Here is a 71,659-nt window from a genome sequence, read left to right as displayed (position 1 = left end):
TACCAAACCATACCGAACCATACTCAATTAAAGTGGACCACCTGATGGAAACGCTGCTATAGTTTACTGTGGAGACATGGAGTGATCACTCACACCACAAGTTACCTGGAATTAGAGCTCTGTGAGTCAAAGACGGCATTTTGTAAGCATCCTGCACAGTCCATCAATACCTCCAAGGCATGAAATTTAGAAATGTTGATTGTGTGCTTTTCAAAGTAAAGCTAATTCTTTTTCAAGGCCCTATTTCAGCTAGCCACATTTTTACATGATTTAATTTTGAAGTGCTTTCTGGGACAGTTATGTACTCAATGCAGTCAACTGCAGGATTGCTTAGCTTTTTCTTTGAGTCTCTGCCAAACTTTCATAGTGATTAATATTAATAAATAAATCCACCAAATGAGCATATTCATTTTAAATATAAAGTTAAGCCTATTCATTCGCGATATATCTTTCACTCCTTGCGTCCTCTGTCTCTTCTCTGCAGTTGCTTTATTACCTATGCTGATGCATCAAACAAACGCAGAGGAGACGTGGCAGCTATTATGCATGCACACTTGCTTTGTTAGTAAGTATATTTCCAGCCTAGAAGTGAAAGTTGTTCTCTTAAATCAATGGTTGCTTTGTTTAACACATAAAGATTTTGATGCTCTTCATACGTGACTGTGGAAGGACACCAAAGCATAATCTAGTGCAGCCTTTCCACAAATTAAAGTATACAAATGCATAACTTTAAACAAGCAAAACTGCCACAAATACTCTCATGCAACAAAAAACATTCTCATATTGTCTATGTCCATATTTTGACTTCATTAGCATTAAGAATTTTACTGTGAGTATTCTATTAAAAAAATCCCTCACCTGATAAAGAGATAGTTTGTTGTCATTGTAAAACTGGTGCTGAACTCTCTGGTGACAAAAACACTTTCTAGCCACATGCTTCCCACTTTTAATAATTTATCAGTGCTTTTAGGGACATTTAGGCTACTAAGAGAGCATTTGTGGAGTTGCAAAGTACAATTAATGAGCCACCACTGTTGGTATTGTTTCTGTAGGCATCTGCAGAGTCTCCTATATTTTCTTTTCATCTCTTTAAACTTTGTGAGTCTTCCAACTCTTTCCTAGAGAAGTTAGTGTCTCTGAAGGCTCGTGGAGGGTTCAAAGCGTGTCACCAGTTAATTATACACCAATTAAACCATGACACTAGTTCTCTTTATAAGATAAATAAATGATTAAAAGATAACGTAGGATAACATTTTTGACACTGCATTGTTCTGAGGGGGTAATTTAGTAATTCATGATCATTTGAAATGTAATATCAATCATAAAAATATGTTTTTTGCTGCAGGTCTGTCAGCTTAGATCATATCTTCACCGAGGCTGCACACTAACAGACAGAATCATGCATAATCTGAAGAGTCTTGTTTGTTGGGCAAGGAAAAATGCATACCTTGTTTTAGACTGTCTTGTTTAATTGTTTTGGCTGCTCATGTTCCTGTCGTGGTCCATTTTGAAAATCCATCCTCAGTTAACAGATTCATTACACTGAGCGTCATCTCAGCGGTAGGTCAACAGTGTGGCCCTGGAAAGGCATTATTAACCAGGTAATTGGCATGTAATTAGGCCGCTGTTTGTTGGCTCTTTACTGGTGTGCATTACGGCCTGCCCACTAACATGATTTATACGTCTATAATTCATATCCTGCCACTCTAATTACATCCTCTCAGCCCCCATTACTGCTGTTCTGTAATGGTGATGCCTCAGAGACGCATGTGGGGAAATTTATGTGCCATTTTATGAAAATGAAGGAAGAATTTATAAAAGCATGACCCACTATCTCTGATTCAAATCAGTTCATTAAAAATCTGCACACCTCTCAAGCCTTTGGGCTCGGATCTACACCCGAGCATATGCTGTAGATTTGGGTAGCACTGAACCTTCACAGTGCATCTCTTCAAAAATCCAACTATAACTTGAAATGCCAGTAGACCAGTTGTGACTGGTCTACTGGATTGCATTGTATTTACTGTATTTTAAACATTTCCATTACTTCTGTAATTCTCCCATCCCCTGCTGCAACTATTTGAGCAGACTCCAGCTCCTCAATTTTCTTTGGTGCAATATTTAAAGTAAACCAACTGCAGCTCATTATTTTTTTTAGCTGCCAGAGCAACATAATGCCTTCTGTTTCACTTGCCATGGTTTTCTGTGAGTTAACACTGCCAGCTAATGGTTAAGTGGAGTACTGCCAAGTTGCACCAATGCCAAGATGCACATGTAAAGCTCACAACAATAAAGGCCTACAGGTAGCTATGGCACAGGTTTGAAGTATAAGTAGGCAGAAGTATAAACCAGGCTTTAGAGTTTCCTCTTAGCTAAAAAACATGAACTCAAAATCTCTCAACAAAAACGTTCTGCGACAATAAAGACCATAGATGAGAAGTTTCATGCATGGGAAAAAAAAACTGGTGGATAAGTAGGGCACTTTTTTGAAAATGCCATATAAACACCCTCTCGGATGCTCCCATGGTCAACAAAATTTAACAAAGTGCCTTGTAAGTTGCCCTCTAAGTGCAGAAGGTGCCTTCTTTGGTGCTGTCCCTTCTTTGGTGCTGTCCCAGCCAGCATGTCCGTATGGGCACCATATGGGTTAAATGCATATGGGTCCCAAGTTTGATTGTCTGTAGGTTCCATGGTGAGTCCTAATAGGATGCACGTGTGGACTCCTATCTAATATAAGTGACTAAAATAAGAAAGTCCACGAAGGTGAAGGCCACAAAGATGGCAACAAGAGCCATCTTTGGTGCTTTCCAAGTGCCCTGAGGGTCACCCTATATCGCTACTGTCCTTTTGGACAAAATCTGGCAAAGTGAGGTCCCTCAGGTGGAGACAATTTGACAAACCCCTCTAGTGCCGACTAATTGGACAAAATTTGACAAAGTGCCCCGTAGGTTGCCCTCTTAGTAGACACAATTTGTCAAAGTGTACAATCTGATGCTTTCTAAGTGGACACATTCTGACAAAATGGGAGCTAAAGTGGGTAACTCCGGCACAACTTCCTCAATTTCAAAGGTGCATGGAGGATGAAGAGAGTCTTGAAAAGAAATTTCCAGCAACACTTGTAGTTTAAAGAACAACTCTATTAGGCCAATGTCTTTTGCTATGTATCCTTTATCAGGGTCATCTGACGGATGTACCCAGTAGGTTGCTGTCTTAGTAGACAAAATTTGATGAAGTCCAAGTCCCTCAGAAGGGAGACATATGACAAAGTGCCATATTTGGGAATGTCTAAATGGACAAAATTTGACAAAGTGGCCAGTAGGTTGCCCTTTAAGTGAACAAATTTTGATGCAGTGCTCTATAGGTTCCTCAAAAAAAGACACAATATGACAGTGCCATCTTTGGGTATGCATAAATGGACAACATTTGACAAAGTACCGTCTATGTCCCTTGAAAGAGACACCTTGCTGACTAATTGGACAAAATCTGGCAAACTGCCCAGCAGGTTGTCCTCTTAGTAGACAAAATTTGATAAAGTGCCCTCTTCGGTGCCGTCTTACTAGGCAAAACATTAAAAATTTATCTCTAAAACCTGATGTATTACTGCAAATGTCTAGCAGTGGAGAAAATGCAACTAAGTGCCTTAGTATAAAGTTCATTTTCCCTGACATCATTCCTTGAACTAAAAGTAAGGAAATTTGTGTTTGGTAGACTATTTCTTTGTTGTAACAATGCTTCTTAGCAATAACTCTTATACCGTTGGAAAGCCTGTTTGTTACCCTTTTAAATAATGCCACATTTGTAAGAACATGCATTTGTGGGATGAGCAGCAGAGCTGAGTAGGTGGGTTGCGCCCATGAAAAATGTGCCAAATCTTCTCTGTCAATGCCAAACAGCAGATTTTGCCATTGAGTCTTGTTTGGTGTTTGGTGGATTGGATGATTGAAGTTTGAAGAAACAAGACATATTGACAATTTAACAATTTATTCATTTAACAAACAGGAGGCTCAGTAGCATGTGGAAGAACCATACACAGCCACAACAGCCTGGCTCCTCTTTCTCATGCTGGTCACCAGCCTGGTCACACACTGCTGTGGGATGGCATCCCATTCTTCAACCAGCATTTTTCGCAAGTCAGCCAACGTGGTTGTGTTGGTCACTCTGGCATGAACAGCACACTCAAGATGATCCCACAAGTGTTCAACAGGGTTAAGGTCAGGACTGTTGGCAGGATCTTGGAGGATAGAGTTCTTGCTGACAGGGTGAAAAACAGTATTCTTGGGGTGTTGTCTTCTTGGGACGCCCACTTCGCGGCCTGTCTCTGACATTCCCCGTTATATGGAACTTGGCCTTCAGTTTGGAGATGGTACTAGGGTTCACTCCAAACAATGCCGCAACTTGGTTTTGCAGAACACCAGCTTGAGTTGCCCAACTGACAGGTCCTATCCAGATCAGTCAAACGTGGCATGCCGATTCTTGAAGCAGACATCTACTGACCACTGTAGCAGGGCCCATGCTCACAGGTGCTGCCAATCAGGCACCTGTTTGGCAGCACCCGGGGGTAGCAGAAGCTCAAAAAAAGAGTCAATAGCTGCAGCAAAATAAGCTGTTTGGCATTGGCAGAGAAAATTTGGCACATTTTTCATAGGCTCAACCCACATACTCAGCTCTGCTGCTCATCCCACAAATGCATGATCCTTACAAATGTGGCACCATTTAAAAGGGTAATAAACAGGCTTTCCAACGGTATAAGATTTATTACTAAGAAGCATTGTTACAACAAAGAAATAATGTACCAAACACAAATTTCCTTACTTATTGTTTGAGGTTATATGAAGTTAATGGTAGTTCATAAGTTCATCATCTGTTTTAATACAGAGGTGTAGTAGGTATTCATAATGAAAAATGTCAAGTCATATCCAGGGTTTAGAACTATTTCACAATTAATGTGTGACACCTCTCTGTGCACTGGTGTCCTACTCCACAAAGCCAGTGCCCTTTTTGTAAGTTTTTCCCCTGACCCTCAAACATCCTGAATCCACCACTCATTTACAAAAGTCTTGAGACCAGATCAGACTACTCAAATTTAACCAGGTTTTGACCCAGTTGTGATTTTGTCACCCATTGTCAAACTTTGGGCTAGAATATGAAGGTCAGAAAAATGCAAACACTGCTCTCCTTAGCCTGTACTGCTACAGTAGTGTAGACAGCAGACAACATCATAATGGCAGTGTACAATACTTGGTTGAGTTTACACCTGTAGCATTACAAGTCTTTTTTGCCACTGAAGGACAAGATTTCTATTGCATAGTCAGTCATTTAAGACAGTCATGTAGTCTATTCAGGACTTTAGTCATTCTGTAAATCATTAGAATTAATCCCACCACACAGTCAAAGGTCAGCTGTTAGTAATCTGATGTTAATATTCTGTTTTCTTAATGTTTGCACTCAGTGACCTGGAGTTACTCCAAACATGTTATTTCTATAAACATATAATTTGTTCAAATAGCACACAGTTTGTCTTGGAGGAGACTGATAGAGAATGAGCTTTATCCTTCCGCTTGTTAAGATTGGTTAATTATGAGTTTCAAGCCTTTGTGTTTGAACTTTGGACGGCTCAATTAAAACAAGACTTCTGTTTCCTTCTTATTTGCATAAAATACATTTCACAGCTGTTTTTCTGTTGAAAAACAGTGTGATCATAATGTGGGAATTTTTAGACAAAGTTTCAGCCATGCAAAGTCTCTTTAGGCACAGGGTAGTGAAATGTCACTTTTTTTAATGACATCTCCATGTCACACTATACAACAAAAACCTCATCCAGATGGAAATGCTACATGTATGATCCCATTAACAGTTGAGGAGAACCCCTCTGTTCTTTCCTTTTTGTTCTTCTCTGGTGAAAATGAAGGATTAGGGGGAGGTAGAGCCTCAAACTCAGTCAGGCACAGGTGAGTTCTAGCCCCACTCAGGGCACCTCACCCCTAGCTCTGCCTCCCCCACTCTGTATTTTCTTGTGTACTTTTTAAAGTTGCATGTGTAATGGGTGTGTATGGGTTATAGATGGAGGCATGATCTGTTTTCCAGCATTTATTTGCTCCTGCAGAAGACAATTTAAGTGTTTTCATTGTCTTCTGCTCCTGCAGAAGACAATGAAAACACTTAAATTGCCTTCTGGTATCTGGTTTCTGCACCTTTGCTCCTTCAGCACAGCATAATAGCTCTGTGTAGTGCTCAATTTGCATTTTACATACATACTAACATGATAAAATCACACTTCTGCTTGCATTAAACTCAGTGTACACATTTCTAGCCAAGAGCTGCTAAATTAGGCTGAAAAACATCAGCTTTCTATCAAATTTAACAGTACTTTCCTCTTAAACAATGAGAAACAGCACAAGAAATTGTCAAACAATGACACCTAGTGGCCAAAATAAATAAGCATACAGCCGTTCTGTGAACAGAAACTTAGAACATTTATGACATTTCTCAAAGAAAACGTACCTGCAACACATACAAGATGAAGTTTACATTTGGAAATTGCTGCAAATGTTACACTGATCATGTAGCAATGGTGGACATGTCCCGTTTCTGTGGCGCCAAAAACGCTGCGTTAAAATAGCTTTTAAAGTAATATTTTGCTATCATAAACAAATCCAACTGACTGGTGAAGGTCACAGAATGAACATGAAACAATATACTCTCAAAAATGTAACTGAAGCATATTTTTCACAGTTAACAACTGAATAGCACAGAAGTTTTTTTCCACACAACTTACCCTCAGCACAACATAATAGTTCTGTGAGGGAACAACAGTAGGAGCTACGGAAAGCCAAGAGTTACAGAAGCCACAAAGGGCAAAAAGGTTTAATTCCAAAAGAAACATTAATTTGAAAATAACAGTCAATAAAAATGAGTCATGGAGTTAGAATTCACAAATATTTAACAGAATGAAATAAAATTAAATACAATTTTAAAAATATTTCTGTAAACAAAAGTAAACAATTTTGTGCATTTTTAACTCACTTACACATGCATCATATTTAAAAAGTACTATTTTGGTATTGATCCCTCTAGCAAATTATCGATACCAAATGAGTACTTTACAAAACGTCTCACCACCGCTTCTCCTCCAAGTGCCTCCCTGCTCATCCATGTCACATGACTTTGGGGACCAATCAGATGTCAATCCTGCTGTACCATGTGACTTTGGGGACCAATCATGAATTTTGCAGATTTCAGCAAGTCCACTCACTTGCATATGAACTTATTTTATAGACTGTGATGTGGACCTGGCTGTCTTTCTCACTCCATGTGGTCCCCAAGTAAATTTCAAAATTGTAAGAAAACATAAGAAATACTGAGACCACAGCTCTGAGCTGAAAAACACAAATGTGTCCAAAAGAGAGAGCTAAAGTTCTCTGTAGTCTTCAACTGTTGGACTAACTTTTAGATGTGTAATTTTTATACACTAACTGTTCATAAATAGGAAGAATTAATCAGCTTTAGAAGAGGGATAGAAGAAGATTAAAGTCTTAAGTGTTGATGTTGTAAATGTTCTCATCCAAACTAAAGAATTGTAGTGAACAGTTAAATCTTGAATGAACACACTTACGTTTGATCAGACGATCACACCACTAGCTAGGACCAGAAATATTAAAGCATTTTAACTAGTTTTGAACATTTCTGACTGTTAATACAAAAATTGTTGTCATTTTTCAGCATATTTTTAAATAATCTTTTTTTTTTGGCAAACAGCCCAGGTTCGAATCCGGCATGAGGCCCTATACCACGTCTCTCCTCCACTCTTATCCCTGTTTCCCACTCTATCCACTGTCCTCCTCTATCAAATAAAGGCACAAAACTGCCCAAAATAAATCTTAAAGAAAAAAGAAAATACTAAGACCACATGCCAATACCATAAAATATATAAAGACCGAGGTGTAGAAACGTAAAAAGATAAATATTTCTATGAAAATCATTGATGACTTGTATTTCTTATAACCTTGCAAAGCAGATGGATACGCCTGTTCCTTGTTTTTCACTGGTGAATCCATCTTGCAAAGCTCCCGTCTGAACTGTTTGGGCCCGGTTAGAAAGTGACAGGACCAATCAGTGCTGAGGGCCAGTACTTCAGGCACAGAGCCCTGACGTAAACAAGCAGCAGCAATAGCTGGTGCAGTTATGGAGGAAGAGATTAGCGTGGATGCTGGTAAAGCGCCAGTTTTATCAGAACTTGACAACATTTCTTCATTAAAAGAAGAACAAAGAACAGCAGTGAGTTGTTTTCTTTTCAAAAACCACAAAAGTCGAGTACTAACATGTCTATAGTTGCCATATTTCGCGTTATTCTTCATTAGCTGGGCACGCTCAGCTCGATAGCAGCTACGTCACGTGTTTTTGTTGCTCTTATTTAGAGATGTGACAGAACGTTCATCCAATCACACTCCAAGTTTTTTTCAACCCCTCTGCCTTTTCTCAAACGTTTCCTATTGAGCTTTCCCAGATGGATGTGTGAAATAAATCCATCTTGCATGTCAGGTTATATTTCTTACATTTTTGCTTGAAATTAGTGGCTATAGGTGGCTAATATAGCCTTTCTCTCTTAATTAAACAAAAATTAAATGGGCATTTTCATGTTGTTGCTATTTCAATGTTATATACATGTTTTTACTATGATAATATCTGATTAATTAATTTTTTACCTGCTTGCACAAATACTTTATTTTAAGGATGAAGTATCATCAGACCTGGAAAAGCCTTTTTCTAAAGCTTTTGACTTAATTGCTATCTGAGGGCTACCTGGTTGATCAACATCTGGAGGAGTTTTTTTTTTTTTTTTTTTTTTTTAAACAGATGTTTACCTTTTACTTGGCTAAAATGGCCAACTCGGAATTTACTGAGGAAGAAATCCCTCAAATTATTGGAAAATTTAAGGAGGCCAACGCAGACAGCAGTGGTGCTTAGACATGGAGAAATTCCTTGATGTAATGAAGCCATTTTTGACTGTTCCAGATGAGGATTTGGAGGCACTCCATATGAAAATTGACATAAATTGTGATTTGACAGTGGGCCTGCAAGAGCTCATTGACTTTTTATTGCTTAATGACGAAGCATCACCAGACCTGGAAAAGCCTTTTCCTAAAGCTTTTGACTTCATTCATCTGACATCTGACACGCCCACACCAGCAGCTTTTGCCTCATTTTCTTTAATTTTGAAGCTTGATTTTATAAAATTAGAGATGCTTTTATTGCCTGAAATTTGACGTGATAGTTCAAAACACAGTTGCCGATCATACAATAAACCGAAAATACAGTTTTTTTTTTTAAATCACAGGGACTTTAACATTTTTACACCTCATCTTTGAGAGATGCAGCTTCTGAAATTAAACCAGTTGTATTTAAAGAATCACATAACTTGGTAAAATAACAGCAAATTTTCATCTACTGTCCTCACATAAGATAAATTTGTAATCTCTTAATGATCAAACATCTTTTCAAAGGGCCAAGTGATATATGTAAACAAAAGAAAACTTTTAAACAGAGGGAAGTTTAACAGTAAATGAAGCTATCCTTTGATATGTGGGTTAATGGTATTAATGAGGGTATTATGATCCATTGTGTGATTGTAATACAAGTGACATAATTATTAACATGAAGGCTAATATTAAAGTCTTTCTGCAGTTGGCACAGAGCTGCTGAAAAATATTCTGTGACACTAAACACGTAGGTTTTATATAACTCACCGTGGGTGCACAATTGCACTGATAAGCTCCACATTCCTCTTTTCAAGCTTAGAGGAGACAGGCCTCAGTGTGGAGGACCAGTCATAAGAACGTTAGAGCTTCTTAATATAACTTTAGATTGGACTGCTAAATTCAGCCTCAGCTGTGAGTGAGAGAAGTTTGTGTTTGTCAGGAAAATGTCAGGCAATCAGTGAGACACGATGTCCACCCACCAACAACGAGTCTACCTGCTTCAACGAGGAGGGGACACACACGTCTGAAGCTTGTGTTGCACGCTTTAAACCGGATGTGTGCTTTAGGAGATAGAGTTCTCCAAGCCTAGCCTCTGTGTAACCTAATGCACAGGGTTCAGACTGTGGGCAGTGCTGCATTATCTGAGAGCATTAACCTACAGGGCTGCGCTGAGACCGGAGGCAGTGCTGGGGTTTTACATCTCCTGGGCTAAATTTAGCGTCTCTTTTGCCCGCTTTTTGACAGTTCTTATTTATTCATGATCATGTTAAGTGTATGGTTTCTAGGGGAAAAGAAGGAAATAAATTCCACATATAATCCAATTTTGTGCTAAAGAAAGAGCATCATGACCAGTGAGGGGGCTGGGTCTGTCTTCACACAGTGTGAGGCAACATCCATCAATCCATCCTCTTTCTTCTTCTCATCCATGGCCCGGTCACAGTGGCAGCAAGCTGACCCAGACATCCGTCTCCTCAGGAATGCTCTGCAGCTAGAAGGGATTTATATAAAGCCCCAAATGCAAATTCTAAAGATCTGTGAAGGGAGGTGACCAGGAGGTGTCCCCATCAGGTCAGTGGATTTTCTGGCAGATCCATTTCCTGCTTGAAACCAGACTGAAAAACCAGGAGAAACTCTTGTTATTCCATTTCTTTTTTTTTTTCGTTATTGACCACAAATTTTAAAGAAAGGAAAAACAAGCTGTTTTTTCCGCTTTTGAACAATAATAGACAAAACAGAAAAACAAGCTATTTTCCATTTTTTTCAATTTTGACCAAAAATGGACAAACAAATAACAAAAAAAAAAAGGTCCAATTTTTGTTTTTCAATTCAGTTATATTCTTTTCTTCATTTAATAAAATTCTTGAGGAGAAGGAAAGCATGTGACAGATTGGGGAAGGTGAGAATTTCAAAATAAAAGCCAGTATTACAATAGTACTATCTATCTATCTATCTATCTATCTATCTATCTATCTGTCTATCTGTCTATCTGTCTATCTATCTATCTATCTATCTATCTATCTATCTATCTGTCTGACTATCTGTTTATCCATCTATCTGTCTGTCTATCTATCTATCTATCTATCTATCTATCTATCTATCTATCTACCTGTCTGTCTATCTGTCTGACTATCTGTTTATCCATCTATCTATCTGTCTGTCTATCTATCTATCTATCTATCTATCTATCTATCTATCTATCTATCTATCTATCTATCTATCTGTCTGTCCGTCCGTCCGTCCGTCCGTCCGTCCGTCCATCCATCCATCCATCCATCCATCCTTCTGTCTGTCTGTCTGTCTATCTATCTATCTATCTATCTATCTATCTATCTATCTATCTATCTTTCTATCTATCTATCTATCTATCTATCTGTCTGTCTTTCTGTCTATCTATCTATCTATCTATCTATCTATATAAATATATACATAGGAATACATACTGCATATACAGTGCTTAACAAATTTATTAGACCACCTGTCATATTTGTCTCAGAGACCATCCAGTATCATGAAGTGCTTTAATGCGGACTCTTTCATTTTCAGTGAGCTCTCCACGTTTTACCATTTTGAACAGGAATGAGGGATTTCAAACTGTATTCACCCAAATTTGAGCCGGCTCACTGGGCTTCTCTGAGAAGTCAGAAATTAATCAAGTATAACATTCAACCACTAAAACTCATTTTTCTGTTCAGGAATGCAAGTAAATAACTATAATTTGACATTTTTATCAAGAAATATTAATCTGCTTTACTATTTTTTCAGTTATTTTGTAAATCAGTACATTTGAAAATTAACCATTGCAGAAACATACAAAATGATTTTGGTAATTACCAATGCTGTTAATTTAGGGCAGCTGTGGCATAAACCTTACTTTGTTTAGGGTTAGGGTGGTCTAATAAATTTGTTTAGCACTGTATATCCACAAATCTCACATGGCGACCTCATTTATCTTTTCCAAATTGTCTATGGTCAGCAATGGAACTTTATGGTAGTCTTGGGCAAAGTCATCTCCAGCCCAGAGATAGGCAGTTGTAATGCTCTTTCTGTTCTGTTTGAGAGTCACATGCAGAGGGGATGTAGCTCAATGGTTGAGTGCATGCATCTCATGTATGAGGCCCTGGGTTCAATCCCTGGCATCTCCACTGAAATGGCATTCGTGTGTCTGTTGTTGGACAACCACAGAAGTCAGCAGCTACAAGATGTCTTGGTATCATAAATGATTTGCAGATATATCTTTATATTGTGCCAGTCAAAAGTGAGATAAGAAAGGAAACCAGTGTATCTTGACACATGACTCATATGAATTCCATAGCTCGTTTCTTGCCTTTCACTGGGTGGCAGGGTATCAGAATGAAGCATCATTATCATTTGGTGCGGTCAGTATGGGACATGTTGGTACCAGTACCATGTCGGTACTGGATTTCGATTCCCCTCCTTATTTCTGCATCAGATGGAGAAAGAGGAAACAAGACTGCAGATGTATTTGAATGTGTTGGAGACATGGTTAATGTTTGGAAAACAAGCTGACTTGTGTCGCCTCAGTTTCTCATACCAAAGATGGCTTTTCCATTTGTCTCGAACAGAAGTGCTTGTTCAAGCACTGTCTCAGAAGATATGGGTCATTGATGGATTCATTTGTCCTGAGAATCAGGTGATTTTCTCACAAAGGAATTCAGAATAAAATTCCCATGCAGTCACAAAGCTTTGTCTGCATCTACCCATGTAACTCCCCAGACTCTGGTTGCCTCTGATTTGTTGTGCTGGAATGTATATCCCCTATCTCAAATGGGCTACGCATCGTCGATCTTGTTCATCTTTTCCAAATTTTCCATGGTCAGCAACAACACCTCCTGGTAGTCTTGGTCTTGCTGTTCTGTTTGGGATGTTCATGTAGGGGGGATGTAGCTCAGTGGTAGAGCGCATGCTTTGCATGTATGAGGCCCCAGGTTCAATCCCTGGCATCTCCACCCAAATATCAGCTCACAAGTCTTTAATTTCTCATGCACTGTGTTGATGACACAAGCCAGCAGCCATGTGTCCCTGCAACAGCAACAGTGCTACTCTTGCATAAGGCTGAGGTACCTTTTCAGGTATTGCTGCTGTACCTTCTCTGACACTGATACTACATATTTTCCTGTATTTGTCAACAACATGTTAACTGAGGGAAATACAGGCCTTAACCAAAGATGGCTTTTTGGAAGAAAGATATCTGTGGAATCAGAGTGAAGACCGATTACAACAAAAAATATGAAACAGATCCAGTTATAGTGGTTGTTGTGGCTGAGTGGATAAGGCGATGGACTAGAAATCCACTGTGGTCTCCCCGCACAGGTACAAATCCTGCCAACAACGTTCCAGCCTTTTAAACTATCTCTGAAAGAAGTTCTCCAACTACAGACCTCTTGGAGCTGTGATAAATTTATGTTTCTGCAGTGGGTTGGGTATCGTTTGGATTTTTTCTGGCAACGATGCTGAAGGGATACTTTTTATACAGTGCTGGTACCAAAACTGTGCCTGAATCAGTAATTGAGAGGACAAAAGTGTGTTGAATGTTAGCAGGAGAGTTTAGCTATCTGGGTATGGTAAATAATTTGCGTAAATATCTTTGTATGGTACCAGTCAAACATGGGATAAGAGAAGGAAACCAGTGTATCTTGACACATGACTCACAAATTCCATAACTTTCCTTTCACTGGGTGCCAGGGTATCAGAATGAAGCCTCATCATCTGTGTTGTCATTTGGTGCAGACGGTATGGGACATGTTAGTACCGGTACCATGTTGGTACTGGTTTTTGATATGCATCCCTATTTCTGCATCAGGTGGAGAAAGTAGAGACAAGACTGAAGATGTATTCAAATGTGTCGGAGACATGATTAATGTTTGGTAAACATGTTGGCTTGTGTCACCAAAGATGGCTTTTCCATTTTTCTCTAACAGATGTGCTTGTTCGAGCACTGTCTCACAAGATATGGGTCATTCATGACTTCATCAAGAGCCGTTTTTGCAGTCCAATCAAAATAAGAGGATAGATGAAAAAGAATTGAACAAAAAAGCTGTCTCTGTAGCAGTAGTGGTGCAGTGGTGAGCATAGCTGCCTTCCAAGCAGTTGACCTGGGTTCCTTTCCCAGCCATGGCAGGTTGTGGTGTGGGTTGAATGTGGCAAAAGTGGAAGATTTTTATCCTTTCATGTCAGTGCAGAAGTGGCTTTTGTAGTAGGTGGAATTGCAATATACTGTCTGCTGTCTGGTGCTTGTTTTCTCTGGCTTGCTCAATGACTTTGGAAGAGAAAGAACACATGATGGCATGGGTTGCCCCTGAGAGTATTGGCAGATAAATACGTTTTGACAAATGGCATACCTCCGGACCCTTTTCCTGTCACTCTGCTTTAGGTGTCATAGCCACTTTATTAAAAACAAACATGAGTTTATGTCAGGAATGAATCTTGGACTTAGCCTTCAAAGTTGTAGTTTTTAGGGTTTTTCATCTGATTCACTCATTTCTTATAGAATTGATGTGTCGAGACATTACATGGTATTTAAAGTAGGTGACTTTATATGGCATAAAATGCTACTTTTAGGGTTATGGAACTTTAGAGCAGTAAAACCAAGAATATTCAATTGAAAATGGCCTCTCTTTGTAGTCCTATGTTATTAAGCATTCAAGGTGTTAAAGAATGAACCACAAACAGATGTTTATTGCATGTTGTGAACCACAAAGGTTTCAGCTTTATTAAGCATTCAAAGATAAATGACAGAAAACAAGATTGTGGCCACAAATTCAATAAAGCAACATTTATTTACAGTAATGGAGAAACATGTCACATTAAAAATGTGTCAGTCAAGGCACCAGGGCTCAGGGCTGGCTTTCTGTGCATCAGCTCGCTCTGCCACACCATGGTGGGACCAGCCGTGTAAAGTGTACAGTAATCTACTTGGGTTTCTTTTTATCAGACAATTTATTGTAGATGTTTTTACCTTGACATGTTTCGACTGTCATCTGCAGTCTTCCTCAGAAGCGTCAGCTGACCGCTGTGACGTGTCCTTATATGCTGTTCTTCTGAAGCGTGGTCAGCCTGACGAACCTGACCGGTCTATCAGGCTGACCACGCCCCCCACTGCCTGATGGTCTCTGGAGGAGGGAGTCCCAGGTGTGGGAGAGCATGAATGCTCCCTTGTCCCGGTTTATGGTGTTTTTCTCCCGCTTCCTGATTTCAGTAGCCTCCTTACTCCAGCGTTTGTGTTTGTTGTTCTATGACCCTATTATTGTTGCGTTGTCCCAGTCCATGACGTGATTTTGTCTTTTGCAGTGGTCTGATATTGCTGATTTGAAGTTTTCTTGTTCTGCCTTTTTTTTCTGTCCTTGTGAGTCGTCCTGCTGTCTCCTTTTCACACTCCTTTTGATGTTCCTTTTTTCTTGTGTTGGACTTGTCCAGGAAAATCTACGGTCTTCCAGAATTTTATGATAGGCCAAATGGACATGTTGGTGGGACCAGACCCCTAAGGCCAACCCATAATTTCGCATCTGATCCTTGGTCTTTATTTTAACATTTTTATTTACTAAACGTGCATGGATATAATTTTTTGGAAAGTTAGGTCACGATTTCTCGTCATGGATATTTGTGGTTCCTGAAGCTAGACCGGATGAGAACCACTGTAGTAGTAAGTGTCAAATTAAGTTGTCAACCTTTATTTTTTTGTCTGTTGATTTCCTTTGTCCTTATTTACACCTTTTTTCCATTCTTGACACTTTTAATCCATTTTTGCTGCTTTCAGCCTATTTTTGCCACTTCTTCTTGTCACTTTCTGTTATCACGTTATAGGAGAGGCATCTGGCTGTAGCCCTCGAGCAAACCTCTACGCTGGGGCATTTGGCTGGAGACCTCTATGATGGGGCGAAACCTCTGCGCTGAGGCATGACGTATATTACCCACGACAAAATTTCAGCTCTATCCGCTTGCCGACAGGCTGACTCTAAATCTAACCAGTCAGGTTTTAATGCCTAAATCTAACCAGCTGGATATAATTGCCTTAACCGAACCAGTCGGGTTTTAATAGTGTAGACCCATACGCTGGGGCTTTGCCCAAAATCAGTTATGGATCAAAGGAACCATAACTGATTTAATGAGCCATTCGCAGTTTCATTGTACCAGCCGTGTGTACTTAGACTTGCATGGCTTAATCTTTGAGACAAGCATATGCTACTGGCAGGATCAACCAGGTAGCTTCGCCCCAGCGTAGGGGTCGGGGTGTGCTGCTGCACGCTCAAATATAGCTCCGTATGCTGGGGCGAAGCACAGCGGTGTAGGCATGCTAACAACAGCAAGGTCATGCTAATAACAGCTAACACGCTGCACGGTCCAATGTAGGCTTGGGCAATGTAAGTCACACCCCAGTGAAGAGGTTTCGCCTCACCGTAGAGGTCTACAGCCGAATGCCCCAGCGTAGAGGTTTACGTAGAGACCCTCTTGCATTACTGTGTATCAACAGTTTCTGCCTCTTCTATCCTGCTATTTGCATGTTTCCCCCCTTTTTTACCAATTCTTGACACTTTTGTCCATTAAAGCTGCCTTTTGCCATTGTATGCCACTTTTCTCCCTATTCTGACACTCTTGGCCCTTTTTTCCCATTTTAGACACTTGTAATTGAAGTGTCCTTAGTGCTCCATTGTTTTGTACAAAAAGAATCTGGTTGTACATGTCCAGAGAACACATGGGGCCCCCCAAAAATATTATAGAGGCATCTCACCTTAAAAGGGTGTGTTGACAAAAGTAATGGATTTTATGCTGTCCAAAAAAACCTCTCATGGTTTTAGTGTCCCAGTACATGTGCAGTGTAAAACATGGGGCCAGCAACGTGTAATCAAGTGTGAAATGGAGGACTGTGGGGAGTACCACTTGCTGGCTTAGCAGAGTGGCCTCTTCCACAATATGTGTGACCATATTAGGTCACTCGATTACTGCAGCACCACTGCTACTGAAGAACAACTCCAGCACAGAAGAAATGTTGATATGTTTTTCCAAGAAATGTTGGAAAATGGATTTTTTGGGGAGTCCAAGGTGGCATCATGCAAAAAGAGGCAAAAAGCAGCAGAGGAAGCTAATGTCCCATTGTCAGTGTTGGTTGAACTGGGTGGCTCTGAAAGTCACATTTGCCTTTTAATTAATTAGCCCAAATTATATGCCTTTAGCTCTTTAGGCAGAGTCACGGTGACCTTCAATGTAAAAAATAACACATTGCATTGTCCCTGTGCAAAGGCTCGAGCATCTTGTCCTCACAAGAACATTGCCAAGTGGCACTGAACCACCAACTGCACCTTACAACAGAAGGTGCTCCAGATGCAAAAAGATTTATAGATACCAGGAGCAGAAAGATGGTCTGCATAATTTCAACGACCATGTCATTCTTATGTTGCAGCTTTGTCTGTACTTAAGGCACAATCTCCTGGTATGCAAAACAGTATTGATAAACTATGATGCCACAAACATTCTGTTTGTCTTTGATTTGTTATGGTTCTAAGATGGATTCAAGACTTCCCAGGTTATTTGGCGTTTTACTGGGGTTTCTTTGGCACAGGTAATATTCAGTTTGACAACAATTATTTCCTCTAGAACGATGGTTTTCAAAGTGTGAGGCGGGCCTCCCCCGGGGGGCGCCACAGAACTTCAGGGGAGGCGTGGAACTATAAACCAGAAAAAAGGTGATTTGCTTTGTGAACCTCTGCTGTGCATTGAGCGAAATGGACAAACTTATAGTTACTATAAGGACTATGCTATAGAGCAGTGTTACTCAAGCAAAGAGCCAAATTATTGAAAATACCTTCGTAAGAGCCACAATCTAAGAAGTGAAAAGTGGCAAAAACAGCTTGTAGTAGCAATAAAAATAGGTTTAAGGTGGCAAAAATGGTCAAAAAGCAGCAAAAATGGGTAAAAATGGGGAGAAAAAGTGGAAAAATGGTCAAAAAGTAACAAAAATGTGTGAGAAGTGACAAAAGAATGAGTGGAAAGTGACTTAAATGGGCAAAAAGCAGTCAAGAGTTGCAAAATGGGCAAAAAAAGAGAAGAAAACAAGTGGTATGTAATGGCAAAGGGTAGTTTAAACGGGCACAAAGTGACAAAAAATTGTGAAAAAGAGCAAAATGGCAAATAGAAGAGGCAAAGGTTGGGGAAAAAGGGAAACTGTTTAGGAATGCAAGTAAATAACTATAATTTGACATATCAATCAAGAAATAATAATGTGTTTTACTATTTTTTTAGTTTTTTGTAAATCAGTACATTTTAAAATTCATGGATAACAATAATAACTATGTTTTAGCATTTAAAAAAATCATTTGGGTTAAAGAGCTTCAACACATTGGTGTATTAACCATTGCAGAAACATAAAAAATGATTTTGGTTATTAACAATGCTGTTAATTTAGGGCAGCTGTGGCATAAACCTTACTTTGGGTGGTGGTCTAATAAATTTGTTAAGTACTGTATATACATACATTTTTGGTTACTAACTTAATAGTATAGTATCAAACTTAGGATATTTCTGTCCTGTGTTGTGTTTGCCAGTTTCAGTAAGTGAACTGAAACTCCCAAATGAGGACTTCCATGGTGAGCACAGCACAGAGGCATTCTGGGAATCCGTTGGTCTGCACGGGATTTTCCAAGGGTTTTTTGAGAGAGAGTCTTTCTAGAGTTTCAAAATACAGCAATTCACGATTTATTATGTACAAAATAAATCTAAATATGTATTTTCTACTTTGTCACTGTTGACATTTATATATATATATATATATATATATATATATATATATATATATATATATATATATATAAATAAACTTCCGATCATTAATTCAAGTAACTCCCGGTAAGAGTAGAGCTATGCTCATCTGACTTCTGGTATGGGAAGATGAGGTATGCTATTAACTTCTGGTGTGAGACAATAAGATATGGTGGACCTCCTTATGAGGTGAGGTCCATGTCTGCATCCAGGTACTCTTGGATTGACTTGGCACGGCAGCCCAGCTTGGCAGGGGATCTGATTTTCCACCACATCTATGTGACCAGATTGAGGGCGCATCTCGCCCTGATTGCGTGGTTGTTTTTTAGACCTTTTTGCCAGCTTCAACATATTTTTTACCCCTACTTTAACCCACTTTTTCCCCACTCCATTTAGATTGTGGCTCTTCCAAAGGTCTTTTTCAACAATTTGGCTCTTCGGTTGAGCAGAGTTGAGTAACATTGCCCTACACAATTTGGAGAAAGCACAATTGTGGCAACTCACAACCCCCCCATCACCCGAACGGTTTGCAGCCCTATTATCACCCACTACTATCACCCACCTCAAACACTCTAAGAAAAACTAGACACTGTTCAAACCAAGGCTTTAAGACTCTGTTAAGGAGAATTTAGATGGTGTCAAACTCAAGGCCCGGGGGCCAAATCCGGCCCATGGAACAATTATATCCGCCCCACGCGAGCATATTTGTATTATTATTGGCCCACCAGTATGAGGTCTGCAGATTTACTTTAGTACAATAATGTAAAATTCAACTTGATTATTTAAATTATCCTTGTTAAGCCATAAAAATCTGAAAAGGTAAGGAGTAAGAAAAATTTAATAAAAAGTCAATAATATGGGGAAAAGAAAAGAATTTGTGTTTTATTTCATATTTTCTATTTTGCATCTCTAGATTACAACTCAAACTTGTGATTTTGACTTGTCATTTCATATTTTGACATTTTCAACTCATAATTTGGACTTTATGTCACATTTTTATCTTTTTATCCTATTTTAAATTTTGAGTCATATTTTGACATTTTCAACTCCTTACTCTTACCCATATTTTGACTTCTAAATACATGACTTCAATTTTGTCTCTTATTTTGACATTTTAAATTCATATGTTTTACTGTTTATATCATATTTTGACCTTTTACATTCCCGATTTTGAATTTAAATCATATTTCTAACTTTTTAAGTCATCATTTTGAATTCTAGCTCATTTTTTGACATTTTTTAACTCCTAATTTTGAATTTTTAAGCTCACATTTTGAACTATTAGACCCACAATTTAAAATTTTAAGATGAAATTGATCTTAAAACTCATGACTTCACACGTGATCTCATATTCTGACCTTTCAAACTTATGATTTCAACTTTCTCCTTGTATATTTGCTATTTAAAAATATTATTTTTCTATTTTTAATATTGTGTTCTGGTCTTTTGAACTAATAGATTGGAATTTTTTATCTCAGATTTGAGCCTTAAAATTCATCATTTTTGCTTTTTTGAATTTCCTAATTTATCATCAATGCTGTTTTTTCATATTTTATCACTGGTGAAAATGAGGTTGACAGTTTAAGGTTGAGTTGACCCTGCTCGGCCCTCGGGTTAGACCTAAATCCAGAATCACCTGCTGTGATTGAGTTTGACACTCCTGATTTAGATCCTCTTCAGTGCCTGCTTTGCTGGTTGAGAGGGGCGAAATTACCTCTGCATTTACGACACATTAAACTAGGAATTCAGTACTGCTTAAAAAGTACAAAACTGTGACCACAATCGTTGATCTGACGGTCTATTACAAGGGACATGGAAGTCTCCTAAACAAACAAAACAGGGAGTCGACTGTAGAAAACACGTGATAGCCTCCTGTTTCTGACTGGATTATGCAGGGGCCTGAAGTTGACCTGTCACTTTTATCTGTGGCTCAATATAAGAATAGTGACTTTGAAACAAAGCAAAGTGTCAGCCCGTCCTGACCTTGTTAAAGTTATTTTATTGCCCTTATTTAGAATTGAAAAGATAAACTGTGAATTTACTCTATCGTGGGTTCCAGGCTATGCTGGGGTTTTGGTTAATGAAATTGCTGATAGCATTGCAAAATCAGCATTTAAGCAAACTTCTATAAACATAATTGATGTTGTAAAGTTAATCAGGTTGAGGCTGGGATACTGTGGGTTAAATAAGTATTGACACACATTTTGGAAACATCCCAGTGGTCTGTGTTCCTATGGGAGTCCTGAAACAGTCACTCACACCTTGGCCCAATCCCAATGTCCACACTCACACACTCACTGACTTTGAGGCACGCTCCCGCAAAGTCCGTGATGGGCTTAGGGTTGTCCCACCGTCAAATCATAAAGTGCGTGAGGGATCTCTCCCTGACTTTTTGAGCGCTTTATGTACCCTTTCCATGAGTGGGCATCTCTGCAGACTTAGCGTGAGGGAATTACCCATAGTTCATTGCATTGTGACGTATGGCAGGGATTCACGTGGGATGCCCGTCAGTAAACCCTATAAAAGTGAAGTGAAAAGAGCAAAAATGTAAACAAAACACATGGAAGGTGCAAAAAGGGGTGGATGTTGTAAAAAGAGGTATTTTTCCTGTAAGTATATTATATAAAACAGCCTTCATCCACTGAGAAAACAGGTCTGTACGTGAGGCATGCTTGTTTTTATCTTTAAGCTTTACAAGATGCCAACTGTCATCAAAAAAAAAAACAAAGGGCTGTCCCATTCCTGTTTCTACCCTTCAAGCCCTTGCAGCCTCACTCACTCAGTCACTTTCCAGGTGCAGTCAGTTACGTCAGTGAGGGCTCAGGACCCAGGGTTTAGGGAGGAGATTGAGATTCAGCCCTTAATTCAGTGTAGCAACTACACAAAAGAGGGGAACACATTGTTTAAAATTTATCAGAAATGGGAAAAAAAAAAAAACATTTTTTGGCCAATGTGAGAACCACCAACTGATTACAAAAGCACTTATTCAATTTTCACATGTCAGGAATATACTCAAGAACATGAGGAGCTGTCTAAAATAGAATGATATTATATCGTTCACCTGTGGATGACAGTAATGCGCCAAGATGCGTCTAAAATACCGGAAATTGTAAGAGAAGAAGAGTGCCGTTATTCATTGCTGCTGCTGCTGCTGCTCTTTGCCTGTGTTTTGCAGGTGTGTACTTGGTAGGGACTGCTAGAAACTTACCTCTGGGATACTAGGGTGTATTTACAGTACTTTTGTGATGTTTTTGTTGTGAATTTGAACTTCTGGTCAAGTTAAAAGATGCTAAAATAGTGGAGTTTACCCGCGGCCGAGCTGTGCCCTGCTGCCTGTCTGCTGTCTCCTTGTAATCTGAATCCCTGTGTGTTGTCTTGCAGGCGTGTCGTTCGGTTTGTTTTACTGCGCAACAATGACTTTTCTTGCTTCTACACATTGAATAAGCTCTGAAAAAAATCTTAAATTGTACATTGTGTAAAAATAAATGCATTTTGTTAAGGTTTTTTTTTAATAAAATTACATTTTTTGGTTACTTTATATACCTAAGGAGTACTCCTGTCCACACTATGTTTGGTCAGCTTAACTTAGCATGCTGTAGATACAGTTGAGAAGTGCTGTAATGTAGTGCTGTAGTGGAAAGTAGATTGAATAATCCTTGATAAGATGAATGTGTACTTTAATGTTGCTTTGAGTGAGAAGCAGTGAGGCTGTGCCAAGTACACTTAATTTTGAGGCTTTTATTGAATGAATGTATTATTTTCTGTTGAAGCTATGGAGGGGATGTACAATGTTGTACTTTGGGGGATCCATACCTAAAATGGATGTACAAGGACAGTTATATTGTAAAATTATTTGAATTTGAGTGAATAACAGATGCAACCTGATTGACAAACCGAATGCTGTGTCTTCATTGCTGCTGCTGCACTTTGCCTGTGTTTTGCAGGTCAGCGGATTTACTTTGTTGCCGTCAAACCATTCCTGGGACCCCTAACTCCAAGCTGATCCTACAAGTTATTCATGGGGTCGAGGTCAGGACTGCTGGCCGGTCATTCTTTCCTCTAATGTCTAATGATGCATTTAAACACTGAAACAAATAAAACTAAATTTCATCCTTTAGATGATCTCTATGCTTTGTAAACAGGTTTTGGACTATTTTAGATGACAATGGTCCAGGTCCAGTGGGCACTTAGCACCCCTCACCCACAGTGTCACCCCACACCCACTGAGTTATTGCCCTATGAATAAAGTAATGAGAACACATTGACACCTGGACCCACTGTGGGGGGGTGATCACACTTGAGCATTTGGGGTGTGAATCTCTCCTTCTCAAGATGATTCAATTCGAATCTTGATTCACAGGCTACAATTGGCTTCACTGGTGACTCACTAATACACAAAACAATTAGGTCTGCTCCAATTCGATCTGATAAAACCTGATAGAATCAAAATAACTTTTTGCTTTAACAAAAAAAAACAGCAAAAAAGGGGGAAAACAAGATAGTTTCATAATAATCTAAGTTTATTTGATTTTATCTATAAAACAGACTAAATGCCAGGCCTACTTTGCTAACATTCTGAAATGTTTAGGTTTTCATCACACCCAGGTGCCCAAGTGTCTTACTTTGATGTTAAATTGTAACTGAAAGATGTTTTGGCGACGACCGGTGAAACACATGCAGCTACCTAGCGAGCACCTACGGCGAACGGAACTCTTGCTTAAAGGTACAAGGTCACAGTGGGTAACGCGAGACTGCAGATGCTGAGCCAGAGCATGGCTGAATGGGCTATGAGAACAAGCAGGAGAGCCTCAGTGAACCAATCTCAGACTTTAAGGCCGGTCCAAAGACCAGTTCGTGCCACATTTTTACCGATGCACCTTGACCACTGACGTCAAGATCGGTTAACCGATCCATATCACGTTATCTTTACACCACTACTGAGCATGTTATCCAACATCAGTTTCTGTTCCACTTTAGAATAGCAACTTTGGACAGATGGTTAACTTCTAAAGCAAAATTATGGCTCGTAAAGACATTTAACACATAAAAGAAAATAAAGTAAAAATAAATTTCTGTGAAAACTGGAGACCGTCATCACATTTGGAGAAAGTCTCAAAGTTTCATCTCTATGACATGATATGTATGGATAAAGACCACAGTTTCTATCCTACATAAGAACACTATATGAAGAATTTAAACTTGTTAAATGTAACCTTTTATTTTTATACTTTTGTATAAAGTTAGAGTTCCGATGTCTAAAATGCAACTTGTGTTTCCAGACCTAGCCTTTGGACATGCTAATGAGGGCCATAGGTATTGTCCTGCCTGATTGCTCTATCCTGCTGCTGATTGGTTCAGACAGTTTGGCGCACCCACTGTACCATAGAAATACTGGAGGTCAGACCAGGGATCATCACTGTGTTTGCGGACACAGACGACAAAAGTGCTTAATTTCGGACTTTTCATCTGTAGACATGGAGACCGCCACATCCTCCACTGCCTGCGCTGCTTCAAGCCTCAGCAAAGCCTACCTGTCCATCTGACTAGGGTCTGCATGAAACACTGCACACTGGCGGAGAGAGCAGAGGAGGTGAAGAAGGCGAAGATTGCCACAAAGACCTGGATCCTGAAGAGCAGGGTCTGGGACTATGGCGTCCTGGATGAGCTCTTGCCCCACTTACCTTGCAAGATTGCAATGGTGAAGGCGCTGGAGTCCCGTGGCACTTTTGTGATAAATAAGCCACACAACTGGACAGAACATGTTGCCTCTACCCCTCCTGATTCTGCCACCCCTACCCTTGCCACTGCTTCAATTCCAGAGGCTGCCGGTCCTAGGGCTAGCAGCCCATCCTCGACTGAAAGCAACAGCTCAGGAGAGCCTACCCGTCAAAGGTAGGAACAGTGGTACAGATGGATGGGTCATTAATTTTTCTTAAAGCCAGCTCAGGGTGAATTTGAATCTTAAATCATGTCTTTTTGGTTTTACAGTGAGTCAGAACATCATGGAGGGACCTCCAAGTCTGTGAGGATGCGGATGAAGAAGGCTGGCATGTATGCCAAGTTTCCCGATAGAGCGCCACTCATCAGGGACTTCAAGAAATATCTTAAAGTTTCCCTGAAGGTGCACTGCTGCCAGGAGGAGGTACAGTCTCACAGAAGAATTCACAAATCACCTATTTCAACATTGTTAGCTGTGTATACATTTTTTTTGTGTTTGTGTTGTGCCATAAATGTTGAAATGTCATTCTGTCTCCCTTCATAGGTGGACCACGTGAACCGCTTCCTGAGATTTGTGCAGGATGGTGGGGATGAGCCCACTACTGCTTTCCTCACCTTGAGCACGGAAACGAAGAACTTCTTCGCCTCACTTGAGTCCTGCGGCCTGCAGCCTGCATCAGTCCAGTACTATGTAAAAGCATCATGTGGTTTGTCCAGTTCCTCCAGACTAGGCTGGACCTGGGAGACCAGGTGGAGAGGAACAAGTGCCAGGCCTTCATTGATATGGTCAGGAACCTGAGGAAGCAGGGGTCTAAGGCAGACACCCAGGGTCTTGTGAGAAAGAGGTAAGACATTTTTTTCTCAATGTCAGAATGTTGTTCTGATTTAGTCCTAGCATCCTGAGTGAGCTTTAGAGTAACAACCGTGTTTCTTTTCAACAGATTTGAGCAATTTGATGCTGGAAATCCAACGGTGTACCAGTGCCAGGAGATTCTTCGAGTGGCCAGGGCGGATTTCCTCAACTCCTTCAGGAAACTTTTATCTGAAGTCCCCCTATCCAGCCATGAGAAGACCTTCTACAGATACTACCTGCAAGCCCTGTTGGTCTTGAAGCATTTCCAGCGCCCGGTAGCTGTGGAAGTCATGACTGTAAGTTTGACTTTCAAGCTTCACTCTGAGTTTAACCCTTAAAATGCTGCCTCATGATTCTGATGGTGTCTCATGAATCTAATGGTAATATGTGTATAATTTCATCATGAAATAAAATTTCCTTGCCATTGGTTTTCAGGTGAAGGAGTGGGATATGAGGAAGACTGTGGATAAAAGGGTCGTTGTTGCTGTCACAGAGCCACAAGAACAGTTGGTGTACTTTGCCCTGACGGACGAGGAGGAAGCAGTAAGTTATTTACAGTTGAAACCAGAAGTTTACATACACTTTATAAAAAGGCACATAAACTTTTTTTTCCTCACCGTCTAACATTAAATCAGATTAAACTTTTCCTGTTTTTGGTCAATTAGGATTACCAAAATTATTTCTATTTGCTAAATGCCAGAATAATGAGAAAGATAATTTTTAAGACAATTTTTTATTATTTTCTTGAGAGTCAGAAGTTTACATACATTTCATTAGTATTTGGTAGCATTGCCTTTAAACTGTATGACTTGGGTCAAACGTTTTGGATATGCTTCCACAAGCTTCTCACAATAGTTTGCAGGAATTTTGGCCCATTCCTCCTGGCAGAACTGGTGTAACTGAGCCAAGTTTGTAGGCTGCCTTGCTCGCACATGCCTTTTCAGCTCTACCCATAAATTTTCAGTGGGTTGGGATCAGGGCTTTGTGATGGCCACTCCAAAACATTGACTTTGTTATCCTTAAGCCATATTGTAACCAGTTTGGCAGTATGCTTAGGGTCATTGTCCATTTGGAAAACCCATTTGCGCCTATGCTTTATTTTCCTGGCTGATGTCTTGAGATGCTGCTTCAGTATTTCCACATAATGTTCTTTCCTCATGATGCCATCTATTTTGTGAAGTGCACCAGTCCCTCCTGCAGCAAAACAACCCCACAACATGATGCTGCCACCCCCATGTTTCACAGTTGGGATGGTGTTCTCAGGCTTGCAAGCTTCCCCCTTTTTTCTCCAAATGTAACGATGGTCATTATGGCCGAAAAGTTCAATTTTAGTTTCGTCAGACCACAGAACATGTCTCCAAAAATTGAGGTCTTTGTCCCTGTGTGCATTTGCAAACTGTAATCTGGCTTTTTATGTTTCTTTTGGAGTAATGGCTTCTTCCTGAGAGAGTGGCCTTTCAGCCCATGTCAGTGCAGGACTCGTTTGACTGTTGATAATGACACACTCTTACCAGCTTCAGCCAGCATCTTCACAAGGTCTTTTGCTTTTGTTCTTGGGTTGAGATGCACTTTTTGGACCAAAGCACGTTCATCTCTGGGACACAGAACCCGTCTCCTTCCTGAGCGGTATGATGGCTGGACATTCCCATGGTGTTTATATTTGGGTATAATTGTTTGAACAGATGAACGTGGCACCTTCAGGCATCTGGAAATTGCACCCAAGGATGAACCAGACTTGTGCAAGTCCACAATTCTCTTCCTGATATCTTGACTGATTCTCCCATGATGTTACACAAAGAAGCAGTGTGTTTTAGGTGTGCCTTAAAATACATCCACAGGTGTGCCTCTAATTAACTCAAATGTTGTCAATAAACCTATCAGAGGCTTCCAAAGACATGACATCATCATCTGGGCTTTCCCAAATTGTTTAAAGGCATAGTAATCTTAGTGTATGTAAACTTCTGACTTTGAAGAAAGTAATAAAAATTGTCTAAAAAAATCCTTTTCTTGTTATTCTGGCATTTAGCAAATAGAAATAATTTTGGTAATCCTAATTGACCAAAAACAGGAAAAGTTTAATCTGATTTAATGTTAGATGGTGAGAAAAAAAAGTTTATGTGCCTTTTTATATAGTGTATGTAAACTTCTGGTTTCAACTGTAGCTGCCAGACTAATCTGATGCAGAATGTGTGTTTATGGATACATTGTTTAACACTCATGTGTTTCCTGTTCCTACAGTGGTTTCAGGCCTACTATGAAAAGATCAGGAGTCAACTCATCGAAGAGGAAGACTGCCAGCGATTTTTTGTCTCGTCTCTAGGCACACAAGTGAGCAAAGTGAACAATGACCTCAGCCGCCTCCATGAACAGTAAGAACATCCACCTCTCCGTGTGTTTACACTTAATGTGAATGACGTTGCTTTCATGCACTAAAACATCATGCCCTGTTGTCTTACTGCAGCTATAAGATCCAACCGGTCATTACCAGCCGGACTGTGAGAACGGCCTTGAGGACAGAGGCTGCAGCCAGTTTCACAGCTGAGCAACAGGAGAGTGTTGATCAATATCTGGCACACTCAGTCACCAACCAGGATTCCAGGATGAGCCAGCCTGAGCAGGTCATAGCCACGGCCATTATCATGGACACGCTGGGAAGGTAGGTCTCTTTTTCTGATAGTCACATGACACCAATGATATCGAAACCAATAACCAAGTATGCCATTGTTTTCCTGTATATTACAGCATCTCGCCTTCTGACTCACCACCACCCTCCACCAACAACCCTCCCACTGCCGCTAGGGATAGGTTTGATGATTTTGTAGCCGCCTTCCCAGTTACTGTGGAGAGCGAAGTCCCAAGCAAGAGACGGAGGCTGGAACAGGGCTGTGACACTCGATCATTCTATGACAGGTGGCGCAAACAGCAGTATACCATGCGGCTCGAGTCTCTTCTAAGTAAGTAGCTCATTTTGAACATTTAAACACATTGATGTTAACCCTTTATAGACAAATAGAGCTATCGAAGACCTTGAAGTCAGAGGGATCCAAGTGTCACAGACATGCAGATATACTCCCATTCCAGGCTGCTAGAGAACAATGCAGGGGAATAGAGCCTGTGTTTACATGACTGACCATGTTAACTCTTCTTGTCTGCAGCAAACTTCAGTTACCAGAAACCATCGTTGGCAGAGGTGGCCAGGCTCATTAAAAAGAAACGCTGGTTGATTAACTGTCCAAAGGCCGCGGATGTGGTGGAAAAGTGGAAGCCTCCCACCGCTGCTGCATCCCAGACAGACAAGAGGCTGAAGTGCTGTGTGGTTGCCCAAAAGTGGAAAGGCCTGAGTTTTAGGGACTTTGGAGGTGACAAAGGTCAAGGTAAGAAAATTATTCTTAAAGTCTTAACAGCAGACAATCTCTATCAGACTGTGGGCTAAGTTATTTTACTCTGATTCTGAACTTGTCATGCCATTTTGATTCCAGGTGTTATTGCAGACAGGAGATTTTTGAAAGGAGAAATCGTCTGTGACTACCACGGGAAGGTGATCACAGGAGCAGAAGGCAGAGAGAAGATGGAGGGGACCAACGGCCGAGCTAGCCACCTGTTTTTCTTTCAGGATGGGCAGAGGGACCTCTGCATGGATGCCCGGGCTGACCGGTGTGACTGTCACCCTGACAAAAAGACCCTGGGAAGAAAGATCAACCATTCTTCTAAAAAACCCAACCTCAAGCATGTCCACGTGGTGATGAGGATCGCTGAAGAGGACAGACATGTCATCCTCTTCAAAGCCATGGAGGACATTGATATTGGCACTGAGCTGAAGTGTGATTATGGTGTCAACAGAGGAGAGTGTAGAGATATGAAATTTAAATTGCACCTGTTGAAAAAGGGAACTTACAAATGTGGGAATTAAATACTGCTGGACAAGAAAGCTACAGTATGTGTCGCCTAAATGACCACCGTCTAGCAGTTAGGCCTTGATCAACTTCCTGCTCTGTCTTTACTCAGATAAAAACACTTCCTCTACTCACTTTTACGCACACTGACCTAGTACGCTGAAGTCTCTAAGTGGCCCGTCAGGCTGACAAAGAGTAGATTTATATCTTCAGCCCTGCACATGGGTCTGTAGGTAACTGAATGAGTGAGTGACTGAGTGATGCTACTTTCAGAGTGATACCATACAGATTTGGGTGTAGTCTTACTGAAAGCCCGGGAAGCAGAGAACATCTTGATTGAGACCAACTCTGACGCCCTTGGCTCAGACCTTTACTGTGATTTTTATGGCTCTCCTGAGCATATCTCACCAGAGTGGTATGAACACAGCATCTAATGGGCCGGTCCCACCATGATGTAGCAGATTGATGTCGTCTTCTAAGACCTGATGCACTGCGGCAAGGATTTCTTTAAGACATGATGTGTCTTTGATTAGCAGAAGACCCCTCTCTGGAGAAGCTGTGCCTTCATCATGGCTCACAGAAAGCCAGCCCTGAACCCTGGTGTTCATCTGTACACCAGGGAACCCTGACACATTTTTAATTTGACATGTTTCTCAATTTCTGTAAATACGTGTTGCTTTATTTAATTTGTGGCCAAAGGTCTGAGTCCACAATCTTGTTTCTTGTTCTGTACCTTTGAATGCTTAATAGACCTGAAACCTTTGTGGTTCACAACATGCAATAAACATCTGTTTGTGATTCATTTTTAAATGCACACACCTTGAATGCTTGATAACAAAGTGATACAAAGAGGCCATTTCCGAATAAATATTCTTGGTTTTATCATTGATTTTGGAGGGATGTGTGGGTCATGGAAGCGAGGAGTTTAAGCTTTACCGTCAGAGCAATTTACGAAGTCACCAATCAACACCAACCAATCTCCATTTTATCTGCTGCACAGACAAAAAAAAAAACTGTGGCCCTGTCATCTTCACGTGTGAAGTGCCCTTAGTGCTCCATTGTTTTGTACATAAAGGATCTGGTTGTACATGTCCAGAGAACACATGGGGCCCCAATAAATATTACAGAGACATCTCACCTTAAAGGGGTATGTGTTGACAAAAGTAATTAATTTTATGCTGTCCAAAAAACATCTTATGGTTTTAGTGTCCCAGTACAGTGTGCAGTGTAAAACATGGGGCCAGCAACGTGTAACCAAGTGTGAAATGGAGGACTGTGGGGAGTGCCACTTGCTGGCTCAGCTGAGTGGCCTCTTCCACAATATGTGTGACCATATTAGGTCACTCGATTACTGCAGCACCATTGATATTTTATTTATATTGATATGTTTTTCCAAGAAATGTTGAAAAATAGATTTTTTGGGGGAGTCCAAGGTGGCATGCAAAAAAGTCATTTCTGAAAGTCACATTTGCCTTTCAATTAATGAGCCCAAATTATATCACTTTAGCTCTTTAGGCAGAGTCACGGTGACCTTCAATGTAAAAAATAACACGTGGCATTGTCCCTGCGCAAAGGCACGAGCATCTTGTCCTCACAAGAACATTGCCAAGTGGCACTGAACCACCGACTGCAATAATGTCATCAGAGACAACTCACTGTCAGTCATCCCCCCTACTATAGGGATGAAAACAACAGTGAGGTATGTTTATGACAACAAAAAATTACCAGCGAGTCTTCCTGAAGAGACCACAGCTCCAAGAGCCATGACCGATTACCCTGACCAGTTAATACCAGCCGAAACCACATGCCAACTGTGCCCAGGAAATCCTGCTTTGGAAGTAGCCATACAAATCACAAATAAGGCATTTTGTTGGCATGGGTGGTGTGATCCAAAGTTAAGTAAGTTAAAAAAAACATCTTTAATTTCACCACTTACAGATAAGTCAAGTCCTGATGTTGGTATTCATGTCCATAATAGATGTCTCAACTTACAACAGAAAGTGCTCCAAATGCAAAAGATGGCCTGCATGATTTAAAGGACCATGTCCTTCTTATGTTGCAGCTTTGTCTGTACATTAGGCACAATCTCCTGGTATGCAAAACAGTATTGATAAACTATACTTAACTTATGTTGCCACGAACATTCTGTATGTTTTTGATTTGTTATGGTTCTAAGATGGATTCAAGACTTCCCAGGTTATTTGGCATTTTACTGTGGTTTCTTTGGCACAGGTAATATTCAGTTTGACAATTATTTAATCTAGAGTATTTATTTGTGTAGCTATTTTCATCAGAATGTCTTCAGGGACAGCAGCACTGTTACTAGTTTTAACTGATCCTTTTGTATTAACATCATTCCAGATATTTTCCTCTCATTGTTCTGTTTCAACCATAGAGCCATGTGTCAGTGTCTCGTGTCATAAGCTCTTTGGAGGTCTTGTTAAAAAAGAAGGCCTCATTTTGCAAGCATACTGTCAATTTGAGGCTCTATGTCGCACAAACAATGACATTTTTTGTAATGTTGGTAGGAGGTTTGGATTGTCTCTTTCTGCTGATGATGGGGCAATATGGAAGAGAGGGAGAAATGTCCAGCATGCAATCAATCAGATCCAAAAGGCTCTGAACTCTGTGGAGGAGTGGGTACATAGGTGGGGCTTTAAGATTTCTGCCTCCAAAACCAAATATATTGTATTTGGATTTATGAAAAAAAGCCTGATTTTGAATTGTGTATGTATGGCTGCCTTCCAGAAAGGGTTTAAAGAATTTAAATTTTTAGGAGTATGGTTTGATGAAAAAAATCAGCTGATCATCTCAGATCAAGAAAATTATTGAAAAATGTGAAAAAGTAATGAATGTTATGAGAAGTTTATGTGGTTGTGACTGGGGTGCAGAGAGAAGAACCATGCACATGGTTCATCAAGCAATGATCAGATCTGTGCTTGACTATGACTGTGTTTTCTATGGCTCTGCTGCCAAGACACTCTAAGAAAAACTAGACACTGTTCAAACCAAGGCTTTAAGACTCTGTTCAGGAGCATTTAGATGGTGTCAAACTCAAGGCCTGGGGGCCAAATCCGGCCCATGGAACGATTATATCCACCCCACGCGATCATATTTGTATTATTACTGGCCCACCAGTATGAGGTCTGCAGATTTCCTCCACTAATTTGTGTTTTATTTCATATTTTGCATCTCAAGATTATGACTCATACTTATGATTTTGGCTTTTAATTTTTAATTTGACCTTTTCAACTCATAATTTGGACTTTATATTTCATATTTTTATCTTTTAGATTTCCAATTTTAAATTCAAGTCATATTTTGATATTGTCAACTCCTTACTTTGGCTTTTTAATCCCATATTTAAACTTTTAAATACATGGTTTCACTTTTTTCTCATATTTTCCCTTTTAAATTCATAATTTTCTACTTTTTATATCATATTTTGACCTTTTACAATACCAGTTTTGAATTTAAATCACATTTCTAACTTTTTAAGACATCATTTTGAATTTTACCTCATATTTTGACATTTTGAACTCTTAATTTTTGGCTTTTTAAGCCCACATTTTTTAACTATCAGACCCACAAATTAAATTTTAAGACAAAATTGACTTTTAAACTCATGATTTCACATGTGAGCTCATATTCTGACCTTTCAAACTTATGATTTCAACTATCTCCTTGTATATTTGCCCTTTAAAACCATTATTTTCTATTTCTAATATTGTGTTCTGGTCTTTTGAACTAATAGATTGGAATTTTTATCTCAGATTTGAGCCTTTAAAACTTATCATTTTTACTTTTTTGAATTTCCTAATGATTTATCATCAATGCTGTTTTTTTTCATATTTTATCACTGGTGAAAATGAGGTTGACAGTTTAAAGTTGAGTTGACCCTGTTCGGCCCTCGGGTTAGACCTAAATCCAGAATCACCTGCTGTGATTGAGTTTGACACTCCTGATTTAGATCCTCTTCAGTGCCTGCTTTGCTGTTTGAGAGGGACGAAATTACCTCTGCATTTACGACACATTAAACTAGGAATTCAGTGCTGTTTAAAAATACAAAGCAGTGAACACAATCGTTTATCTGACCTTCTATTACAAGGGACATGTAAGTCTCCTAAACAAAATAAGAAACTCTTTTTTTAGAAGGCATTTGGGATCGAATTGAGAAAATGGGAATAGACAGGGAGTCGACTGTAGAAAACACGTGATAGCCTCCTGTTTCTGACTGGATTATGCAGGGGCCTGAAGTTGACCTGTCACTTTTATCTGTGACTGATAAGAATAGTGACATTGGACTGTTGGTTTATAAGTATATTAATGAATCAATAAAATCCTATTTAAAGATTTTCACCAATGGTTCTAGAGACCCAGAGAGTGGTAAGGCAGGTTTTGGGGTGTATGTGACTCAATTAGAAATAAGAATGTGTCCCAGAGTTAGTAATGGTCCGTCTGCATTTACAACTGAATTGTTGGCCATTCTCTGGGCCGTTACACTGGGTAGATGAAGTCAAGCCAGAAAAAGTAGTTGTTCGGCCTCAGCTGCAGCTTTGATGTCCTTAAAACAAAGCAAAGTGTCAGCCCGTCCTGACCTTGTTAAAATAATTTTATTGTCCTTATTTTGAATTGAAAAGATAAACTGTGAATTTACTCTATCGTGGGTTCCAGGCCATTCTGGGGTTTTGGTTAATGAACTTGCTAATAGAATTGCAAAATCAACATTTAAGCAAACTTCTATAAACATAATTGATGTTGTAAAGTTAACCAGGTTGAGGCTGGGATACTGTGGGTGAAATAAGTATTTACACACAATTTGGAAACATCCCAGTGGTCTGTGTTCCTGTGGGAGTCCTGAACAGTCACTCACACCTTAATTCAGTGTAGGAGCTACACAAAAGAGAGGAACACATTGTTTTAAAAAATATGGGAATTTTTATTTTTATTTTTATTATTATTTTTTTTTGCCAATGTGAGAACCACCAACTAATTACAAAAGCCCTTATCCAATTTTCACGTCACAGGAATATACTCAAGAATATGAGGAACTGTCTAATATAGAATTATATAATATCGTTCACCTGTGGATGGCAGTAATGCGCCAAGATGCGTCTAAACTACCGGAAATTGTAAAAGAAGAAGAAGAAGAGCGCGGTGTCTTCATTGTTGCTGCTGCAGTTTGCCTGTGTTTTGAAGGTGTGTACTTGATAGAGACTGCAAGAAACTTACCTTTGGGATACTAGGGTGTATGTACAGTACTTTTGTGATGGTTATGTTGTGAATTTAGACTTTTGGTCACGTTAAAAGATGCTAAAATAGAGGAGTTTTCCCGCGGCCGAGCTGTGCCCTGCTGCCTGTCTGCTGTCTCCTTGTAATCTGAATCCCTGTGTGTTGTCTTGCAGGCGTGTCGTTAGGTTTGTTTTACTGCGCAACAATGATTCTTTTGCTTCTACTCATTGAATAAGCCCTGAAAAAAATCTTAAATTGTACATTGTGTAAAAAAATTATGCATTTTGTTAAGGGTTGTTTATAAAATTACATGTTTTGGTTGCTTTATATACCTAAGGAGTACTCCTGTCCACACTATGTTTGGTCAGCTTAACTAAGCATGCTGTAGATACAGTTGAGAAGTGCTGTAATGTAGTGCTGTAGTGGAAAGTAGATTGAATAATCCTTGATAAGATGAGTGTGTACTTTAATGTTGCTTTAAGTGAGAAGCAGTGAGGCTGTGCCAAGTACACTTAATTTTGAGGCTTTTATTGAATGAATGTATTATTTTCTGTTGAAGCTGTGGAGGGGATGTACAATGTTGTACTTTGGGGGATCCATACCTAAAATGGATGTACAAAGACAGTTATATTGTAAAACTATTTGAATTTGAGTGAATAACAGATGCAACCTGATTGACAAACCGAATGCTGTGTCTTCATTGCTGCTGCTGCACTTTGCCTGTGTTTTGCAGGTCAGCGGATTTCCTTTGTTGCCGTCAAACCATTCCTGGGACCCCTAACTCCAAGCTGATCCTACAAGTTATTCATGGGGTCGAGGTCAGGACTGCTGGCCGGTCATTCTTTCCTCTAATGTCTAATGATGCATTTAAACACTGAAACAAATAAAACTAAATTTCATCCTTTAGATGATCTCTCAGCTTTGTAAACAGATTTTGGACTATTTTAGATGACAATGGTCCAAGTCCAGTGGGCACTTAGCACCCCTCGCCCACAGTGTCACCCCACACCCACTGAGTTATTGCCCTATGAATAAAGTAATGAGAACACATTGACACCTGGACCCACTGTGGGGGGGTGATCACATTTGAGCATTTGGGGTGTGAATCTCTCCTTCTCAAGATGATTCAATTCGAATCTTGATTCACAGGCTACAATTGGCTTCACTGGTGACTCACTAATACACAGAACAATTAGGTCTGCTCCAATTCGATCTGATACAACCTGATAGAATCAAAATAACCTTTTGCTTTAACAAAAAATAGCAAAAAAGGGGGAAAACAAGATAGTTTCATAATAATCTAAGTTTATTTGATTTTATCTATAACACAGACTAAATGCCAGGCCTACTTTGCTAACATTCTGAAATGTTTAGGTTTTCATCACACCCAGGTGCCCAAGTGTCTTACTTTGATGTTAAACTGTTACTGAAAGACGTTTTGGCGATCACCGGTGAAACACATCCAGCTACCTAGTGAGCACCTACGGCGAACGGAACTTTTGCTTAAAGGTACAAGGTCACAGTGGGTAATGCGAGACTGCAGACGCTGAGCCAGAGCATGGCTGAATGGGCTATGAGAACAAGCAGGAGAGCCTCAGTGAACCAATCTCAGACTTTAAGGCCGGTCCAAATACCAGTTCGTGCCACATTTTTACCGATGCACTTGGACCACTGACGTCAAGATCGGTTAACTGATCCATATCACGTTATCTTTACACCACTACTGAGCATGTTATCCAACATCAGTTTCTGTTCCACTTTAGAATAGCAACTTTGGACAGATGGTTAACTTCTAAAGCAAAATTATGGCTCGTAAAGACATTTAACACATAAAAGAAAATAAAGTAAAAATAAATTTCTGTGAAAACTGGAGACCGTCATCACATTTGGAGAAAGTCTCAAAATTTCATCTCTATGATATATGTATGGATAAAGACCACAGTTTCTATCCTACATAAGAACACTATATGAAGAATTTAAACTTGTTAAATGTAACCTTTTATTTTTATACTTTTGTATAAAGTTAGAGTTCTGATGTCTAAAATGCAACTTGTGTTTCCAGACCTAGCCTTTGGACATGCTAATGAGGGCCATAGGTATTGTCCTGCCTGATTGCTCTATCCTGCTGCTGATTGGTTCAGACAGTTTGGCACACCCACTGTACCATAGAAATACTGGAGGTCAGACCAGGGATCATCACTGTGTTTGCGGACACAAACATCTGCCAGAGGATTTTCTCTGCTGCATTTCCTGCAACTGCTACTCATTGATATCTATGATGACCGAATCTGTCTGGAAGAAGTAAGTCTTTATTGCTCATCTGCTTGCCTGTTGTTGTGTTTTTGAGTGAACTGGAGTGAATCATCACTTTTGATGAGACTCCAGTTTCCAACTATTTTCCAACAAAAGTATTATAGACACAGTAACCACAATAGAGTGATGAAATATAGAGACTGCCAACACTTCCTCCAGATTTTCATTCTGTGTTATTGTTGTTCTAGAGCTGTAATTTGATATAAAATAGGAATAAAAGGTGAAATAATATGTAAATATATGCATTGTGTATATTTCAAAGTGGCTATTCTAAAGTTGAACAGAAACCAAAGTGGGCTAGCATGCTCAAAAGTTGTGTTAAGCCACAGTGGGTTTCCAGGTGTCAATGTGTAGTAATTACCTTATTCACAGGGCAATAACTCAGTGGGTTTGGTGTGATATTTTGGGTGTGGGGTGCTAAGTTTCCACTGGACTTGAACCATTATCATCCAATACAGTCCAAAATCAACAACAAAAGTTGCGTTCAGACGACAAAAGTGCTTAATTTTGGACTTTTCATCTGTAGACGTGGAGACCGCCACATCCTCCACTGCCTGCGCTGCTTCAAGCCTCAGCAAAGCCTACCCGTCCATCTGACCAGGACCTGCATGAAACACTGCACACTGGCGGAGAGAGCAGAGGAGGTGAAGAAGGCGAAGATTGCCACAAAGACCTGGATCCTGAAGAGCAGGGTCTGGGACTATGGCCTCCTGAATGGGCTCTTGCCCCACTTACCTTGCAAGATTGCAATGGTGAAGGCGCTGGAGTCCCGTGGCACTTTTGTGATAAATAAGCCACACAACTGGGCAGAACTTGTTGCCTCTACCCCTCCTGATTCTGCCACCCCTACCCTTGCCACTGCTTCAATTCCAGAGGCTGCCGGTCCTAGGGCTAGCAGCCCATCCTCGACTGAAAGCAACAGCTCAGGAGAGCCTACCCGTCAAAGGTAGGAACAGTGGTACAGATGGATGGGTCATTAATTTTTCTTAAAGCCAGCTCAGGGTGAATTTGAATCTTAAATCATGTCTTTTTGGTTTTGCAGTGAGTCAGAACATCATGGAGGGACCTCCAAGTCTGTGAGAATGCGGATGAAGGAGGCTGGCATGTATGCCAAGTTTCCGGATAGAGCGCCACTCATCAGGGACTTCAAGAAATATCTTAAAGTGTCCCTGAAGGTGCGCAACTGCCAGGAGGAGGTACAGTTCGCAAATCACCTATTTCAACATTGTTAGCTGTGTATAATTTTTTTTGTCTTTGTGTTGTGCCATAAATGTTGAAATGTCATTCTGTCTCCCTTCATAGGTGGACAATGTGAACCGCTTCCTGAAATTTGTGCAGGACGGTGGGGATGAGCCCACTACTGCTTTCCTCACCTTGAGCACAGAAACAAAGAACTTCTTTGCCTCACTTGAGTCCTGCGGCCTGCAGCCTGCATCAGTCCATTACTATATGAAAAGCATCATGTGGTTTGTCCAGTTCCTCCAGACTAGGCTGGATCCGGGAGACCAGGTGGAGAGGAACAAGTGCCAGGCCTTCACTGATATGGTCAGGAACCTGAGGAAGCAAGGGTCTAAGGCAGACACCCAGGGTCTTGTGAGAAAGAGGTAAGACATTTTTTCTCAATGTCAGAATGTTGTTCTGATTTAGTCCTAGCATCCTGAGTGAGCTTTAGAGTAACAACTGTGTTTCTTTTCAACAGATTTGAGCAATTTGATGCTGGAAATCCAACGGTGTACCAGTGCCAGAAAATTCTCCGGGTGGCCAAGGCGGATTTCCTCAACTCCTTCAGGAAACTTTTATCTGAAAGCCCCCTAGCCATCCATGAGAAGACCTTCTACAGATACTACCTGCAAGCCCTGTTGGTCTTGAAGCATTTTCGGCGCCCGGTATCTGTGGAGGTCATGACTGTAAGTTTGACACTTAAGCTTTACTCTGAGTTTGACCCTTAAAATGGTGTCTCATGAATCTAATGGTAATATGTGTATAATTTCATCATTAGTTTAAATTTCCTTGCCATTGGTTTTCAGGTGAAGGAGTGGGGTATGAGGAAGACTGTGGATAAGAGGGTCGTTGTTGCTGTCACAGAGCCACAAGACAAGTTGGTGTACTTTGCCCTGACGGACGAGGAGGAAGCAGTAAGTTATTTAGCTGCCAGACTAATCTGATGCAGAGTGTGTGTTTATGGATAAACTGTTTAACACCCATGTGTTTCCTGTTCCTATAGTGGTTTCAGGCCTACTATGAAAAGATCAGGAGTCAACTCGTTGAAGAGAAAGACTGCCAGCGATTTTTTGTCTCGTCTCGAGGCACACGAGTGAGCAAAGTAATCTCTGACCTCAGCCGCCTCCATGAACAGTAAGAACATCCACCTCTCCATGTGTTTACACTTGATGCGATTGGCTTTGCTTTCATGTACTAAAACATCATGCCCTGTTGTCTTACTGCAGCTATAAGATCCAACCGGTCATTACCAGCCAGACTGTGAGAACGGCCTTGAGGACAGAGGCTGGAGCCAATTTCACAGCTGAGCAACAGGAGAGTGTTGATCAATACCTGGCACACCCAACAACATTCATCAATGAGTATTCCAGGATGAGCCAGCCTGAGCAGGTCATAGCCACGGCCATTATCATGGACACGCTGGGAAGGTAGGTCTCTTTTTCTGATAGTCACATAACACCAATGATGTGTGAAAGTCAATAACCAAGTAGGCCATTATTTTCCTGTATGTTACAGCATCTCACCACCGACCTCCACCACCAACCCTCCTGCCTCCACCAGGGATACATTTGATGATTTTGTGGCTGCCTTCCCAGTTACCGTGGAGAGTGAAGTCCCAAGCAAGAGACGGAGGCTGGCACAGGGCTTTGACACTCCATCATTCTATGACAGGTGGCGCTACCAGCAGTATACCATGCGGCTCGAGTCTATTCTAAGTAAGTAGTTCATTTTAAACATTTAAACACATTGATGTTAACCCTTTATAGACACATAGAGCTATCGAAGACCTTGAAGTCAGAGGGATCCAAGTGTCACAGACATGCAGATATAGGCTTACTAAACACAGAGCCTGTGTTTACATGACTGACCATGTTTACTCTTCTTGTCTGCAGCACACTTCAGTTACCAGAAGCCATCGTTGGCAGAGGTGGCCAGGCTCATTAAAAAGAAAGGCTGGTCGATCAACTGTCCAAAGGCCGCAGATGTGGTGGAAAAGTGGAAGCCTCCCACCGCTGCTGCATCCCAGACTGACAAGAAGCTGAAGCGCTGTGTGGTTGCCCAAAAGTGGAAAGGCCTGAGTTTGAGGGACTTTGGAGGTGACAAAGGTCAAGGTAAGAAAATTATTCTTAAAGTCTTAACAGCAGACAATCTCTATCAGACTGTGGGCTAAGTTATTTTACTGTGATTCTGAACTTGTCATGCCATTTTGATTCCAGGTGTTATTGCAGACAGGAGATTTTTGAAAGGAGAAATCGTCTGTGACTACCACGGGAAGGTGATCACAGGAGCAGAAGGCAGAGAGAAGATGGGGGGGACCAACGGCCGAGCTAGCCACCTGTTTTTCTTTCAGGATGGGCAGCGGGACCTCTGCATGGATGCCCAGGCTGACCGGTGTGACTGTCACCCTGACAAGGAGACCCTGGGAAGAAAGATCAACCATTCTTCTAAAAAACCCAACCTCAAGCATGTCCACGTGGTGATGAGGATCGCTGAAGAGGACAGACATGTCATCCTCTTCAGAGCCATGGAGGACATTGATATTGGCACTGAGTTGAAGTGTGATTATGGTGTCAACAGAGGAGAGTGTAGAGATATGAAATTTAAATTGCACCTGTTAAAAAGGGGAACCCACAAATGAGAGAATTAAATACGGCTGGACAAGAAAGCTACAGCGTGTGTCACCTGGACGACCACCCAACACTTGGGCCCTGATCAACTGCCTGCTCTGTCCGCACTCAGATTAAACACTCCACTTCACTCATTTTCATGCACACTGATCTAGTACACTAAAGTCTCCAAGTGGCCCAGAAGCCTCTCAGGCTAAGACTAGATTTACATTTTCAGCCCTACACATTGTTCTGTATGACTGACTGAGTGAGTGACTGAGTGATGCTACTTTCAGAGTGATACCATACAGAGTTGGGTTTAGTTGTACTGAAAGCCCGAGAACCATGGAACATCTTGATTGAGATCAACCCCGACGCCCTTTGATCAGATTGTTACTGTGACTTTTCTGGCTCTCCTGTGCATATGCCACCAGAGTGGTATGAACACAGCATCTAATGGGCCGGTCCCAGTGTGGTGTGGCTGATCGGTGCCGTCTTCTATGATCTGATGCACTGGGGCAAGGTTTTCTTTGAGACATGCTGTGTCTGCACAAGACCTGAAGCTGCTCCCCTCTCTGGAGAAGCTGCGCCTTCATCCCTGGCTCACAGAAAGCCAGTCCTGAACCCTGGTGGCTCTACTGGCATATTTTTAATGTGGCATATTTCTCAGTTACTGTAAATATGCGTTTCTAATTTGAATTCGTGACCAAAGGTCTGAGGCCACAACCTTGTCTTTTTCTTGTATCTTTGAATGCTTAATAAACCTGAAACCTTTGTGGTTTACAACATGCAATAAACATCTGTTTGTGGTTCATTCTTTAAATGCACACACCTTAAACGCTTAATAACCAAGGGACACAAAGAGTCCATTTTCAAATGAATAATCTTGGTTTTAAACACTTCAAATTGCTGTTAAGCTGAAAATAGCTTTTTGGGCCATATAGTGTAACCTACTGTTAATACCATATATTGTCTGCACACCAATCCCATAAGAAATGAATGAATCAGATGAAAAACTCAATGACATCATTTGAAGAATAAGTTCAGGATGCATTCCTCAAAAATTCAGTTCTTTCAGCATAGATTTCTCTGTTATTACACCTACACACTCAAACACACGTATTCCTCAAAACACACACCAGACATCCATAGAAGAACACCCAAAGCAGAGTGGCAGCGAAAGAGCACAGAGGTATACCATTTGTGAAATCCAAACTGATTTTATCTGCCAATACTTAGAGGGAACCCATGCCATCATGTGTTCTTTTTCTTCCAAAGTCATCAGAGCAAGCCAGAGGAAACAAGCACCAGACAAAAACTGCAATTCCACTTACTAGATAAACTACTGTTGCACTGACATGAAAGGAGGAAAATCTTTCACGAGTGCCAGATGCAATGCTCATCGCAACCTGCAGTTGAACCTAGGTGAACTGCTTGAATGGCAGCTATGCTTACCACTATACCACCATCACCTGGTCAGCACCAAAACAGCACTAGAAACAAATAACTGGGCAGGGTACCTTTGAGCGGAGACAAGTTTATACCTTTTTTTAACTACATATTGCTCTGATGGCCAGTGCCAAAATATCCCCAAAGAGTTCAAGGCCATAGTGGGCCTAGGATACCTCATTGGAAAGCAACTGTGCTTGGAATCATACACAAGCAGTTGTTCAAAGGAGCCAGCATAACACCTCCACACTGATGACACTCTAAGAACTCTGCAGCGGTAGCTGGGAATCAGGTCAACTGCTTGGAAGGCAGCTATGCTCACCACTGCACCACTACTGCTACAGAGACAGTTTTTTTTTGTTCAGTTCTTTTTCATCTATCCTCTTATTTTGATTGGACTGCAAAAACTGCTCTTGATGAAGTCATGAATGACCCATATCTTGTGAGACAGTGCTCGAACAAGCACATCTGTTAGAGAAAAATGGAAAAGCCATCTTTGGTGACACAAGCCAACTTGTTTAACAAACATTAATCATGTCTCCGACACATTTGAATACATCTTCAGTCTTGTCTCTACTTTCTCCACCTGATGCAGAAATAGGGATGCGGATCCAAAACCAGTACCAACATGGGACCGGTACTAACATGTCCCATACCGTCTGCACCAAATGACAACACAGATGATGAGGCTTCATTCTGATACCCTGGCACCCAGTGAAAGGAAAGTTATGGAATTTGTGAGTCATGTGTCATGATACACTGGTTTCCTTCTCTTATCCCATGTTTGACTGGTACCATATAAAGATATTTCTGCAAATTATTTACTATACCCAGATAGCTAAACTCTCCTGCTAACATTCAACACACTTTTGTCCTCTCAATTACTGATTCAGGCACAGTTTTGGTACCAGCACTGTATAAAAAGTATCCCTTCAGCATCATTGCCAGGAAAAAATCCAAACGATACCCAACCCACAGAAACCTAAATGTATCACAGCTCCAAGAGGTCTGTAGTTGGAGAACTTCTTTCAGGGATAGTTTGAAAGGCTGTAATGTTGTTGGTAGGATTTGAACCTGTGCGGGGAGACCCAAGTGGATTTCTAGTCCATTGCCTTAACCACTTGGCCACAACAACCACTATAACTGGATCTGTTTCATATTTTTCGTCGTAATCGGTCTTCACTCTGATTCCACAGATATCTTTCTTCCAAAAAGCCATCTTTGATTATGACCTGTATTTCCCTCAGTTAACATGTTGTTGACAAATACAGGAAAATATGTAGTATCAGTGCCAGAGAAGGTACAGCAGCAATACCTGAAAAGGTACCTCAGCCTTATGCAAGAGTAGCACTGTTGCTGAGGGATGTTGATGTTGCAGGGACACATGGCTGCTGGCTTGTGTCATCAACACAGTGCATGAGAAATTAAGGACTTATGAGCTGATGTTTGGGTGGAGATGCCGGGGATTGAACCCGGGGCCTCATACATGCGAAGCATGCGCTCTACCACTGAGCTACATCCCCCCTACATGAGCATCCCAAACAGAACAGCAAGACCAAGACTACCAGGAGGTGTTGTTGCTGACTATGGTCAATTTGGAAAAGATGAACAAGATTGACAATGTGTAGCCCATTTGAGATAGGGGATATACATTCCAGCACAACAAATCAGAGGCAACCAGAGTCTGGGGAGTTACATGGGTAGATGCAAACAAAGCTTTGTGACTGCATGGGAATTTTATTCTGAATTCCTTTGTGAGAAAATCACCTGATTCTCAGGACAAATGGCAGACACCACCTTAAATTCTACGTTGTTGGCAGGACTCGAACCTGCGTGGGGAAACCCCAATGGATTTCAAGTCCATCGCCTTAACCACTCGGCCACAACAACACCCTCTCCTAAACCCTATTCATAAATTGATACATTTCAAATGTTTACATAGGATGTATCTTACACCGAGAAAGCTTCACTTAATGAAACTAGTATCCTCCCCTAACTGGGAGCTCTGCCCAAATCAGGATATCAGATCTTTTATGCAAATGTATTGTCATTGACCAGGAGTTGTAATTTTTTGGAAAATGATATCGTCTACATTATCAGAACTTCTTGATGTTGTAATTCCTTATTGTTCTAAATTGTTTTTACTGATTGATACCTCTGCCTTAACTCTATTTATTTTTCACAAGTCTGTTTTATTTGCTGGTCTGACAGCTGCCAAAAAGATGCTAGCACTTCGCTGGCAACCACCTCACATTCTTTCTCGGACTCAGTGTATGAACTCTTTATTAGACATTGCTTACATGGAACTGTCAGTAGCAAGGATGCACAATGCCAAGCAAGCCACTATCTCCTTCTGGTCTTCTTCTATAGAGAAAATCAAGGTCATCCTGTGTGCTCAAAATGGAATCTAGAGCTCTTTGCATTTTATTTCTATTTATTTATTTATTTATTTATTTGGTATGTGTGCAGCTGTACCTGTTGATTGACTGATTATTATTTTTGGTAACTATCATGAGATGATTGCAACCATGCATTGTCTTAAACCTGTCTATATGGGTTACATCTTTAGCCCGGGGGGGGGGGGTCTGTTTTTTTTGTGTTTGTTTTTCTTTTGTGTTTTTGTTTTATGTATTTTGATCTGAAACTTCAATAAAAAATGGAAAAACACCCTCTCCTATCTCAGGCACTTTGAACCTAATGTCTGGTAAAGTAGGTGATACTGACACACCTTGGAATGGAAAGCATTACTTAAGTGTTTGTGCTTGGTTTAGTTATGTTGGCCAAACAAAGCGCAGGTTCAGACTGGCCAAACACAATATGAGTGGCTTGATGAAAATGTCAATGTATTTGGATGTAGGCTCAGTTATACTATGAATGCCACTAATGATGGGTCTACCAGGAGGAGAATCCAGGTTATTATGGATTTTTGGGAGTAAGTACAATGTAGCTAGTCTGGGATTTTGGGGGAAAAGAAAATCCAGTTCATCGTTTGTAATCCATTTATTTTCAAAACCAAATTAAAGAAGCAAATGATGGGATAAAAGGCTTTTCAGGACCTATAAAAACTGATTACCTTGATTTGATTCTTAATCAACCTGACAGTCTTCTGGAGTGTCTGGACTACCTGGAGAACCAAAGGAGAAGGAACAACATTATCATCAATGATCATCAGATCATGCAGAGGAGACACAGGCAGAAACAGAGAACAAGGTGTGTGAACTGTTAACTACCAACTTGAAATTTGAGGCAAATTATTCACATTGAACGAGCCCATAGAAGAGGAAAATTCGGACAGGAGGCTGAAAAACCCAGAAGCATTGTTGTGAAGCTACTGAGTTTTAAGGAAAAGATACTCGTCAGAGCACACCTGAAAACACCTCTGTGTACATAAATGAGGACCTCTCTGAACGGCTAAGGAAAAAGAGAGCTGAGCTTCTGCCTGCAATGAGAGAAACTAGAGCAAAAGGTAACTATGCCATCATCAGCTATGATCGGCTCATTGTTAGACCAAAGAAAAACACTAACCTGTCCTCCTGAAAGTCATCAAAAAAACTCTTACTCAAAAGTCAGCAATTCAAATCATGGCATAAACTGCATGTCTATTAAATTGCCTAAGAAGGGACTTAAAATTGCCCATTTTGCCAATTTAAATTTCTGGTAAATCACGTCTGGCATCGGAAGGTGTCAAATCTATGATGGATTTACAATCCAAAAGATCCACAGTCTCCCAGAATGGAAAGTCTGGGTTTATGCTCTCCAATGAACTGAATCTCTTTTTTAACCATTTTGACATTCAGGATTTTAGCAAGGAGCAGTCTGTTTTTAAGAATGTTCCCCCTGGGAACACTTGTATTCACATTGACGAGGGTATGATTGTGACACTTTTCCAAAAAACCAAAGAAAGAAAATCTCCTGGGCCTGACGGTATCAGAGGCCGTATTCTTAAAAATTTTGCAAATGAGCTGGCAGGTATCTTTTGTTTCATTTTTGAAATGTCGCTTCACCTCCACAAGGCCCCTAGTATCTGGAAGGACTCAATAATTGTTCCAGTGCCCAAAAATAATGCACCGAAGTCACCTAGCGACTTCAGACCAGTAGCCCTCACTTCTCTTGTCATGAAGTCTTTTGAAAAAATTGTGAAAGACAAAATTCTTAGAACAGTGGAGGCTAATCTGGACCCCCTACAATTTGTATATAGGTCAGGTAGGGGTATCGAAGATGCCATTGGGACCTTGTTAAACCTGGTCTTGACACACCTCGAGGGTGCTAAAACATTTGCTCAACTGGTTTTTATTGACTTTTCCTCGGCTTCTAATTGTATACAGCCTCACATTTTAGCAGCCAGATTGAAGAGCATTCACCACTTAAACTCAGGTCTGATTTGTTGGCTGACTGATTTTCTAACTTGTAGATCTCAGCGCGTGAGGGTGAATGGCATCTTGTCAGATTCCCTTTTGTCCGCCACTGGATCACCCCAGGGGTGCGTTCTCTCACCTCTCCTATTTGTTTTGTACACAAATGAGTGTCAGAGCCACTATGATAACCGTCAGATCATTAAGTTTGCTGACGATTCTGTTATTGTGTCCCTTCTCAGCACTGATGATCTGACCCCGGTCCTGTTGTGTCTGAATTTGTTGAGTGGTGTAAGTCCTCCTCCCTTCAAATCAATGTGTCTAAAACAAAAGAAATGACAATTGATTTTAGGAAAAATTCAAATGTTATCTCTCCTGTTTTTATCAACAACCAGGCTGTTGAGGAGGTAAAGAACTATAAATACCTTGGCACAGTCATTGATAACAAACTGACTTTTGAATCCCAGGTGGATGCTGTCTGTAAAAAGGCACATCAACGGTTGTACTTCTTGAGGAAGCTGAAGAACTTTAATGTTGATTGCACTTTTATGAAAATGTTTTACTCTTGCTTTATTGAATTTGTTTTAACTTTCTCTTTTATCATTTGGTCTGGGTCCCTCAGTATCAGAAATCGTAACAGATTGCAGGGCATTTCAAAAATCTGCAGTCGAATTACAGGTTCGACCCTTACTGACCTAATTCAGTTGTTCAGAGCTGGGACTCTAAAAAAGGCCCAGTCCATCCTGGCTGATCACAGACACCCTTTATTTTCAGAGTTTAAGCTGCTACCATCCGGTCGCAGATTCAGCCTGCCAGCATGCAGGACAAAAAGGCTAAAAAGCTCTTTTGTCCCTGCTGCCATTGGCTTTCTAAATAGTTAGCCAAAGCCTGTGTTATTTCTTGGTTTTTATTGTGTTTTATCATTGTATTGCACACAGTCTCTCGTGCTTCTATTTATTGTGATGTCAATGCTGATTTTTATGATTGATCTGAATGTATGTCTTGACTGCTGGCTGCGAAACAAATTGCCCTTCACAGGGATAATAAAGTGAACCTTGAACCTTAAATATCTGTAGTCTAAAAAACAAGGTACAGGACCTAGATCATATGCTGCAAGACAATAATGTGCACATAATGGCAATCTCAGATACACACTTGGATTCATCAGCAGAGGTTGCTTTACATGGGTTTAAAATATTTACACATGACAGAAATAAACATGGAGGTGGTGTAGCCTTTTACATCCAAGAACATTTACCTGTAAAAAGAAGAAAACATTTAGATGCAGCTGGTGTTGATGTTCTGTGGTTACAGGTCCATTTACCCTACCCTAAACCAGTATCAGTGGGCTGTTGTTATAGACCACCAGGGTCTAATAAGGAGTAGCTCGAAGAAATATGCATGATGTTACAGAGAATGACTGACTCTGACAGAGAAATAAAAACTTAGCACAAAAAGTAAGGAAATTTGTGTTTGGTAGATTATTTCTTTGTTGTAACAATGCTTCTTGGCAATAAATCTTATAGTGTTGAAAAGCCTATTTGTTACCCTATGAAATGGTGCCACATTTGTTAGGAACATTAATTTGTGGGATGAGCAGCAGAGCTGAGTATGTTGCGCTCATGAAGAATTTGCCAAATCTTCTCTGCCAATGCCAAACAGCTTATTTTGCCATTGCTATTAATTCTTGTTTTGAGATTCTGGTGCCTGATTGGCGCCTGATTGTCAGCACCTGTGAGCATGGACCCTGCCACAGCGGTCACTAGATGTCTGCTCCAAGAATCTGCATGCCACGTTTGACTGATCTGGAAAGGGCCCGTTGGTTGGGCAACTTCAAGCTGATTATCTGCAAAACCAAGTTGCAGCATTGTTTGGAGTGAACCCTGGTACCATCTCCAAACTGAAGGCCAAGTTCCATATAATGGGGAATGTCAGAGACAGTGAGCGTCCCAAGAAGACAACAACCCAAGACCATTTCCTCACCCTGATTTGCAGTCGAGGTTTGCAGGACGATAATGGCCGACAGCTCTCTGCCTAGACAATCCAGGAACAGAGAGAGAAGATCTGGCACATTTTTCATGGGCGCAACCCACATACTCAGCTCTGCTGCTCATCCCACAAATGCATGTTCCTTACAAATGTGGCACCATTTAAAAGCGTAATAAACAGGCTTTCCAGTGGTATAAGATTTATTCCCAAGAAGCATTGTTACAACAAAGAAATAATCTACCAAACACAAATTTCCTTACTTATTGTGCTTAGTTTTTTTTTTTTTTTTTTTGGAGGAGACCTAAATATTGATTGATTCTCTGAAACATGCACTCTGAAAAGAAAACTGAGTGATGTGGCAAATGTATGTAATTTGACTCAGATTTACCAACCAGAATTAACATCAGGAGCACAGGCATGACCTCTTCAACTTGCATCGATCATTGTTTCACAAACTCTGTGGACAGTTGTTTAAAGGTAGTATCCATGCCTGCAGGCCTCAGTGACCATAATCTCACTGCCCTGGCAAGGAAAAGTCCCTAAAACTGGACCTAACGTGATTTATAAAAGGAAATACAGACATTTTTTTGCAAAAATGAGTTTATTAAAGACATAAAGCAAATGCTCAGTGGGATGATGTGAGTACAAAAACTAATACTGAAGTTGCATTACAATTATTTATGAATTTGTCTTTATCTATCTGTAACAAATGCGCTCTGGTCAGGAAACTGTTAGAACAATCAGAGCTCCTTGGCTTGAAAAGAGAGGGATCAGCTGAAGAAAGCTGCAGTTGTTACTGGGAATTCAGCTGACTGGAGAGCTTACATGAGAAACAGAGTCACAAAATTGAATAAACAAAAGAGAAAGCAATATTATCAAAATAGGATTGAGGAAATTAGGGGTGACAGCAAAAAATTATGGAGAACCCTCAATGACATAATGGGAAAAAGGATCAACAACGTCCTATCATTCATTGAATCTGATACTGAATTCATCACCAAACCAAAAGATATTGCTGATAATTTTGATAATTTTTTCATAAATAAAATGGATGCAATGAGAAATCAAATGCTGACAAAGAACAGAAAGCTTTCTGAGTCACTAGTTAAACATCATATTGTAAAGACAAACAAGTGCCAATTTGAATTTCTCAGGATGCTTTCACATTAGGCCCAGATGTTTTGAACTGCGCCACGGCGCGATTCCTCCCCCTCCCCCTTTCCCCCGCTGGCTTACGTTCACACTAGCAACATCGAACCGTGCCTGGGCTCACTTGCGTATTCACTCAGTCTGAAACACATGTGGCGGGATACACATAGCTGGTTTACAACCCTGCAAAGGAGGAGAAAGAAGAAGCTACCATGGCAATCACTTGGGTCATGACCTGAGCAAAGATTGTTTTTGTTTTGACCCGGCAAAAAGTCCAACCTGCAGCCATGGATGATTTAAAATCACTTTTTAAGATGCCAGCAACGTCACACTTCATATCTGCACATCTAAGTGCAGCTCAGAAAATTAAATAGGCTCACGCTGCGCGCATACGTAGGTTTTTGAGGTGACAGGAGACTTTCATTGCCTTTGCATCTCATCTCACTGACTCCAACTTTTTCTAATCTGTAAGGTGAGGTGATGATTTCCGTCCTTTATTAAGGAAAAATGTGAACAAACTGCTGCGCTGTGGAAAGAAGTTTAGTTTTTATGATGACGTCATACAGCTGATACTGCGCTCTGTCCCGTATCCAGTTGCATTCACATCTCATCTGAACCGTGCCAGAGTCCACTTGAATTGCGCCCGAGACCACCTCCCCAAGTGGGCCCGGTGCCCAGGTGTAGTTCGTTTGCATTCACACTACCAAAATGAACCAGACTTTGGGCTCAAGTGCACTCGGATCCAGGACTGGGCCCCTAGTGTTAAAGCACCCTTAATGTTAATGTTGATGAAGTCGAAAAATGTCTTCTTGCATTTAAATGTGATAAACCTTGTGGCTACGATAACATGGATGGTCAACTGCTAAAGCTTTCAGCTAGAACTCTTGCAAAATCACTTTGTCATATTTTTAATTTTAAATTTTTAATGTCATAATTTAATCTTGAGGAAAGTGTTTTTCCACAGTTGTGGAAAAATAGGAAAAATTAATCCCTTACCAAAAAATAACAAAGATCCTTTTACTGGACCAAATAGTTGACCTATTTGCATTTTGCCTATCTTAAGCAAATTAATAGTAGGTATTGTATTCAAACAAATACAGTTTTACTTCTCTCAAAACAGATTTAACTCAGAATTTCAACACGCTTTTAGGGCAGGTCATTCAACATGTACAGCTCTTACCCAATTAACAGATGACTGGGTGAAAGATATTGACAGAAAAGTTGTTAGTTGGTACTGTACAGCTTGATTTTAGTGCAGGTTTTGATTTGATAGACCATGACCTACTATTAGTCAAACTATCTGCATAAGGATTCAAATCCCCAGCCATTAAATGGATGGAAAGCTACTGATCTAACAGACAACAATGTGTAACATTCAATAGCAGCTTGTCTATTATTAAATCTCTGAAATGTTGAATTCCCCAGGGGAGCTGCTTAGGACCTCTTTTATATTCAGTACGTATAAACAAATGATCTTCCATATGTGTTAAACAAAGCAGGTATGGCAATGTATGCAGAGGATTGTACAATACATGCATCAGCAGTTTACAGCAAGGATCTAAAAATGCTCCAAGAAGAATGTCGGTTTCATAATGGGTTTTAGACAACAAACTTAAATTGAACATCTTAAAAACAAAGTCCATGATTCTTGGCTCCAGAAATGCCCTGAGGACTGATCAACAGCTGTGCATCTCTTTACAAGGTGAACACATTGAGCAGGTTAAAGAGGCTGGGTATAACAAGTGATGACAAACTTTCATGGATGTGTCACACGTGTCACAGAAGGAAGGCCTACTTCCTAAAAGAAAATACAACAAAACAAGTTATTCAATATTTAGTCTTATCCCACCTTAATTACTGTCCAACTGTCTTCTAATGCCTCAAAACAAGACCGAAACAGGATCCAGCTCACCCAAACAGAGCTGCATGTTTAGTACTGCACTACTCAATCAGGGACAGTGTGGATGTGATGCAGCCAGGCTGTCATGGATAAATGTGGAAGAGAAACCTGCATGTAGCCTGGTACAGTTTTTAAGAAACATCATAACCTCGGAAATGCCTTCATACTTGTACTCCCAGCTTACCTATACTAATGATAGACACATTTATGACACAAGACAAGCCTTTTTGGAGCGTTTCATATTACCACTGCCCAAATCCAATGCTTTAAGGACTGTCATGTATAGGGCACTGACTGTCTGGAAGAAACTGCCACTGCATTTGGTCAAAATTATTAATAAGACTACTTTTAAAAGAAATTAAGGACAGCTGTTTTTATAAAAGAAATAAGCTTTTTTACTGTAACAGCTGGTAAATGATGAAATGAATCTGACATTTAATGGACTGTTATGGAAACTGGAGTTATGGTATTGTAAACAAATGTTTTAACCATCTGTTCTCCAGACTATAAAATATTTTAGCTCTTGGTTTGTTATGACTGATTTTATTGTATTTTACTGTATCCTGTTACTGTTTGTATATTTAGTTATCTGTTGTGTATTGCCATGTCTCTTTGTGGACCCCAGGAAGAATAGTCATGACTACAATAAGAACTAATGGTGATCCGATGTAAATAAATAAATGTCCAAGATTGTTTTGAGCTCTTTTTTGATGGTGGCAATAGGATTAGAAGGTAAAAGGATGTAATATTGCAGGTCACTCAGCTGCCTGAGGGCCTCATCAGTGTATTGCCTACTCCCAAACCTAACTCCTGGTTCCCCAAACCGAAAGGCACATTTAGATGTGGAACCTGCAACCATTGCAAAAACATGAAAAGGGACAGTGTGTTTATCAATGTTTTAGCATTAAGACTTTTTATTGCAACACCTTTGAAAACTGCAATACACCTTATGTTGTATACAGACTAAAATGCAAGTGTGGCTGTTTTCATGTTGGTCGCACAAAGTGCAGGTTGTGTGACAGACTGGCTGAACACAAATATGCCATAAGGGTGCAAAATCCAAACTACCCTTTGGCACAACACTACAAAACAGCAGGCCACACAATCCAGATACTCTCAAAGTCATGGTCATTGAGGTCATCTCCAAAACCTTGAGGGAGGTGAGGAAAAACTGAAATGCCTCTTGCAGTGAGAGACATTTTGGATTTACACACTGGGGGCTACCTCCTGCCCTGGCCTCAGGAGATTGACTTCTCCCCCTTTTTGTAATACTTTGGTATCTAGTACTGTATGTGTTATAACATTACATCTTTGTCCTCTAATCCTGAAGAGCACCCAACCCTGGCTACATAGTTTTGGATACTTTGGACCCCTTGTAGTACTCACTCCTCTTTTTTCTACAATTTTTTGTTTTGTTTTAGCAGCTCTGTCGTCCTCTCAGCTTGTTCCTGAGTATCGTTTACAGAACCATGTGACTAATGCATGTTTTAGAGGAGCAAGAAGGAGAAAGGTCAGAGCTGGACATTGGAGTGGCAGCTGAACTTTCACAGGCACATGGCCTGATCTGGCAGCCTAGTGCGGCAGGAAGGACACCTGGAGAGAAGGGGCATGGGCCTGGTGCAGGCCTGGACGACAGCCATCAGGACACCAAAGTATCGGCTGTTTACATGTTTCTTAAATTTTTTAAAAATTAAACAAATAGCTGCATGGCCTGTTTCTGTGTTTTTCGCTGGCGAATCTATCTTGCAAAGCTCCTATCTGAACCGTTTGGGCTCGGTTAGAAAGTGACAGGACCAATCAGCGACAAGGGGCAGTACTTTTGGGCGCAGCAGAGTCATGCTGTATGCAAGCAGCGAGAAGAGGCCGGTGCAATTATGATGGAAGACATTAGCATGGATGCTGCTAAAGCGTCAGTTTTATCAGAGCTTGACGACATTTCTTCGTTAAAAGAAGAACAAAGAACAGCAGTGAGTTGTTTTCTTTTCAAAAATGACAGAAGTCGTGTACTGACATGTCTACAGCCGCCATCGTTCACGTTATGCAGTTCTATATGGAGTTTACTCCTCGGTAGCAGCTACGTCACGTTTTGTTGCTCTGATTGGCCCATAGAGATGTGACAGACAGATCGTCATCCAATCACCCTCCGAGTTTTTGTCAAAACCTCTACCTTTTACCAAACGCTGTCTATGGAAGGTTTACCAGATGGACATGTGAAACAAAACCATCTGGCTTATCAGCTTAGAAAATGTCATCATTAAGGAACTAAAAGCTCCATCTAAAGCCTGGGTAAGCGGTGTCACACAACACTCATGTATGGTTAATTTTCAAATACGTTTATTGTTGAAAAGAACCATCATGAAAAAAATGCTGTACAAAAATGCGGTAAGCTCTTGGAAATAAAATTACAAAATAAAATCCCAAGTCTTAAAATGAATTTAAATGTGTATTTTTCTCATGTCCCCTCTGCCCCACAGTCCTTTAAATCACTGCCAATTTCACAGAGATAGTTTAGAGTGCTAAAAGTACAACTTTTTTAGAAGAAATCTTCGAAAAAAATAACTGCAGAAGACTGAGGTATTTTGCTGTGTTGGGCAAGCATAACATTTTACATTTAAATTCAGTGCAAGCTCAAAGAACTTTAACAACTTTAACAAAAATAGCTCTTTGATGACTAAAACTGACAAAAACCAAGTTTAGTTTTTGTCAAGATGACTAAATTTAGTTTTCATCAGACATTTAAAATCTGTGATATTTCTCCACTGTGGGTAAATCTGTCAAAAAACAATGTCAAAGTTATGGGGAGTTGGAACAAGTGCATTTTTTTTTTTAGAAAAGCCCTTTTCATTTGAATGGGAAATATTTTGCAGAAAAAGTGAAATATTTTTAAAATTATAAAAGTTATAAATGAGAAAAGTCATAGAGAACATGTCCTAACAGAGCTGAATAGGATGATATTTGAATGATGAGTATAGCTCAAAGTGTGTAAGAGGAGATAGGCGGCAAAAAAACGTACAGAAAAAACAAAATGGCTGATGCGAATATCAACAGTGGGGATGCTTACTCAGTATCCCCACTAATAAAGAAGAGATGTTAAACATACTGTATCATATAAACCACATGTCTGACTTAAGTCTACCAAGATAAATAAAGCTACCACATGCTAGCAAATCAGACAGGCGATTTTCAAACACCTCTACCAGCTTTGACAGTGAGAGTCGATGCAGCCCAACACAGGAGAGCCAAGAATGAGACAGCTGACTGTACCACGGGCCAAGCAGAGCACTCAGATCTGTCTGAAAGCTCCTCGGCAGAGACGCCTCCCCAGGGATTCAAATGTCTGGGCAAATGGGCAGAGCTGTGAGCCCTGTCCTACTGCCAAACTCCTCTTACAGAAGGCTGAGCAACAGAGACCAAGCGCTTTCTCCAAGGATGGAGAAAACTCATCATTAGCTTGTATTTACACGGACAATGTTCCTCAGTTGTTGTCTTTCTGTCCTCTCACCATCCCTGATGAGGTCTGGTTAGCTGTGAGGTAAGTCGTTTTTCTCTTTTTCTCTGATTACCCAGGGAGAAATGGGACAGGTAAATGCAAGAGAGACGATTAAAGGGATTAGTTCAAACTATTTACAGCAAAGAAAAACTTCTGGTTCTGTCTACATCTGTACAAACCTTAAAGGAGCATTTCACTATAAAACATGAAACAAACAAACTTGAAGGAATCAACGTGCTTAGAGCTGAGATGAGACCCTGAAAATAAACATGAAGAATGAGGTCAGTAAATTTGATTTTGCACATTCTAAACATCATGTTCATTTGCCTTCCAAAGAGTAAAGTATGATGAATGATCCCTGTATTCACAAAGCCACCATTGTCATCCAAATCCACTCCCAGGTGGTGCATCCCAAGTCTCTGAAGATGCATCCATGCATACCTAACCTGGGTCTTCAGCCTGATTTATAGATCTGTTCTTCAAGAACATCTGGCTTCATGGATGGGACTCTCTCCACCAGCCAAAAAGGCCCATGCCAATCTGTATGATTTGAACCTGTCTTGGAAGTTATCCCACTTTGTCTTAGAATTGGCAATAATTTTATTTCCCTAGTCTCAGAGTCCACTGCAACACCATGTTTGTCCCAGCTAGCTGCTGCTTGGTATTTGTGTTGCTCAGCTGTCTGCAGTGCTCCTAGTTTGGCTTCATTATTTCCTGCAGAAAAGATTCAAAATGTTGTCATGTCCTAAATTTTCCTGCATAGTTTTCAGAAGTTTTAAACTTCACCAAAGATACGTTTTTGCACGATTCCCCCTTTATTGCATGAACATTACACTGCAGGTTCTGACTGCATGTTAAGCTGGGCTACCAAAGCAGTAACTGCGTGCAAACCTTATGTGTTCTTTGCAGAATTCTTAATAGAGAAACTCATCCATAAAGGCCATGTTTTGAGCTGTTTATGACTATGCAGAGCGTTCTTAGTGCAAAAATACATTCTTAGTTCTTGAGCTACTTCTGTGTCCCAGAAGTAGTACGTTTTTCTTAAGTTTAACAAATGGAAAATGTTTAACCTTGCAAAGCAGATGGATACGCCCGGTTTCCTTGTTTCTCACTGGTGAATCCATCTTGCAAAGCTCCTGTCTGAGCCATTTGGGCCCGGTTAGAAAGTGACAAGATCAATCAGCGTTGAGGGGCAGTACTTTTGGGTAGTAGTGACGTAAGCAAGCAGCAACAAGAGGCCGGTGCAGTTATGGTGGAAGACATTAGCGAGGATGCTGCTAAAGCGCCAGTTTTATCAGAACATTTCTTCGTTAAAAGAAGAACAAAGAACAGCATTGAGTAGTTTTCTTTTCCAAAACCACAAAAGTCATGTACTGACATGACTATAGTCGCCATTGTTTGTGTTATGAAGCTCTCTACGGAGTTTACTCCTCAGTAGTGGCTACGTCACGTGTTTTGTTGCTCTGTAAAGATGTGACAGACAGAATGTTCCTCCAATCACCCTCCGAGCTTTTTTTCAAAGGCTCTGCCTTTTTTAAATGCCGTCTATGGAAGGTTTACCATATGGAGTTATGAAACAAATCAATGGGTCAGGTTAGAAAACGTCATCATAAGGAACTAAAAGCTCCATCTAAAGCCTAGATAAGCAAAGACACACAACACTCATGTATGGTCTGTTTCCACTAAGCGGCCCAGTTTGGTTCAGGACAGTTTTGCCATGGTTTATCACATTAAATTTTGATCTTACCAGTGTTCCCTTAGTTGATGTCCATCTCAGCGACCCACAGCTTTGGTCGCTGTGACAGGAAATCCATCTTTTTAAGAGATCCACCTCATCTGGTTCAGCTCAGTAGAGCTGGTTGTTTAGCTCCCAAATGGCTCTTCATGTGGTACCAGTTTGGCTTTTTAGCTGACCACCGAGGTCAGCCCTACACATGGGTCTATATGTGACTGGTAATTAAGTGTTGATGCTTTCAGTGCCATATATACAGAGCTGCGCTATAGGTGGGGTTTAATTGTATTTAAAGTTGATTGTAATTGTTTTACTAGAACTGGACAATGTTACAGTACAACCTTAAAAAATAAAAACAACAATAAAAGCCTTTTGTTATGTTAAAGATGTTTTTCACTCTTCTGTCGATCTGCTTTACTATGAGTTTGTGATAGTTATGAGGGAAGTGGTTAGTTGATGTGTGAGTTGTTGTATACAATTGCTGCTAGTGGGGTGATTAGCTCAGACTTAGCCACAGCAGCAGTATTGTCAGAACAGGACAATGTGTCTTTATCAAAACAAGGGGCACTGAAAGCTTTTCGTGACAGAAAATATGTTTTCACCCTTCTCCGGGTCTGCTTCGGCATGGGTTTGCGATCGTTACGGCTCGGGTTAGCCACTGTATCCAACGGCTACTGCCATGGTACCTAGCTTGGGTATTTAGATCAGATATGGTTGTATGAAAGCAAAAAGTTTATCCTGCAGCCTTGGAGGATTTAAAATCACTTTTAAGATACTAGCAACTTTGCTCTTTGTACCTGCACATCCCCCCCCCCCCCTTAATGCAAGACATACAATACAGACAAAGGCAAAGACATGTAACAGGAAGGACAGGATACAAAACATACAAGCAGGCTTTACCATTTTGGGAATAGACAAAAAACAAAACAACAAGATGCTGTTCTTTGTGTGTGTGAGGATATATGTGTGTAGGTGTGGGAGTGTGTGTGTGTGTGCAGATCCAGGTTTTCTATGTGAGAAAGTTATCAAGATGGTCAGAAGTGGTTGTTGGTAGTCAGAAAAAAAGGGTGAAGAAATAAAGAAAGATTCAGAAAAGGGAGGTTGCAGCTATGGTGAGATAGATAATGAAAATACATAATGGAACAGCAGATAATGGAAATATTCAGTTAATAGGAGGATTGCAGCCCATCCCTCCCCTCAAGCAGCCGGCCTGAGCCTGAGCACCATTGTATTAGATAACATTTAGTAGATAAAGTCAATTATGAGGAATTAACATATTCTTTCATCTTTTTTTTCTTCCCTTTTTACCCCTCCCTCCTCTTAATTTTATTTTCTAATTATTTTTCTAGAGTTGGTCATAAATCAGGGAATCACTAAAGCAAGGGCTGTGGCTGGTACCCAGACAGACAGCCCCCAGACCCTGAGGAGGGAGCCTGTCTGCCGTTGACCAGGATGGCCCACATTTTGGAGTTTGTTTGTTTTTTTGTTGAATTCTTTAAATTTTGACCAGTTTTACCAGGACTTGGGCAGAGTTTAGTCCCCCTGGCAAACAGCACCCAGACCCTGAGGAGGGAGCCTATCTGCCAGTGATGGGGAAAGTCTGCCAAGATTAATTTATGAAGATCTAATATGAGATTTAATTCGATTTTGAAGGAAGAGAAGAGAAAAGAAAAGAAGAAAAACAACAACAACCACAACAACAACAAAACAGAAGATAAGAACAACCAGGGTGCTCAGGAGAGGCCATTGCTACCCAGGAGAAGGAGGGATAACATCCTTGGAGCTAACACTCTCATTAAACTAAGAGTGAGGAAAGTGGTAGGACTAGTATTAATAAAAGCAATAATAATAACTTATAATACCAATAATAACTATATCAATAACACATTAAATATTCATGCTCTTAACAAGTAGATGGATGTATATTAAAATATAATCAAGGACGTTGGATATGGGGAAGGAGAGAAAAGAGAGAAATGAATAATGCAAGAGTGTTTGTGTCAGGTTAATGTGTAGTGTATGCACATATATGCTAGGATCTTAAATAAATCAATGTTGTGATTGAAAATAAAACAGAAATATAAGTAGGAGCAGTAAACATGAGGAAGAGAACAAAAAGGAAAAGATAATGATGATAACATCAACAACAATAATCATAATAGTAGAAGTTTTAGCAGTAATAATAAAAATTTGTATCTATTCAAATATTTGTACCTGCATTAAAAAAGGAGAAGTAATATTAATAATGAAATAATAATAATAGGAAATAAAATTAATGATAATAACTGTTGTAATAATTATAATTATAATAAGATAAGCGATAATGATAATGACAACAACAACAACAAAATGGTATTTGTAGTGATAGTAGAAGTAGTAATTATGGTCACAATGACACTAGTTATAATGAAAACAATATTATCAATAGTAATGATAACATCAACAACAGCAATCATTGTATTAATTAGAAATAATTATTTTGTTTCTATTTCGATAATAATCATAGTAATAACAGCATCAATTATAATAATTATAATAACAGTAAATCATGTCAATATCATCCTAAATGGGAATAATATATGTTGCTAATATAGATCATCACTTGGTAATGCCAGTCAGAGTACCGTAAAATGATTAAAACAAAACAACCAAAATTAATAAATAATAAAATAGGAAATTCATTGCCACTCTATCCATGTGTAGACCCTTATAAAATTTTAACTTTGTGTTTGTGTTTTAGTTTGTCAAAGCGTGAGGTGTGTATGGAAAAAATAAACAAATGAAACAGAAAGGAAGGGGGAGAGAAAAAAAAAGAAAATACATCCTTTATTTGTTATTTAGTAGTTGTTAAGTGTGTATTGGTGACCAGGCAGAAAAGCAGAATTACCTGCACATCTACGTGCAGCTCAGAGGATTAAATGGGCTCGCGCTGAGCAGATTCAGCGGTTTTTGAAGTGACAGCAGACTTTTATTGCCTTTGCAATCAGACCGTTTATTGACTGGATTCTGATGATTTCCGCCCTTTATTGAGGAAAAATGTGAACAAAATGGCTGAGCTGTTGAAAGAAGTTCAGTTTTTACGATGATGCTATAAAGCTGATACGTCACTCTGTCCCATATCCAAGCACGGTTGCATTCACATCTCATCCAAACCGTGCCAGAGTCCACTTGAATCGTGCCCGAGACCACCTCCCTAAGCGGGCCCGGGCGCAGTTCGTTTGCATTCACACTACCAAAACGAACCGGACTTTGGGCTCAAGTGCACTCGGATCCGGGACTGGGCCCCTAGTGTGAAAGCCACCCTTAGAAGCATGTTTATTACAAAGTGAGGATTTCTTAAATATGTTAAAGGGGTTCTGTTAGCCTCTTAGCATTGGTATTAGACTCCTCATGACTCTTGTCTTCTTCATCTGACTAGATGACGCTGGAAACTAGAAGACAATCAGGAGTGAGAACACTGATTGTGATACTGATCATCTCCTTTGCCAGATAAATCAGTTCAACTGTGGGAAAAACACTTTCTGTAAAGTGTAGGGATTGTATTCAATGGAAATAGAAATTGTCTGATGAAAATTGCAGCACACATGTCTCATTAGAGCTGTAAAGTACTAGAATTCCCCCTTTTCCTGGCCACTAATGGACATTCAGGATTGCATAATTGCAAACAACCTATAATGAAGTTTTGCTCACAGTTTGTTGGTGATGTTTTTCTTTTGGATCAAAGCAGCAACCACCTTAGCAACAGCACTGCGGATACATCAACTGACATATCCATGTTGAAAGCTGCCATGGTGCATTGTTTTTGTGTTGCAATGGGTTTAAATCAGGAGGGGAGTTATTAAAAAGCAGGGCATAGTATTTATAAAAATCTGTCAGGAAAATCAGGATATTTGGTCACTGTACCGGCTCATTTTTAGCAGCTGTGATGTCTGAAGCTTGCAAATAATGAAGGAATGAATCCATCTTTGTGCCTTAAAGTTGTATCTTTCCTTGTATATCCTTGTGTGAACAATAGGTGTTTAAATGCTTACTGTAGTGAGGCTAAAGCACTTAAAAATGCTTATTTTTGTGTTCTGTATAATGGTGCACGGTCAAAAACTCAGGGTAAACACCAAAGTGTTTTTCCTTTTCTTTGGCGTGGTTTCTGCTTCAATGTAATCTCAATTTGTTGCACAGGAGTTGAATGATTTTGAAAGGGAGCTTGTTGCCCACCTTGGGTAATTTAAAGATTGCTGAACATGACTTATTCTGGGCATGGCCTCCTGTTTTTGAGGCCAAGTTGGCCTAAAGACTTGCACCACACAGCATTTTCCTCTAAAGAACATAATTGGTTATTTTTTCATGTTTTAGTGTTTTATAAAAGTGCTGCTCTGTGATTTGGTCTGATATTAACTAACTGATAAAAGTGAACTGTTGTTTCCTCTCCATCAGACAGCTCCAGAGGAGAGACGAGCCAGCGCCTCAAAGAGCCGAAGTAAAGAAGCAGCAAGTGAAGAAAAACTTGGAGTCGGAGTCTGTGCCTGCTCTCTATTTTCTAACCTTCAACGCATACATAAGCGTGCAAACTCAAACGCACACCCACACACACAAACACAGGTATACACACACAATGAACACACACAGTCGCTCGCACAGCCTTACCCAACTCCACTCTGCTCATGTGTGAAATGAGCAAGGGTCTTATCTCTTGGAAACACACCACTGAGCCAGAGGAGAAGTAGAGAGAGGGAGACACAGCGGGAGAGTTGGGAGGAGAAAGACGAGGAGGGGGAGGAAGATTGAGAGAGAGGGAGGCGTCACGTGGTGTGCATGCTGATGACTGTGGATTTTGGAAACTGCTGCAGACTCTGGAGGTCTGAGGCTGAGCTATTATCAAGCTTCTGTTCCTCCATTACACCCATTCACTGACCTCAGCAGGATGGCAGCACAGCCTCCACACAGACACTCAGCCTGTACCCTTACACCGAATTAAACTGCTTTGACTTAGAGACACATACGTGAAATATCACCAAGGGTTACAGGGTAACAGCTTGGTGTTTATGATGTGAACAAAAAAGGCCTGAAGGAATAAAATCTAAAACAGTGCAGCTGTGGGATAATTGTTTTATTAATTGATATAGTAAATACCCTTATGAAGACTTTGTAACAGTGCTGGGTTAATGCATTAAAAGAAATCTGTCGGTGTATTTAGTTTACTTTTTGTAGGGCTGTCAAAGTTAACACATTAATAATGCATTACCTTAAATTCATTTTAATGCCACTATTATTTTTTGTTGTATGATTAATGCAGGCGTGTTCTGCCCTACACTCGACCCATACCGTTGTTTGTTAGATCAGGAAGCGGTGTCGAAGTGATGAGGTACAAGCGAGCAGAATTGGATAAAGGACAGAGAGAGACTCTTGGATGGACAGGTCAGCTTTAAGATCACGCCAGATAAGACAGAAGTATTTTTGACCGTGAGCTGAGTTACCCAGAGTTTGTACTCTCTTAAATACCCCGTACCACAACAGTGGTCGAGCACACCGCCAACGCAAAAGGCAGACCATGCTTGGTTGTTTACAACGGAGATTTTCAGACAACTTTGCAGCCAAAAAACTTCCAACAATGTTTGTTAAATGGGTGAGTGCAGTCGCAGGCTGATTGATATCGCTGTTCTGAGGTTCTGCTAGAATTAGCACACAGCAGCTGCATTTGCTTATTGTGTGTACAATGTTTAAACGCTGTTGTTTTCATGTATGCTCTCACTGGACTTGACTTCTCCCAATAGTCTCTAGTGAAATTCTCTAACTGTATTAATTATCTCTTTTTTTGTATCATTCTGTTTTGAGCCCTCTTGGATGTTTCTGTGAGCTTTTATTTCTCTCCATGTGAGGTTGGAATTCTCTGCTTTACGTGTGAAGGACCCAGCAATGATCTTTTAGTGATTTAAAACTTAACTGACCATGTTCTTCACGTGTAATGAGATCTGTTGCTGCTAAGAACAACATATAGTTTATAGTCAAGGATTTTGAGATTCAGAAAAGACTAAATGAAAAGTTTAAAGGCTCTAAATCTGAAATAAAAAGTAAAAATAATGTTTTCAAAAGGCAAATATATAAAAGTGAAGGTCACAGTTACATTTTAAAGGTCAAAATATAGGATAAAATTTGAAATCACGAGTTTTAAAGGTCACATATTTTACCTCTTTAAGACAAGTTTATATTGGTCTCAGAGATCCCCAAAACATGCCTGTGAAGTTTGTTTCTGAATAAACACTCCAGTTTTGTATTTTTGCATGTCTAAAAAAACCCTCTGTTTTAGCTCAGAACGAGCTGTTTCTGTGTCTATGGCTTTAAATGTTAATGTGCTGTCTGACTCCGCCCACGACCACACCCCTCTCCAGAAATTGAATGGTCTTAACGGATTTGACAGGGAGGGTCCTGATCTCCATCAGGAGAGGAGGGCGTAACTTTCTTCCAAGCGGGGAGGGCAAACCGAACCTGGGGGCAGGGCTAACTCCCCACATGACATCATGAGGGGAAAATCTGAGAACGGCTTGTTTCAGCACACATTTTCTGAAAGTTGAAGAAAGAGAGAGAGGAGGGTGGATTTTTCTGGTACTTGAGGGGATTGTGGACAGGCCAGGGGCACATATTTTTGCTAGAAAAGCCTGAAAAAGTGTATTTTCCATAATAAGTGAACTTTAAAGGTCAAAACATGGGATTAAGAGTCAAAGTTAAAATTGGAAAGGTAATAACATGAGAAAGAATTTCAAAATAATGAGCTAAAATTTTCAAAATTACTTGTAGTTCAAAACTGAACATAAAAGGTTGAAATGTGAGATTAAAAACTGAAAATTATGAACTGAAGAGTTAAATATAAACTAAAAACTCAAAGTCATAAGTTTAAGTCACAATTTTGAGATGCAAGATTTAAAATATGAAAAGAAAACCCAAATTAGTTTCTTTTCCTACATTCCTGACTTTTTGACTTTACAAGGATATTTAAAATCATCAAGGCTAAGTTTACATTTTTGTACTGGGAGATATCTGCAGGCCTCAGACTGGTGGGTCAATTATAATAAAATTATATGATCTTGCGGGCCGGATATATGTGTTAACAGGCCAGATTTGGCCCCCGGGCCTTCCATTTTTACACCCCTGCCTTAGAGTAATGAAAAAGTTTTCACAAATGACTTCTTACCTCTAAAAAGTCATCTTTCTACAGACCAATAATGAAGTTGTTTGTATTGATGCCACTACACAAGTTCATTTTACAACCATTGAATTACACCATTTTTGTGACAAAAGTCAAAATGGCAGACTTCCTGTTGGTCTTATGATGTGGGTCTAAGAGGCTTTTATGTTCCCTGTTTGTTTGTCCTCACAAGATGCTGAAAAATGTCCAAATCCTTGGTTCAACATGCTTCTGGGGCTGAATTTTTGAAATATATAAACCTGAAAGCTACATTAATCTGTTGTCTGGAACCACAACATTATAAAAGTGGAGGAGTTCATGAGTAACTCCTTTCTGTCAAATCCAAAATGATCTGACTGTTGCTCCAAACAAAGTTAAATCAAAACTCAAAGTCCTTGAATAATTTGTAATTACTTGGCAATTATTTCCATGTAACCTGTACCAACCCCTGCTAAACTAGACTTTTTTGGTACATGCTGTTTTCCTGGCAACGGGGCATCCAAGAGAAAAGGTTTTAAATTTTTCATGTAATTATTTTTTTCTTCTTCTCTCTAATTTGATAGAGTTGTTGACAGGAATTGAAACTTTGAGAGTCATTTAGCTCACTGGCATGGCTGATCAAAATTTCTGGGCAATGACGACCAAAAACAGGAACACAAGTGAAGTTTACAACTACAAACAGACCTCTAAAACTAAATATCTACTTGAGCCTTATAAAAGTAGCTGTCAGATAGTGTAAGGGTGGGAGTGTGCTACACAGGAGGCTAAGACAGCAGCCAGAACATTTAGAGTGGGTATGTTAAAAAAGCGGCTATAAAAGTCACCTTCAAGCATTTTAAACAGATCTGTACATGCTGTCCTCTGACATGGCAGAAGTTGTTTACTTCTCCAAAAAATTCTACCTTAACTCTATAACATCACTTTCATTTTAATCTGAATTTATCTGATAGCTCAAAATAAGTATTTTAAGATATTAAATGAGTTTTTAATGGCTTGTCATAAGTTAAAATGTCTGCTATCGAGGCTAGAAATTAGTACTTGTCTTGAAATGAGATGTATGAACTAATTTACATAGTACATCTAACTTTAAGACATTAAACAAGTGAGTTGAATGGAGAATTCATGCAGATAGGTGCACCTCAGCATCATAAACAGCATTTCCCTCCTTTTGCACTGTAACTTTTAGCTCCTTTCCAATGGATGGGTAACTTTGCAAAGCAGATGTATTCTCCTGTTTCCGTGTTTCTCACTGGCGAATTCATCTTGCAAAGCCCCTGTCTGAACAGTCTGGGCCCGGTAAGAAAGTGGCAGGACCAATCAGTGTCAAGGGGCAGTACTTTCGGGCGCGGCGGAGTCGTGATGTACGCAAGCAGGGGAGAAGAGGCCGGTGCAATTATGGCAGAGATGCTGCCCTTTCCCAAATGTTGTCTATCGGAGGTTTTCAAGATGGATGTGTGAAACAAATCAATCTGGCGTGTCAGGTTACTGGATGGAAGATTTTAGTCCTAAGCTGCTGCTATCACTGAAAAATACAGTATGTGTAAGTTTTGTAAGGAAATGTCGATATCAATTTAATTTTATTTCTATATTAATTTGAGAATTTTAGTTGACTATACTTTTATTACGTCAAATATTTCCACTAGTTTTTAAAACAGGGAATCCGACATTTCAGTGAAAAAATTCTACACATTGTAACTTTGAAGTCAAGAGGCTGTTACTTTGAGGTTTTTTTGGGTTTTGACAAAAGAAAGAGCACCCTTCTTTCTTTTCCCAGTTTTTAATCACACTTATCATGTTCTTTCTCCTTTTTTGTTTTCTTTCTCAGAGTGTTTCTTCCTGTTACATCTGTTTAATAATTTTGGCATCATGATAGATATCAGCATCTGCAAAGCACCAATGAAAAAATCTACCTCCAGGTACTTATAAAGCCTTTGCCTGTGGAGTGGCAGACTGAGGTGGTGGTTCCCGTTTGTAAAAACTGGAGGGTATGCTTGATTATCAGGGTATCACACCACTTAAACATGGGGGTTTGCTCATCAAGTCTACGTGTGTTTTGTGGACTTGCACAAGGCTTACGTTTTTGTCCCTTGGAGGGTCATGTTTGGGGTACTGGGGAATATGGGGCTCCGCAGTGAGCCCTCAGGTCCCTGTATAACCAAAGAGAGAGTTGTGTTGGCATTCTCAACACAAAGTCGGCCCCTTATCTGATTCAGTTTGTGGTTTGCATGGACAGGATCTTGAGGTGGAAGGAGGGTTTCAGGTTTGGGGACCTCAGAATTCCATCTCTGCTTTTTGTAGATGTGGTTCTGTTGGCTTCCTCAGCTGGGACCTCCTGTAGGCACTGAGGTGGTTTGCAGCTGAGTGCAAAGCAGTCAGGATGAGGGTCAGCACCTCTGAGTCCGAGACCATGGTTCTCTGTTGGAAAACAGTGGATTTCTTCCTCTGGGTGGGGAGTGAGTCTCTGCCTCAGGTGAAGGAGTTCAAGTATCTCAGGGTCTACTTCACAAGTGAGGGGAAAAGTGAGCTTGAAGCTATCAGGCGGATCAGTGCAGCGTCAGCAGTACTGCGGTCACTGAGTTGGTTCGTTTTGGTGAGGAGGGAGATGAGGTGAAAGGCAGAGATTTTGATTTACTGGTCGATCTACTTCCCAACCCTCACCAATGGTCATGATCTCTGAGTAATGACTGAAAAAAGAAGAGAGAGGAGAGAGCCCAGATACACAAAAGGCTGAGGAGAAATCTGCAAATAAGAGTCTGGCATGGGTTCTCATACGCTCCAGATGTTTTTGTAGAAAGTTAAGCAGAGTAGTGGTAGCATCCTCTCCTCTGTATGGATGATGCAAACTGCACTGGGTCAAGAGGTCTTGCACCTTATTTATAAGTTGCTTGACCAATCGCTCAGAACATTTCACTATAAGTGAAGTGAGAGCTGCTGGTCTAAAATCATTTAGCTCTTTAGGAGATTTGCTTTCGGCACCTGGAACTACAACAGATTCAATCCATACTAATGGGACTTTATGCCTTATGCATTAGAGATATCACTGAAAACATCACAATTGATCTGCACAGACTTTTTGGAGTTTGCAAGTGATCGTGTCAGGCCCAGGGCTCTTCCTAATATTATACTGTATTTAAGGAATGAGGATCTGACATCATGTGAACTAAATTATTGAGACAGAAGTGCGCTTAAAACAGTACAAAAATAGTTTTAAACTGGCTGATCTTTACACAGCAAATCTTAGCGTCTGACGTCATCAGCGCTAAGTCCTCTCTTCCTATAAATGTTTTTCTGTCCCAGTTATCTTCAAATAACGTCAGATGTTTTTTCTGCAGTGCTTACTGCTTAAAATGCAGGTGTTGGTATCGGCGAGTACACGAGTTTATGCACCAATCTGATAAAGTTTTGTTTAACTTATATTTTGCTTTGTTTAGCCGTACTAAATGTTAGCTACCGTTTTTAGAGCACCGAAGAAGAACCACAGGACCAACTGATAGTTTTTCTCTAAATGTGATTGTTAAAATGCCTTCCAGACCAGCGGCGTCATTCATGACAAGAAGTGACACAGATTATCAAACGTCAAATAACAATTGAACTACAAATCGTTGCCTCTTACTTGTTTTTCCTCTTGAAGCTAGGCGTTGTTCCTTTCCACTGACGCTATAGATGCCTTTGCAGCAGCGTTTTCAGCGAGTCTGGAACTCATGAGACTTTTGGGGACTTTCATGGTTAAATCCTCACCAGTAAACCCTGATAATGAACGTCTTTTTTATCCATTTTAATCAAATTACGATCATGTATTGCCACTAGCTCGAATGCTAACTTGAATGCTGACCGCCATATTGTTTTCAGCAGGAAAACAACTTTAGGGTCACAGAGATGCTGTACACCATGATTCTATTTGTTGAGCCATGTTTTGAGTCAAATATAGGTCTAGAATAATTTGCTAGTCTTCACAGTTAGTCCAGAAAGTTCACTGGTATCAGATCAGTGATCCTATCAGCCAATATCCAACACCCAGAATCATATCAGGAAGGAAAAAATGGTATCGAAACATCCCTACATGAAACAGATACATTTTGACACGGGCCTGACCGGCACAGGATGGGACAGTCCTCCATATTAAGCTAGCTCAGTGGCTCTTGTAGCCCTGAAACCAGCCTAGCCCACTGGAAATCTTCCCATTTCTCCACGTTAGCCACTCTGTACCTGATCCAGTGAGACAGGCAGTGAAAACTACAAAGAGAAAATAACTAAGGGGACTCACCTAAGCAAGAACTAACAAGTTGACATCTCTTTTCATCCCTTATTCCTGAAGACTGTTTCCTTAAATGTGGGATTCTGCATATAAAAAGGAGCTTCAGTGAAAGACAGCTCAGTCTGGAGTGGGATGGCTGACAATTCCCTGTCCTGGAAAAGAAAATCTGAGACTTAACTCACTGATTGAAGTCTCTGTATAGTTGATCGTTTCCATGACTAGAGAAGGCTGACTTTAGTAAATATATGCTCCTTTTGTCTGGTCACTAAGAGAGGAATGTACACAGGAGATTTCTGTGTACATCAACCTTAGCGAGAGGTTTAAAGTCAGAATAATCTCCCATTTTTTTTCCTCCATCTAACTTCTCTTTGCTCTTTGGATGTTTGTTTTGCATCTGAAAGTGTTGTCTCTACTGTGTTTATCCCCTGCTGTGCAGAGCGCCTGCTGTTCCTGAGTGCTACGGATTTTAACCACAGTCTGCTTAAATCAGACATTGAAATTGGTTAAACAGAAACTTTTTAAAGAAAATGGACGCCCCACTGAGAGGAATAAAAGGGAGGAATAATTAAACAGAGACATGGGAGTGAGGCAGAAATGTGTGGGAATAATGAATCCAGATGGGAGCTGCTTCAGATGTGAGGAAAGTTTGACCTTAAGTTTAATACAGAAAATAACAGCTGTTTGACTAGAAATCTTCTACGCTCGCTGAGGTCTGATACTTCAGCTGTTAGTGGAGAACTGTGGCTGCTCAGCAAACGTGCAGGGGCCCACCGTATCAGGGGGTCCTCGTCTCACAGCCTCTGCTAAAAATGACTGTAAGCTGTTTTTTTATGACAGTTAATCAACAAGAAAAGACACAAAAGGACACAAAGACGACAGAGAAACACAAAAACTACAGGTACACAAAGAGAAATGTGACTACAAAGTTACTCAAACAGCTGTGGGGAATAATAAGAAAAAGAAAAAAATGACAACAAGGTTTTGTAAAACATTCACAGACAAAACAACTACAGAAAGTAGAGCCTCAGTTAAAGGACCCTCTCCAGATGCCATTTAATCATATCCATGCATTAACATTGGATCTGCAGCGTAAGCACAAATCCTCTGCGTCCATTTACCTGCAATTTCCACATACAGCGGCTGTGCTGGCAGGTCATACTGCAGAGGAAATCGCTCCTTCTCTAGTTGATCAGAGCTTTTCCACTGCCTGCACTCCACTCTGGCACCGGCGTGTCCTTGATGCGCCACTCAGCTAGAGATACACTGCAGATCATCGCCGGCCGCTGCCAGACTGCGCCAATCCCCATCAATCAGAAAGCTCCAAACAGGAAGTCACAAGCGTGGAGTATCCGGTACTTTCAAATTACAACACAATGCACGGACCCTCGATCGTAAATCATCACTTTATCAACATTACGTCCTGCAGGTTTGGGGGTCACAGAGCTACAGTGGCGCCATTGACAAGGAAACCTTTTGAGGAAATTTAGCCAAAAAGGTTAACATAAAACCTCAGATCCTTTGAGCAAACACGAACCTTTTCCCTTCCTAATGTACTCACCCATGCTGTGAGCAATAATATCATGGACTTATACTGGAAGGGATGATAAATCAACCCCAAAAAGTTAAAATAATCAGCACTGTAGGATATCAGCAAAAATCCAGTACTGTGACTCTTTAGTTATGGTAGTATGGTATAGTTCAAGACATACCGATAAAGGAAACATGTTAGAGTACTTTTGTATGACCAAAATTTAAAACTGTTTAATCTCTTGTTCCACATGTTGTTAATGAAGGTCACATATTTTACCCCTTTAAGTTTATACTGGTCTCAGAGATCCCGACAACATGACTATGAAGTTTGTTGCTGAAAAAAAAATAAAACACTCCAGTTTTGGATTTTGACATGTCTAAAAACTCCTCTGTTTCAGCCCTGCTCATAGCGAGCTGTTTCTGTGTCTGTGGCTTTAAATGTTCATGAGCTGTCTGACTCCGCCCATCTCAGGAATCGGATGTGGGTTAATGGATGTGTCTCAGGAGAGGAGGGCGGAACTTTCTACCAAGAAGGGAGGGCCAACCAAACCTGGGGGCGGAGCTTACTCCCCACATGACATCATGAGGGGAAAATCTGAGAACGGCTTGTTTCAGCACACATTTTCTGAAAGGTGGAGAAAGGCAGAGGTAGGGGGGATGGGTTTTTCTGATTCTTCAGGGGATTATGGACAGACCAGAGGCACATGTTTTTGTTGGAAAACCCTGAAAAGTGTATTTTGCATAATATGTGCCCTAATATCAGCAGATATTAGTTTAAAAAGTTAACCCTCAGTTTTGGAAGATAGGGAATTTTAGCCAATATTTCCAACCCATATATCTGCTGTTAACATCCATCTATATCAGCCAAAAATATCAGTATGTTTGAAAATGTTTGATTTTTAGGCAGCACCAACAGACCTAGAACAGCTTAATCCTTTTCCTTTGTTTATCTTTGCTCTTAAGCTTTAAAGAGTGCTTCAACAACAGAAGTTTTAAGTTGGAACAAAATATTTAAATATTGGTAACAATATCTGTATCAACTAGAATTAATCTGTATATTGGCATACCTGCAAAAATCCAATATAGTGAAAACCTTTGCAGCTTTGTTATATGCTCATAATCTGGCAATAAACAGGGCAGAGGCATGCAGTTTTATGTAAATCTTTGAATGAGCACATCCCTAGAAATGAAGTCAATGTGCAGAAGACCAGCCTGACCATAAAGACCGGACGTGCCTCAGTAACAATAAATAAAACAAGATGAGATAAACATGGAGAGAGAGAAATGACTTCAGTGACACAGGTACTAAGCTGAATTTAAGTACAATAGTTAATTCAAGTATAGAATAAAGGGCAGTGATTGTTCATAACTGGACTGGTTTGAAGGTTATGATTTCCAGCTTTGCATGTGCTGAATCCAACAGACTGACTCACTCTTCAGGAGTGATCTAAAAAAGAGGCCTGCACAATTTTAGTTTATAAACTAACAAAATAAAAGAAGAAGCACTGGTCTTAGCCAGGAGAGTGTTTCTGGTGAGGAATGCACTCAGGTTTGCCAAAAACAGACACTTCAACTGATCCACTCAGCGCTCCATTCCTCCTACTGAATCCTGTGTGATTATTACTGAGGACTGGCTGCTTTCTGCAGGTCTCTACCTCCACCTTGTGGTAAACAGCTGGTACTGCAGTGTTAAAAGAACATCATACACAGTAAACACTGGAATATTGATTCTGTACAGATCTCAGAGGCTCATTTTAAGTTTGATAACTTTACAGTGTGGAGCCTCAGTGACACTTCTACCAACATCTATGCTGAAAGACACATTTTATCTTAAACCATCACTGAGAGAAGATTATCTGATGCATAAAAAACAAATGGAAGCTCTTTCCAAAGTGCTATACAGATGTTAAATGGGAGTAGTAGTCCTGAATATGTTCAATGATGGATGGTAACAACGTGAATTTATTTTACCAGTTGCCCTCTATGTTTTCTGTTGTTTGCTGCTCATCAGTATTCCAAATGCCAGCTCTGAATAGATAAAGACATGATAATAA

General features: G+C 40.2%; 2 protein-coding genes and 4 non-coding genes across 9 annotated transcripts; 3 read left to right on the top strand and 3 right to left on the bottom strand.

Moving 5' to 3' along the window:
- The first annotated feature begins 12,871 nt into the window (after positions 1 to 12,871).
- On the top strand, positions 12,872 to 12,943 carry trnaa-ugc. The gene has a single exon. It is a non-coding gene; the product is annotated as a tRNA-Ala (tRNA).
- Positions 12,944 to 22,694: 9,751 nt separating this feature from the next.
- Positions 22,695 to 29,979, top strand: LOC121513935. 2 transcript variants are annotated; one of them, XM_041793965.1, is made up of 11 exons: positions 22,695 to 22,775; positions 24,219 to 24,638; positions 24,735 to 24,888; positions 25,009 to 25,309; positions 25,406 to 25,613; positions 25,753 to 25,860; positions 27,556 to 27,686; positions 27,779 to 27,973; positions 28,060 to 28,271; positions 28,473 to 28,691; positions 28,797 to 29,979. In XM_041793965.1, the coding sequence occupies exons 4-11, from the start codon at positions 25,167 to 25,169 to the stop codon at positions 29,225 to 29,227; spliced, it is 1,647 nt and encodes a 548-aa protein (XP_041649899.1). In that variant the 5' UTR covers positions 22,695 to 22,775; positions 24,219 to 24,638; positions 24,735 to 24,888; positions 25,009 to 25,166; the 3' UTR covers positions 29,228 to 29,979. The 2 variants fall into 2 exon arrangements, with proteins under 2 accessions (XP_041649899.1, XP_041649898.1); XM_041793964.1 differs by lacking the exon at positions 22,695 to 22,775 and having other exon boundaries at positions 23,691 to 24,638.
- A 4,378-nt stretch (positions 29,980 to 34,357) lies between these two features.
- On the top strand, positions 34,358 to 41,360 carry LOC121513846. 3 transcript variants are annotated; one of them, XM_041793845.1, is made up of 13 exons: positions 34,361 to 34,409; positions 35,176 to 35,260; positions 36,505 to 36,743; positions 37,282 to 37,701; positions 37,798 to 37,951; positions 38,058 to 38,359; positions 38,455 to 38,662; positions 38,783 to 38,890; positions 38,980 to 39,110; positions 39,203 to 39,403; positions 39,492 to 39,691; positions 39,869 to 40,087; positions 40,193 to 41,360. In XM_041793845.1, the coding sequence occupies exons 3-13, from the start codon at positions 36,520 to 36,522 to the stop codon at positions 40,612 to 40,614; spliced, it is 2,589 nt and encodes an 862-aa protein (XP_041649779.1). In that variant the 5' UTR covers positions 34,361 to 34,409; positions 35,176 to 35,260; positions 36,505 to 36,519; the 3' UTR covers positions 40,615 to 41,360. The 3 variants fall into 3 exon arrangements, with proteins under 3 accessions (XP_041649782.1, XP_041649779.1, XP_041649780.1); XM_041793848.1 differs by lacking the exon at positions 36,505 to 36,743 and having other exon boundaries at positions 34,358 to 34,409; XM_041793846.1 differs by lacking the exon at positions 34,361 to 34,409 and having other exon boundaries at positions 35,138 to 35,260.
- Positions 41,361 to 43,084: 1,724 nt separating this feature from the next.
- On the bottom strand, positions 43,085 to 43,166 carry trnas-aga. The gene has a single exon. It is a non-coding gene; the product is annotated as a tRNA-Ser (tRNA).
- Positions 43,167 to 43,482: 316 nt separating this feature from the next.
- On the bottom strand, positions 43,483 to 43,554 carry trnaa-cgc. The gene has a single exon. It is a non-coding gene; the product is annotated as a tRNA-Ala (tRNA).
- A 285-nt stretch (positions 43,555 to 43,839) lies between these two features.
- trnas-uga lies at positions 43,840 to 43,921 on the bottom strand. The gene has a single exon. It is a non-coding gene; the product is annotated as a tRNA-Ser (tRNA).
- Between the last annotated feature and the right edge of the window lie 27,738 nt (positions 43,922 to 71,659).

Source organism: Cheilinus undulatus, linkage group 8 (assembly GCF_018320785.1).
Source record: "Cheilinus undulatus linkage group 8, ASM1832078v1, whole genome shotgun sequence".
NCBI lineage: Eukaryota > Metazoa > Chordata > Actinopteri > Labriformes > Labridae > Cheilinus > Cheilinus undulatus.
The sequence above is the reverse complement of the archived record's forward strand: the minus strand, read 5'-3'. Positions and strand labels throughout refer to the sequence as shown.

Bases quoted from the DNA above. Each gene is read 5' to 3' on its own strand.
- LOC121513935 (XM_041793965.1), top strand. From the start codon at position 25,167: ATGTGGTTTGTCCAGTTCCTCCAGACTAGGCTGGACCTGGGAGACCAG. The intron at 25,861-27,555 runs GTAAGTTATTTA...CTGTTCCTACAG, and splicing joins TGACGGACGAGGAGGAAGCA to TGGTTTCAGGCCTACTATGA. The intron at 28,692-28,796 runs GTAAGAAAATTA...TTTTGATTCCAG, and splicing joins TGGAGGTGACAAAGGTCAAG to GTGTTATTGCAGACAGGAGA.
- LOC121513846 (XM_041793845.1), top strand. From the start codon at position 36,520: ATGCTAATGAGGGCCATAGGTATTGTCCTGCCTGATTGCTCTATCCTG. The intron at 37,952-38,057 runs GTACAGTTCGCA...CTCCCTTCATAG, and splicing joins TGCGCAACTGCCAGGAGGAG to GTGGACAATGTGAACCGCTT. The intron at 38,663-38,782 runs GTAAGTTTGACA...ATTGGTTTTCAG, and splicing joins TATCTGTGGAGGTCATGACT to GTGAAGGAGTGGGGTATGAG.